This window comes from Musa acuminata, chromosome BXJ1-3 (assembly GCF_036884655.1).
Source record: "Musa acuminata AAA Group cultivar baxijiao chromosome BXJ1-3, Cavendish_Baxijiao_AAA, whole genome shotgun sequence".
Lineage (NCBI taxonomy): Eukaryota > Viridiplantae > Streptophyta > Magnoliopsida > Zingiberales > Musaceae > Musa > Musa acuminata.
In genome coordinates this window covers 11,474,968-11,545,068 of record NC_088329.1, presented here as the reverse complement: position 1 = coordinate 11,545,068, position 70,101 = coordinate 11,474,968, and the positions used below count along the sequence as shown (strand labels likewise).

General features: G+C 40.3%; 7 protein-coding genes across 7 annotated transcripts in view; 1 reads left to right on the top strand and 6 right to left on the bottom strand.

Annotated features, from left to right (window-relative positions):
• Positions 1–15,859: 15,859 nt before the first annotated feature.
• LOC103973400 (protein TOPLESS-RELATED PROTEIN 2-like) lies at positions 15,860–22,173 on the bottom strand. Its single transcript, XM_065149450.1, has 23 exons — positions 22,094–22,173; positions 21,829–22,008; positions 21,607–21,720; positions 21,352–21,507; positions 20,846–21,023; positions 20,622–20,757; positions 20,418–20,533; positions 20,175–20,313; positions 19,974–20,083; positions 19,788–19,857; positions 19,650–19,723; positions 19,461–19,556; positions 19,270–19,365; positions 19,045–19,172; positions 18,544–18,775; positions 18,328–18,446; positions 17,856–18,144; positions 17,536–17,715; positions 17,295–17,423; positions 17,121–17,216; positions 16,689–16,883; positions 16,381–16,556; positions 15,860–16,108 (listed from the first exon to the last, which is right to left on the bottom strand). Exons 1-23 carry the CDS (start codon positions 22,171–22,173, stop codon positions 15,943–15,945), a joined length of 3,255 nt encoding a protein of 1,084 aa, XP_065005522.1. The 3' UTR covers positions 15,860–15,942.
• Positions 22,174–23,805: 1,632 nt separating this feature from the next.
• Positions 23,806–29,161, bottom strand: LOC135623080 (ADP-ribosylation factor-like). Its single transcript, XM_065125604.1, has 6 exons — positions 28,839–29,161; positions 27,697–27,787; positions 25,869–25,984; positions 25,119–25,178; positions 24,961–25,026; positions 23,806–24,245 (listed from the first exon to the last, which is right to left on the bottom strand). Exons 1-6 carry the CDS (start codon positions 28,893–28,895, stop codon positions 24,075–24,077), a joined length of 561 nt encoding a protein of 186 aa, XP_064981676.1. The 5' UTR covers positions 28,896–29,161; the 3' UTR covers positions 23,806–24,074.
• A 716-nt stretch (positions 29,162–29,877) lies between these two features.
• LOC135585359 (ERAD-associated E3 ubiquitin-protein ligase HRD1-like) lies at positions 29,878–38,853 on the bottom strand. The gene is made up of 8 exons (XM_065125596.1): positions 38,698–38,853; positions 37,726–38,269; positions 35,982–36,158; positions 34,765–34,914; positions 34,465–34,673; positions 32,516–32,669; positions 30,646–30,892; positions 29,878–30,279 (listed from the first exon to the last, which is right to left on the bottom strand). The coding sequence occupies exons 2-8, from the start codon at positions 38,256–38,258 to the stop codon at positions 30,106–30,108; spliced, it is 1,644 nt and encodes a 547-aa protein (XP_064981668.1). The 5' UTR covers positions 38,259–38,269; positions 38,698–38,853; the 3' UTR covers positions 29,878–30,105.
• Positions 38,854–39,968: 1,115 nt separating this feature from the next.
• LOC103973403 (uncharacterized) lies at positions 39,969–42,158 on the top strand. The gene is made up of 3 exons (XM_009387960.3): positions 39,969–40,512; positions 40,953–41,263; positions 41,502–42,158. The coding sequence occupies exons 1-3, from the start codon at positions 40,348–40,350 to the stop codon at positions 41,929–41,931; spliced, it is 906 nt and encodes a 301-aa protein (XP_009386235.2). The 5' UTR covers positions 39,969–40,347; the 3' UTR covers positions 41,932–42,158.
• A 275-nt stretch (positions 42,159–42,433) lies between these two features.
• On the bottom strand, positions 42,434–50,356 carry LOC135623065 (pentatricopeptide repeat-containing protein At5g27270-like). The gene is made up of 8 exons (XM_065125575.1): positions 49,724–50,356; positions 47,343–48,747; positions 46,829–47,140; positions 46,119–46,223; positions 45,959–46,046; positions 45,723–45,844; positions 45,470–45,534; positions 42,434–43,647 (listed from the first exon to the last, which is right to left on the bottom strand). The coding sequence occupies exons 1-8, from the start codon at positions 50,279–50,281 to the stop codon at positions 43,093–43,095; spliced, it is 3,210 nt and encodes a 1,069-aa protein (XP_064981647.1). The 5' UTR covers positions 50,282–50,356; the 3' UTR covers positions 42,434–43,092.
• Positions 50,357–50,848: 492 nt separating this feature from the next.
• Positions 50,849–63,043, bottom strand: LOC103973406 (extra-large guanine nucleotide-binding protein 3). The gene is made up of 9 exons (XM_009387962.3): positions 61,569–63,043; positions 61,347–61,484; positions 59,270–59,374; positions 58,966–59,145; positions 57,254–57,431; positions 54,655–54,914; positions 52,751–52,923; positions 51,733–51,930; positions 50,849–51,440 (listed from the first exon to the last, which is right to left on the bottom strand). Exons 1-9 carry the CDS (start codon positions 62,514–62,516, stop codon positions 51,056–51,058), a joined length of 2,565 nt encoding a protein of 854 aa, XP_009386237.2. The 5' UTR covers positions 62,517–63,043; the 3' UTR covers positions 50,849–51,055.
• Positions 63,044–66,136: 3,093 nt separating this feature from the next.
• LOC135623054 (cellulose synthase-like protein D2) overlaps positions 66,137–70,101 on the bottom strand; it is a 14,395-nt gene continuing 10,430 nt past the window's right edge. Inside the window, exon 4 of the mRNA XM_065125556.1 lies at positions 66,137–68,253. Within this exon, the coding sequence (XP_064981628.1) occupies positions 66,496–68,253 (1,758 nt within the window). The 3' untranslated portion in view covers positions 66,137–66,495. The remainder of the gene's footprint in view (positions 68,254–70,101) is intronic.

Sequence of the window (70,101 nt, the reverse complement as noted above, 5' to 3'; positions counted from 1 at the left end):
CAGCACACAGGTCGGGGTCGGGAGGGGATATCCCGATTTGACCTCTCCTCTCCCGGTGCTTGTTAGGCGATAGGTTTTTATACCCTTCACATGGGGACCAATGGTACCTGTCACATTTATGGCCACCGACATTTTAAGCGGCGAACTCGCTTCTCGTGTGGATATCGATCGTCCTCTATGCCTCGGCGCCGAACAATGGTGTCGCACTCAATCAACGTCGTTTTGGTCTAGTGGGGTGGTGTTGTACTCGGTCGGCACCATCCTGATTCTTACGGGGTGGCGTTGTACTCGGTCGGCGCCTTTCTGATTCTTGTGGGGTGACGTTGTACTCAATCGATGCTGTCCCGGTTCTTGCGGGTCGACGTTGTACTCGATCGACGTCGTCCTGGTTTTTATGGGGTGGCGTTGTACTCGGTCGGCGTCGTCTCGGTTTTTGTGTGGCAACGTTGTACTATGTCTGCGTCGTCGTACCCGAGGGGTATGGTGCCGATGTGGTCCGTCGTGCTGACTTTGATGCTCCTGGTTGGCGCTGATGTGGCTGTGAGCGATTGGTTATAGGACATGTTACCAGATTATACCCTATCATTCTCTCTCTCCCCCCCCAAAAGTAGCATGCAACGAGTCGCTCTTCGAGGGGCCTGGTGCATGGCACGGTGCGTCTTGCAAGTCGGGTCAATCATCATGTAGGGATTGGTGGTATGGTTGTTGGCCAGGGATTTCTAGGAATGAGTGTCGGTCACAGATGGGGTTTTTGAAAACAAATGTTGGAGTTCTGATTGGACGGGTGGTGTTGCTTGATACCGGGTGCAGTAGTTTGGATGTTGAAGATTGGTGGTGCCAAGTACCATGGCTTGGGTACTGAAGATTGATGGTGCCAAGTGCCGTGACTTGGGCACTGGGGTACTGATGCGGCCGAGCTCCATGGCTCGGGTACTGACGACTGATGGTGCCGAGTGCCGTGACTCGGGCACTGGAGTACTGATGCGGTCGAGCTCCATGGATCGGGCACTGACGATTGATGGTGCCGAGTATCGTGACTCATGCATTGAGGACTGATGTGACCGAGTACTTGCTAGTCATATGTGCCCTGCAAGCCAATCACGTGAGTGATGACACGTGTGACTTGACACACAATCTTTTTGGTTATTATATTTTGACATTTATCACTTTATATTACTTGTTATATATATATATATATATATATATATATATATATATATATATATATATATATATATATATATATATATATATATATATATAGTGATGTCATTGGATCTATACAATGAGAATCAGATCGTTATGAGATCACGATAATAAAATCGATTCGTCTTTAAACATCGATCCTAAATAATCCCGGTCATAGGTTACTCGAGAGGGATATCGAGATAACCGGACAGATTGGTGTGTTGTATACCCGTACATATGATGGATGCAGTTGGTCTCATAGTTGCTCGTGTGAGGATACTAGGGATATAATACAAGTGCTCATTAGGGAATGAATTCACTAATTGATCCGCTTACGGAATGTTGAATGATTGATGATGCCTTATTATCATTCCGCAGTCCTAGTGGTATATCTGGTCCTTAGACTTGAGATACCAAGGATGTCCTGTATGAGTGCTTCACTCTTTGATACCGGACTTATAGGTTTGAATGTCTCAGATCTAGTACAGTCGGTTATCAGGAGTGATAGTCAACCTTATGAAGGCTATTGAGTGTCGATAGAGGATCATCTACTCTCAGTGTCATGAGAAGAATGTCCAATGTGTTCTTGCTCGGATAAATCCTTGGCTAGGGTCATTCGGATTGAGAGAGAAAGAGTTCTCCAGGGGAATCAGATTAGAGTGAGACTCGAGTAGAAACCGTATGGATCTAACACCACCATACCCGGTATACGATCTCTAGGATATTAAATGGATGAGGGACTACAGGTACACGATAATTGAGGACAAACAGATCTAATGGATTGGATTCCCTTGTATTGTTTTGGGACTGCGGCGTAGTGGCATAGTACGTCCGTAGTCGATGAGTCGAGTGAATTATTATAAAGATAATAGTTTACTGAGCCAAAAGGAGTTCTGACAGGTATGACTCACGGTCAGCTCGATATTGAGCCTAAAGGGTCACACACAAATGGTAGACATTGCGATAAGTAGAGGTTCGGATATGAGATTTCCGCCGGAGCCCCTATCTTATTAGATATCCAATAAGCCCATGAATTATTGGATCCTATGAATGAGATCCAATAAGAGCTCATGAGAGATTATTGGATAGAGATCCACTAATCTAAGAGGCTTGGATAGTTGGATAGAGATCCAATACCCAATAAGGCAAGATCCATTAGGGTTAAGTTGATAGGGAACCTCTATAAATAGGAGAGAATTGGTGGTTTATAGGCAAGAGCATTTTTGGTTGCCTTCTCCTATTCTCCTCTCTCTCTCCACCTTAGAGCAGGCCTGAAATTTTGAGGAGCGTCATCGCAATCCTATTGTGTGGATCACCGCTAGAGAGGAGGGCACTTGACCTTCTTCACCCTCTCCTAGAGATCTGTAGGGATTCAGGTGATGGGGATATAAACAGGAATAACCTTTGTATATGAACAAATACTAGAAGACCATAATATGCAGTGGAATTAAATGGAACCACAATCAAATAGAACACCAAGATATACGTGGAAAATCCCTTCAATGTGAAGGGTAAAAACTACGGGGCAAACTAGAGATAATCTACTATGAAAATAATGAATATACAAATCTCAATATCTTGCCCTAAACCCTAGCAACAATCACAAGAGAATAACTGGGATACAAGGATCATGTCACTACCTACAATATCGAAAACCTCCCTAAGTAATCACAGCAAGAGTCTACTGTAGATTTGATCTAACCTGAGATGAGAACACTGTTAGATGATTGAGAACAGCCTCTCTACGTTGTCCTTGTCTTCTTCCCTTTCTTTCTCTTCATTTTCTGTCTTATTTTCCTCCTTTTCTTTGGAATCCCGTGGCTGTTTCTTCTCCCACGTTGCTGCCTTATTTATGCCTTTTTCTGCCTCCAAAACGCAGCTACCACACCCGCCTATTGTTAATTAGGGTTAGGTTAAGAGGGGGTGAGCTGTGGGCTGCCCAAGCCCACTATGGGCTGAATTTGTGGGCTACCAGCCCAACAACCTCCCCCTTCAGCCCATAAGGGAGGCTGTCCCATAACTCCTCAATGTGAAGCCATGCTGACCAGCTGTCGGTATATCTCCTATCTTTCTTTTGGTAAAGTTTTTATCAACATGTCTGCTCCGTTGTCATCTGTGTGAATTTTCTGAAGCTGCAACTGCTTCTCTTCAAATACATTTCGAATCCAGTGGTATCTAACATCTATATGCTTTGACTTGGAATGAAACATTGAGTTCTTACACAAATGGATGACACTCTGGCTGTCACAATGCACCATATAATTTTCCTGTTTCAGCCCCAATTCTTGTAAGAATTCTTTCATCCATAACATTTCTTTGCATACCTCTGTAGCAGCAATATATTCTGCTTCTATGGTGGAAAGAGCAATACACCTTTGCAACCTGGATTGCCATGACACAGCTCCCCCTGCAAAAGTAAGTACATAACCTGAAGTAGACTTTCTCGTATCTATATCTCTTGCCATATCTGCATCTGTGTAACCTGTCAACACATGTGGTCCACATCCAAAGCTTAAACAAACCTTAGAGCTCCATATGAGATATCTAAAAATCCACTTCACTGTTGCCCAGTGCTCTTTGCCTGGATTTGTAAGAAATCTGCTAGTAACACCAACTGCATATGCGATGTCTGGCCTCGTACATACCATTGCATACATTAAACTTCCAACTGCTGAAGCATAAGGAACCTTTTGCATTTTCTCCTTCTCCTCATCACTTGACGGACTCTGTTCTGAGCACAACTTGAAGTGACCTGCAAGAGGAGAACCAACTGGTTTTGCATTGCTCATACTGAATCTTTCCAATATCTTCTCGATGTATTTCTCCTGTGACAATCAAATCTTCTTATTTTTCCTGTCACGGGAAATCTGCATACCTAGTATTTGCTTTGCTGTCCCCATGTCCTTCATTGCAAAAGACTCACTCAGTTCCTTCTTCATTCTGTCAATTTTAGACATATCTTTTCCAAGAATATGCATGTCATCAACATAAAGTAAGAGAATAATAAAATCCTCACCAAACCATTTGATGAACACATAATGATCTGAAGTCGTTCTTTTGTATCCATTTTCTATCATAAATGAATCAAACTTTCTGTACCATTATCTTGGAGCTTGCTTTAGCCCATACAAGCTCTTCTTCAATTTGCAGACAAAGTTCTCTTTACCTTTAACTTTGAAGCCTTTTGGTTGCTCCATATAAATTTCCTCCTCCAAATCCCCACGAAGGAAAGCTGTCTTCACATCTAACTGCTCAACCTCCAAGTCCTGACTAGCAGCAATACCAAGAGCAACACGAATAGAAGACATTTTAACAACAGGAGAAAAAATCACTTCAAAGTCAATACCTTTCTTTTGACCAAAGCCTTTCACAATCAATCTAGCTTTGTACTTTGGTTGAGAACAATATTCTTGAGTCTTCAACCTGAAAACCCACTTGTTCTTCAAGGCCTTCATTCCATTTGGTAGTAGCACCAAATCATAAGTGTGGTTCTTCTGAAGAGCATCCATCTCTTCTTGCATAGCAACTAACCACTTCTCTTTCTGCTCACTTTCAATTGCTTCTTGATAACTCTCTGATTCACCTGCATTAGTAAGCATCACATACTCATATGTAGAGTATCTTCTGCAAGGTTGACGTTGTCTAGAAGATCTTCTCAACTGAGGTTTTGCTGGAACTTGCTCTCCTACTTCTTCTTGCTCAACATGTCCTGCAGGTAGATCAACATCAGGCTCTACACTATCTTCCTGCACATCTCCCCCATCACCCTGATATACTGGAGGAGTAATTGGGTCACAATCTGCTAATCCTTCTGTAGAAGTATTGGCTGGTGCCTTCTTCTTCAAATCTTCAAAAGTTTGATCCTCAAAGAAGACTACATCTCTGCTTCTAAACACCTTCTGCTTTTCTGGATCCCAAAGCCTGTAACCACAATGATCATGTGAGTAACCAAGAAAAATATATTCTTTAGTCTTACCATCCAGCTTGGACCTCTCATTATCTGGAACATGTGCAAATGCACGATAATCAAACACTCTCAAATGTTTGTAGGAAACATCTTTCCCTGACCATACATGCTCTGCAATATCACCATCTAGGGCTGTACATGGTGATAAGTTGATCACATCAACTGCAGTCCTCAAAGCCTCATCCCAAAACCTTTTGGGTAGCTTGGCCTGTGAATGCATACATCTGATCTTTTCCATGATGGTCCGATTCATCCTCTCTGCAATTGCATTATGCTGAGGTGTACCAGGAACTGTCATCTCATGTTGGATCTCATATGACCTGCAATAGTCATTAAACAATCATATATACTCACCACCATTATCTGATCTTATGCATTTCAATTGCCTTTCTATCTCCCTTTCAACCCTGGCATGAAACTCTTTGAAGACATTAATCACCTGATCTTTAGTCTTCAAAGCATAGGCCCAAACTTTCCTAGAAAAATCATCTATAAAAGTGATAAAATAAAGTGCACCACTTATATCAAGAACATCAACAGATCCACCATGAGTTTTTGTCCTCAAAGGACCACATACATCTGTATAAACACGGTCTAAGGCATGCAATTTTCTAGACAAAGTAGGACTAGCAAATGAAACTCTATGTTATTTACCTACCAAACAATCAATACAAGGGTTCAGATGTATATCTCTGAGGTCTGGTAATACCTCTCTCTTGGAAAGAGCTTGCAGCCCTTCTCGCTCATGTGTCCCAATCGCCTATGCCATAACTCCATGCTGAAGTCTTTTTCTGTAGCATTTAACTGCTCACCATAAGCTTTAGCCTGCAACCTGTACAAAGTATGACATTTCTTTCCATTAGCTATAATAAGAGAACCCTTACTGAGCTTCCATTGCCCTTTGTGAAATCTGCTATCATAGTCTTCATCATCTAGCCTTCCGATTGAAATTAAATTCGGCCTCAAGTCAACCACATGCCTCACATCCTTAAGCACCAACTTGTAGCCTAGGTTGGTCTTTAAATGGATATCACCCATACCTATGATGTCTGCTGTGCCATAGTTGCCCATCTTGACAACACCAAAATGTTCAGACCTGTATGTAGCAAAAAACTCCCTCCGTGGTGTAGCATGATAAGAAGCACCTGTGTCAATCACCCACTCAAGATCCTAACACATACAAGAAAAAATATCATCAGAAGGAGACAAAATCAAATAACCACCACCCTGCATTGTAGCTGTGATATTATCTTTTGACTCTATAGACTCCACTTCTTTTCCCTTTTTCTTGCTCTTCTTAGGTTGTTTACATTGGTTATTGTAATGTCCTTTCTCACCACAATTATAGCAAACAATATCTTTTCTTGATCTTGACTTGCTTCTACCAATGCGTGAACTGCTTCTAGACTTTGACGTTCCTCTGTTCTCTGAGATAAGTGTCTGTGAATCATTCTGAGATATTGCCGAACTCTTTCTTCTCAACTCCTCATTCAACAAATTGTTTGTTACTTGACTCATAGTGACAACACCATCTAGCGCAGAATTACTAAGGGAAACCACCAGTGTCTCCCAATTTTCTGGTAATGAACTGAGAAGTAACAATCCCTACAACTCATCATCAAGAGATATTTTCATAGAGGATAACTGGTTAGTAATACTTTGCATTTCATTCAAATGTTCAGCAATAGAAGCATCCTCTCTATATTTTAGGTTCACAAGTTTTCTGATCAAAAAAGCTTTGTTGCCAGCTGTTTTTCTTTCATAGAGACTTTCCAACTTTTTCCAAAGAGAATATGTAGAAATTTCAGTAGAAACATGGTGAAAGACACTATCATCAAGCCACTGTCGAATAAATCTAATTATTTTTCGATCTAACCTCTTCCACTCATCATATGTCATAGTTGTGGGTTTTGCACTATCCCCTACAAAGGTCCATACAAATCTTTGCAATACAAGAGATCTTCCATTCTTGGTTTCCATATCATCCAATTGTTTCCATTTAAACTAATCATGCGAGAAACATTACTGGCCTCCATGTTCAAATACAAAATTTAAATCACCAAAACCCTTTGCTCTGATACCAATTGATGGGGATATAAACAAGAATAACCTTTGTATATGAACAAATACTAGAAGACCATAATACGCAGTGGAATTAAATGAAACCACAATTAAATAGAACACCAAGATATACGTGGAAAACCCCTTCAATGTGAAGGGTAAAAACCACGGGGCAAACTAGAGATAATCCACTATGAAAAAAATGAATATATAAATCTCAATCTCTTGCCCTAAACCCTAGCAACAATCACAAGAGAATAATTGGGATACAAGGATCACGTCACTGCCTACAATATCGAAAACCTCCCCAAGTAATCACAACAAGAGTCTATTGTAGATTTGATCTAACCTGAGATGAGAACATTGCTAGATGATTGAGAGTAGCCTCTCTGCGTTGTCCTTGTCTTCTTCCCTTTCTTTCTCTTCCTTTTCTGCCTTGTTTTCCTCCTTTTCTTTGGAATCCCGTGGCTGTTTCTTCTCCCACGTTGCTGCCCTATTTATGCCTTTTTCTGCCTCCAAAATGCAGCCACCACACCCCCTAATGTTAATTAGGGTTAGGTTAAGAGGGGGTGAACTATGGGCTGCCCAAGCCCACTATGGGCTGAATTTGTGGGCTGTCAGCCCAACATTAGGGATATACGATCTCCCTAGGTAACACAATCTATCTCACACGTGGTTTTCTATTCTATGGATTTTTGCGCACTAATTTTCGCATAATGATGAACATATATTTAGGAATTGAGGATTTTGTTTTCTGTTCTTCCGCTGCACATGTGATGTCGCCCCCAAGATTTCTCAACAGTACTATGGCCCGGGAAAAGAGTGATAGTCATAGGTGCCCAACAAGCCAATCACATGAGTGATGACACGCGTGACTTGATACAGAATCTTTTTGCTTATTATATTTTGGCGTATATCATTTTATAACTATTGCATATGTGCATATATATATTGTGATGTCCTTGGATTTGTGCAATGGGAATCGGATCGTGATGAGATCACGATAATGAGATCGATTCACCTTTAAACACATATCATAAATAATCCCGGTCATAGGTTACTTGAGAGGGACATCGTGATAACCGGACAGACTGGTGTGCTGTATACCCGTCCATATGATGGATGCAACTGGTCTCATAGCTGCTCGTGTAGGGACACTAGGGATACAGTACAGGTGCTCATTGGAGAATGAGTTCACTGATTGATCCGTTTACGGAATGCTGGATGGTTGATGATGCCTTACTGTCAGACAGCGATTCCGTAGTTCTAGTGGTGTATCTGGTCCTTAGACTTGAGACACCAAGGATGTCCTGTATGAGTGTTCCACTCTTTGATACCAGACTTATAGGTTTGGCTATCCCAGATCTAGTACAGCTGGTCATTGGGAGTGGTAGTCAACCTTACGAGGGCTATTGAGTGTCGATAGAGGATCATCCACTCTCGGCGTCATGAGAGGAATATCCCATGTGTTCTTGCTCAGACAAATCCCTGGCCAGGGTCATTCGGGTTGAGAGAGAAAGAGTTCTTCGGGAGAATCCGATTAGAGCGAGACTCGAGTAGAAACCGTATGGGTCTGACAGCACCATGCTCGATATACGGTCTCTGGGATATTAGAGGGATGAGGGGCTATAGGTACACGGTAACTGAGGATAGACAAGTCCAATGGATTGGATTCCCCTGTATCGTTTGGGGACTACGACGTAGTGGCCTAGTACGTCCGTAGTCGATGAGTCAAGTGAATTATTACAGAGATAATAATTCACTGAGTTAGAAGGAGTTCTGACAGGTATGACTCACGACCAGCTCGATATTGGGCCTAGAGGGTCACACACATATGGTAGGCATTGCGATGAGTAGAGGTTCGGATATGAGATATCCGATGGAGCCCTTGTCTTATTGGATGCAGATCAAATATCCACTAAGGGAGGACCCATTAGGGTTTGACAGGGGACCTCTATAAATAAGAGGGATTCAGAGCCTCATAGGCCAGAGTCTTTGCTTGCCTTTCCTATTCTCCTCTCCCTCTCCACCTCAGAGCAGGCATGGAGTTTTGAGGAGCGTCGTCACAACCCTGCTGTGTGGATCACCGCTAGAGAGGAGGACGCTTGACCTCCTTCACCCTCTCATAAGGATCTGCAAGGAAACAGGGATATACGATCTCCCTAGGTAACACAATCTACTCTATATGCAGTTTTGAGTTTCGCGGGTTTTGCGCACTAATCTTCGCACGACGACGAACATCTTTTTGGGAATTGGGGATTTTGTTTTCTTGTTCTTCCGCTGCGCATGTGATGTCGCCCCCAAGATATCCCAACAAAGAGTATTGATGTCATTGGACAACTTTGCTTTGCCCGCGACCAAAGTTAACCAGGGTGGAAGCCATCTCACCTTATAGTTTTGGCGGGAAATTTTCGCCCTGGCGGGAACACCTTGCTTTGGAACTCGTGCATTTTTTATGAGTCATTATGGCAAGGTGGGCAATCACTCGCCTTCTGGGGGAGGTGAAGGGTCACCTCGGTTGGCAGAATCTTGCCTTATAAAAGTCCCTTCTCCCTTCTACCGGTCCTTGCTAAATCTATTCCTGCGCTCCGACTCTCCTTTCCCATTGTCCTCTTTGGTCGATAAACGTCTCAGGTCAGTCAAGATGTCTTCTTCCTCTTCCTCCTCTTCTTCTTCGTCTGGTAGGTTGGGATTTGGGGTTGCAGCGTCGACCTCGAGTAGTGGTCTATTGTCGGGTGGGGCGTCTCCTGTGAACGAGAAGGCCGCTCGAGCCCTCGAAGTCATGAAATCCTTGCACGACTTTGACTCCGTTGTGATCGCAACGTTGCTCGCCCGTGTCAGGGATTGTTACAGCATCCCGACCGAATATGAGCTATATGCCCCTCGATCTGGACAATGGGCCCATGATCCGTTCCTGGATGGGTTTGGACTAATTCTTGATGCCCTCGAGGCCGAGCTCGTGTTTCCTCTACACCTGGTGATCGAGGCTTGTCTCTCTTGGTGGCGTATCTCGCCATCTTTGATAGCCCCGAACTTGTGGAGATATATGGTGGCCTTCCTCGGAGAATGCCGAGGGGCAGGCATCACCCCGACCCGATCCCTTTTTTTGTCCTGCTTCCATCTTTCCAAGGGGCCGGACAGCTATTTTCTATCGTCTTGTGGTGGTTTTAGGTTGATCGGAGCGCCTTCCAATAATAAAGGGTGGAAAAGTCGCTACTTTTTTGTTAGCTGTAGTCGGGGGTGGGGGTTTAGCTTCTGATGGTCAGCTCGGGTGATCAATAATAGTTGTCCTGGGTTGTCTAATGATGAGTACGAGCAGCTCGGGCGAGTAAAGGAGATTCTTTCTACTTCCCGAGCTGTTAGGGACATGACAGAGGAGTGGTTGGTCGAGGCAGGTCTTAGTTTGACTCCTCGGGGTATGGCTCAGGCCAATCCCTCCTTTCATTCTACAGTTGTAGCACGATCACTTTACGTTGCTAACCATTCCTTAGTTTCTTAAGCAAATATGGTGAACCTTAAGGATTTGAGGGGCATGCCCTGCGCCTCTTCAGCTCCTTGGCCTCGTCAACCTGCCGCACCAACCTCGGAGGACTTGGATCGGCCGGGGAATTCAGAGCCTGACCGCCCGCGCAAGAAGCCGAAGATCGGGACATCCAAAATGTCTGAGTCTACTGTGGCCCGAGAGGCCGCTACCCAAGCTGGCGGTGTCCCGGGGGGGGCGTCCTCACGGAATCGCCCAGCCCGACGAGGATACAGGGAATGCACACAGCAAGGAGTGTACTGGGAAGGCGGGCTCCACTAAAACGGGCAGGCCTGTCTTAGTGCGTGAGCTCTGCCGCACCCGAGCCCATACTAAGAACGAGCCCTTCCAAGCTCTTTCTATGGGGGAGCTTCCTAACGGGGAAACAACTGATCCCCTTGAAGCACGCTGGTCGGGGTTGACCCTGGGGAGGCGGGTCTGGACGAACGACACGGCTTCTATGGCCTACGTGCGGGGCACACTCATCCCCGATATTGCCAGACAGGTGTATAGTTCACCGTCTAAGGTGTTGATCAAGAAAGCAGCCAAGTCTTTAGTTTGGGTAGGGATGGCTCGTATTTTCCTCGCTTTTGTTTTAGGCTTCCTTTTCTGTCTCTGACTGTCTTGCTGCAGAGAACCAGCACTACCATATGACACTCATAGACCGAGTACAGGACAGTGGTCGGATAATCAATGGTTTGGGTGACAAAATTACCGAGCTTCGCGGCCAAATCGAAGAGCTGAAAGCGGGGCCAGAGGCCATTGCGGCGACCGAGTAGTGAGTGGTCGACTTGGAGGGGGAGGTTGCACGACTGAAGTTGGGGCTCGAGAATGCCGAGCAACAACAGGCAGGCCTACGGGATAGTTGAAGGAGTCCCGCAGGCAGGTTCGCTCGATGGAAGATGAACTGCTGGACCTGTCTCGGAACGTAGAGGCGGCTCAAGCGTCGACGAAGAAGGCTGAGGAGGCTCTCGCGGAGGAGACCCGAGCGGCCCCTGAAAAGAACAAAAAACTCATCGAAGAATACAAGGAGTCTCGTGGGTTTTAGCTCGGGTTGCAGAGGTCGGGGCAGGTTATATATGAATACAGATATTGAGTCGCCGTGTCGCAGTTTTGGGCTCGGTATCCCGACCTTCAGTTTTAATAAGATCCCTTCTCCTATCTTCATGAAGATGACAGCGTGCAGATGCCCGACGAAGGTCCTATTAATGATAGCACGGATCCTCCCGAGGCTTAGGCTATGTCCTCTCTTTTTTGTGGCCAGTTAAGCGCTATTTTGTCTTGTATGCCACGACCGGTCGAGTAGTGTAACCTTTCTTTATCAATGGAACTCTTTTCCGCAATCTTGCATGTTCTCTCTTTTTTTTTTCCTGGCGACGAGAGCTTTTATCCGGCCCGACAGACTTTTCAGACATAAAACTTCTTCAAATTTGATATGTGTCATATCCTCGATAATTGTCGTCCTTCCTGTGTCGTTAAGCGGTAAGTACCATCCCGTACTACCGTCGTTGCCCGGTAAAGGCCTTCCCAGCTCAGGGCCAGCTTACCTCGGGAGCGAGTCAGGTTGCTGACCTCGATCTTCCGTAGGATTAAATCAACGAGCTCGATTGGCCGAGGGCGCACCCGGCGGTTGTAGAGTCTTGTGACGACTCTTCTATAAGAGAGGGCTCGGAGGTGCGCGTCGGCTCTTCATTCTTCGATGAGATCTAAGCCGACTTGGAGTCCGTTTTTTGACATGACATCATTGATGTTGTCAACTCAGGGTGTCGGAAAGACTACCTCGGGCGGAAGCACCGCCTCGGTACCGAACGCCAAGCTAAAGGGTGATTCCCCCATGGCGGTCTTCGGTGTTGTTCGGGAAGCTCACAGTATGCTCGGGAGTTTATCGACCCAGGTGTCGTGAGCTCCTGTGACTCTTCTCTTCAGGCCTTCCAATATTGCCCGGTTGGTTACCACGGCCAGGCCGTTAGTTTGGGGGTGGGCCATCGAGCTAAACCTCAACTATATCCCATAGCTCGAGCAAAATCTTTTGAACTTTTCGTTGTTAGACTAGGCGCCATTGTCGGTGATGATGGCTTTGGGGATGTCGAAACGAGTAATGGTGTTCTTCTATACAAATCCTTCTACTTGCTTCTCGGTGTTGGATGCTTATGGCTCGGCCTCCACCCATTTGGTGAAGTAATCCACTCCGACGATGAGGAATCTTCGTTGCCCCGAGGCCGGTGGGAATGGGCCGAGGAGGTCCATTCCTCATTGCGTGAAGGGCCATGCGCTATCAAGGGGGGTCAATAGAACTGTGGGTTGATGATATGCTCGGGAATGCTTTTGACACTACTGGCATCGTTGTGCGTATGCCATAGCATCTTGATGCATGGTTGACCAATAATACCCTTATCGGAGGACTTTGGAGACTAAGGTCCGATCGTAGATGTGCTCCCCGCAGATCCCCTCGTGAACCTCAGCTAAAACTGTCTGGGCCTCCGTGGGATCCAAGCAACGTAGGAGCGGTTGGGTGAACGACCTCCGATAGAGTCGTCCGTTCATGTCGCGATACCATGCCTGTGTGCATCGGAGCCGTCAGGAGGCCGCTTTGTTTGCCGGCAACGTCTCATCTCTTTTGTAACGGAGGATCTCTTCCACCCAAGCCGGGGCTGTGTCGGTCGTGGCCACCTCTTTGGTTGCGATGGTCCGGCAGGGAAGCTGCTTGACTTCCTAGGGCAATTTAGTGCATGCACCCTAAGCGAGTTTTGCCAAGGCATCTGCTTGAGCATTCTACGGTCATGGTACCCTTGTTATAGTGAAGTGTTGGAAGTAGCTAACGAGCTTCTTTTGATATGACCGACTACTAGTTGAGAATCGGTGAAAACCTCAATGTTCTTGACTTGGAGTTCGAGGGCCAACTTAAGTCCGGACAAGAGTGCTTCGTACTTGGCCTCATTGTTGGTGGCTTTGAATCCGAAGCGGAGCGCATGTCTAAACGATTGGCCATCGGGACCTTCGAGAACAAGATCAGCCCTGCCCCTTTTGGTGTTTGCCGAACCATCCACATGCAGGCCCAACCGTTGCTCGATATGTCCACAGGTATCGCCTTTAAGAGGAGTTAATTCTAAGATGAAGTCGGCGACAACCTGAGCTTTGATGGCGGTCCTTGGGACGTACTGTATGTCAAATTCTCCCAACTCAACCGACCATTTGAGCATTCATCCGGATATGTCAAACTTCGACAAGATTTGTCGTAACGGTTGGTCGGTCACCACTCTGATAGGATGGGCCTGGAAAAAGAGACGTAGCTTCCGGGCCATCTGGACGAGCGCCAAAGCTAGCTTTTCCACCGGCTAGTATCTCATCTCGGGGTCGCTGAGGACGTGGCTCACGTAGTAGACCGGTTGTTGCACTCCAGAATCTTCCCGAGTCAACACAGAACTGACTGCGTGCTCCGAAGCCGCTAGGTGGAGACTGAGCGGCTCACCTGAGGAGACTACAGCGAGTCGGGGTAGCTGGGCCAAGTGCTCCTTGAGCTGCTCAAAGGCCTCTTCACATTCCGAGGTCCATCTAAAGTCCTTTGGATTCTCCGGAAAAAGGGAAGGCATTTGTCCCCCGATCGGGAGAGGAACCAGGCCAGGGCAGTGAGCCTCCCGGTTAAGCGCTACGTCTCTTTTATCGAGCGAGGAGGTTGCATGTCGATGATGGCTTTCAGCTTCTCGGGGTTCGCATCTATCCCTCTCATGTGGATGATAAAGTCGAAGAATTTTTCCGAGCTGACTCCGAAGGTGCACTTTGTAGGGTTGAGGCGCATGCCGAACTTCCGCAATGTCCTAAATGTTTTGGCGAGATTCGCTAGGTGTGTTCGGGCGATTTTGCTTTTTATGATCATGTCATCGACGTACACCTCCATATTTCTCTCGATCTGGTGGGTGAACATCTTGTTCATCATTCTTTGGTAGGTTGCCCGGGCATTCTTCAGCTTGAACGACATGACCTTATAGAAGTAGACACCTCAGTTAGTGATGAAAGCAATGTGTTCCTTATCCTCTGTTGCCATCTTGATTTGGTTGTACCCTGAGAATGTGTCCAGGAACGTGAGGAGCTCGTGCCCCGAAGTTGCGTCGACTAGCTGGTCGATCGTTGGGAGTGGATAGCAATCCTTCGGGCATGCTCGATTAAGATCGATGTAGTCAACACACATTCTCCAACTTCGAGTAAGCTTTTTAACGAGAACTACATTCGACAGCCATCGAGGATATCTTGCTTCAGCGATGAATCCTGCCACCAAAAGTCGCTCTACCTCGTCATCCACCGCCCTTTGTCGGTCGTGCGCCAAAAATATATTAGTCTTGTTTTAAACAATAAAGATTTAAACAACAGCAGATTGCATCAAAATTTAGCCCATGAAAGTATATTTTTTACTTGCATGCTCTCTTTCGTAGTCACTAGAATCCATGAAAGTATATTTTTTATTTGCATGCTCTCTTTCGTAGTCACTAGAATCCATGAAAGTATATTTTTTATTTGCATGCTCTCTTTCGTAGTCACTATAATCCATTTATATTAATATTCATAGACCATTCATCCATTTATATTAATATTCATAGACCATTCTTGTCATGTTGATCTACTTTAATCTGTTCTTATTAGATTAATCTTTTGTTTTGGTGGCTCAAACATTCTTTTATATTCATATTCTCGAACTTTTGGCTTTTGTTTTAATTTTTCATTACCCCTTTTCTACAAAATATTGCTTCTTTATTATTATTATTATTGTTGTTGTTGTTGTTCTTAATTTTTACAAAATGAAGGGGGATTGATTGGGCTTCAGAAAACATTGAATTTTAGCTAACTCCATAATGCAGTATATTAAATGTCGTACATCATTATTCCTTTGTGAGGTAACTTTTCCTACAGGGAATGAATGCTATGTTCTGCTACCGGTGTTATGTTATATAATTTTGAAAATGGGGAAGAACTACTAGAGATCACACACAACAAACAGCATGTATATCTGTTACACACTATGCAAAATCCTACCCACCCCCCACATATAGAACAATCAGAAACCGTAAAAGGAGGAAGAATAATAAAAGAAAGAAAGAAAGAAAGAAAGAAGAATCAGTTCGTTCGTTCGTTCCCCTTTTTGCACAGTTGTTGTATAGGAACAAGGAAGAAGATAGGGGTGGTCCTGATGTCTGGTGATCACTTGGGAGCAGGATTAGGATTGGAGACGGATGGATGGGAGAGCGGCTTTTTCCTTGGGAGGCACAGCATCGGAGGGCTCCAGCACATGAACGGCGCCATCGCTCATTCCCAGTGCTATCTGGTTTGGTGCGGATGGGTGGGCAGCAATCACCACAGGATATACAACAGCAGCTTCACGGCTGCATCGACGATATTAATTTATTAATTTAATAATTTAGGCTTTATAATTTATATAGCTGACAGACAGAGCTTTTTCTTTTTTAAATTTAAGATTAAATGTTTGTTAGGGGGTGTTCTAAAATTATTAATTTAATCAATTCAATTGAAAAATAAATTATAAGTCGATTTAAACTAACTGGGATTGAATTAATTTGTTTTTTGAATCGATGATCTGAATAATTTTAATGATTTATTAAAATATTTATGTAAATTAATCAAACGGAGTTGTTACCTCTTCTGAATGGATGGTGATAAATATGCAGAGGGTGCAATTCGACAACGAAGCTTCAACCCGTCCGCTTCGAAAATTCCGACAGCCCCGTCCCTGAATCCAGCATGTACCAACAAACCATCGCAAGAATATGTTGCACTCGAAATCGATGCAGCAAGCGCATCTCTAGGAGACCACTGCAACCGAGAAAGAAAACAAACGTGTACCCCCCCCCCCCGTCAGCCGGAGAGACCACTGCAACCCCGAGGAACCTACGTATCGTTCTCTTCTTATCAAATCTATCTAACTCTATCAGAAAAAGGACTAACCGAATGCATGCACTCCAGCTTGCTGTCGTAGATGGATAGTTGGCTCGCGTGGACGACCAAGAGATGTGGATGATTCTTGTGGAACTGAACTTTGGTGTCCCCATCTAAAGGGGCTGCTGCTGCTGCGTGGGAAGCTGGTGCCTGGATAAATCGTGACATCTTCTTCTCCCATCCATCGATACTCCACATGCATAGCTGCAATTAAATCAACCTCATCAGTAAGTAGGAATACCGACACCAATCAGTTTGGACGACAGCTACAAACAAAGACCAAATGAAACTGTGTCAAAACATGGTGAGTTTTAATCACGCTAATCACTTTCGAGATAAGTCGGACGGACGACGTCAAAATCGAGCATATATTTTGATTCAAAAAAAAAAAAAAAAAAAGCCAAAAAAGCCGGCCGGCATGCTTAGGCCAAATGTACACACCTGAGCATCGGCTCCGGAAGAGAGCAGCACATCTAGTGACCGGGAAAATGCAAGGCCAGTGATTTTTTTCCGGTGACCCTTGAGATCGGCCGTGACCTGCAAAGTTTCCAGCAGATGCCAAGATTAAATTTGGCTTCTCATAAAACACAATCGAGTAGGAGGAGAGGTGCTAACCGTCGCGGTTTGCGCATTGTATATTAGAATACTAGAATCCTCGGTTCCGATGGCTATCATATTGTTATTTTGAGGATGAAATGCTAGAAAGGTCGGCACAGGTGGAGGCGACAATAAGGTCGTCATCAGCTGCGAGATAAAAACAAGAAACGTAATAATATCTTTCGAGACTCCCGAGTACAACCATAGCGGAAGCATGTCAGGCAAACAATGGATTTAAGGAAGAAAGAAAACTCGGAACCTTGGACGCCACCAAACTGAACAAAGAGACATTGCCGCCGGACGCAGATATAACGTAGGAGTCATTGTTTGACAAAGCCATACAGGAAGTTCCTTCTTCTGGATTAGCTCCGGTCGTGTCATTGATCATGACGGCACCATTCGATGGTTGCCACAGCCGAGGAGCGACAGATGCATTCGACTGAAACCCGAAGAAGAATAAGAAGAAGAAGAAGAAAGAAGAAGAAGAAGAAAGAAGAAGAAGAAAAACCACCATCACGAAAGATATATATATATATATGCAAGCAATAGATAAAATTCAGTCATGATAAACTCGGTTACCTTGCCGGATGGATTGTGGTCGACACGTGCCCACGTCCACAGCTTATGGACGCCATTGGAGCCGAGACCCAACACGGCTATCCCGGAGTTGGTGTATAACAACTGCACCACCTCGCTTGCCGTCGTGGAATCCGGCAACCGCAAGGCTCTGAGACGAGCGGAGTCAACAATGTCGGATGACTTCCATCCGGTATCTCCTGGAATTCTTAGCTTGACATCAGCGGCCGTCGTACCGTCCACCGTGGCCTGCACAATTCGTTTTACCGTGTCGTTATAATCCCTGCTCCGAATATATTCGAAATTTGAAGGGAAGGAAAAAAGAAAAAAAAAAAAAAAACTTATATTTACTTTATTCAGACAGACAGACCACCGCAACCGGTTGCACAAAATTCGTTCGTATAATCATTTTATCCAAACATTAGTAAGTTATAAAAAAAAAAAAAGAAAACCTTATACCTCCTCAGATGGCCTCTTCTCCCTCGTCGTTAACGACCTTTTCCCGTCTGTGTTTGCTAGGATCTTAATTCCATCGTCGCTTGTTGCCACCGCAAGCAGTGAACCTTCTCCGTTGAGTCTCAACCGAGGGCTTGCCTGCGTGTAAGGAAGAAGAAGAAATAGGATAAACTAAATGTTTCAGTACGTCACAGTGGGAACAAAAAATTAATAATAAAAAATAAAAACTACTAACAGGCAATCCACCATCTGCATCAGTAGATGTTAGCATATAAGCACGGTCCATATCCCAAAACTTTATCAGATTTTCATCTCCGGCTGCCAAGAGGTTCCTAGACGTATCGAACTGGACAACTCCGAATGGCCGGTTTCTGAACCCCGAATACGTCGTCTTGATTCTGCCGTTGGTTTCATTCCACTCGACCAGATGAGTTTCACCGTCTTTGCTGGTCCCACAAGAGAAAAGCCTGCGGCGGCGGCGGCGGATTGAAGATATGTAGTAGTAATTTCAATGATGATTCGTGAGACCGAAAATATATCAAAAGCAAAAAGAGAGAGAGAGAGAGAGAGAGAGAGAGAGAGAGAGAGAGAGAGAGAGAGAAAATATGACTATGAGTCACACCGACTAATTGTAATAACTAAAAAGGAAGGCATCGACAGGTTGCACCAAGGCTGCTGACATATAAAGAGCAATGGGATGGTGACAAATTGCGATGCGGAAAGACGGAGTTCTCACCTTGTCCCATTTGCACCGTAAGCCATCGTCGTGCACCCGTGACCGGGAGCGTCATACTCAACTTTGGGACCCGAACCATCGTAGAACCATGCTTTGATTTTCCCATCACTACCCGTCGAGAATATAAACTGCATCAATCAAGCCAAAGTGAGATCACTAACCGAGCAAGCTTTTTCGGATGGTTACACCGGCTAACGAGTACGACAACACCAACACCGAACGAACCTCGATGGACTCAATATGGCGAGCGCACACAGAATAAACAGGTGCGTCGTGGCCCTCAAAGGTGTACCGCTTCTGCCCTGTGGCAGCATCCCATACCTGTCGTCGGTCGGTGCAACAGAAAAATCATAAGCTCATGCAATTTCTTCTTATAAAATAGATAGGCCAAAGCACATCTATCTTGTGCTGCTCACTTTAATCGTCTTATCTTCACCGCATGTGACTATGGATAAGCTCTTGTCGGGATGGGAGAAGGCAATATCATTAACACTACCCACATGAGCATCGATCTACATAACACATATATATAAAACAAACCGGTCAGGCACATACTTGTACGAGGATGAATATAAAATATAAGAATAATAAAACATTTAGCTTACCTCCAACAGTTGTCCCAACTCAGCATTTAAGCTGAAAGCATATGTCTGAACAAGATGCTTTGAAAACGCAACACCTACATCAGAACATACATTAATATCTAAAATTAAAAACTATCGACTTAAGTTGAATCGTAGTACCGAGAATAGAACCATCTGGGCTCCATAGGCATCTGTTTACAGATATGGTAGCATCTTTAACGAGCGACGACTGCTGGATGAATGAATAAATGAGGTAACACACACCCGTGAATCATATTATTTTACACGACAGACAGACGGAAAACCGGACCAAATATCAACTTTTAAGCCCAAGGGAGAGAGCACCTGCAGAGGCATAGAACAAGATCCCATATCCCAAACCTTGAAGGTCTTGTGCGCTATCCTCTCTTTAGACCCGACTTCCCATATGTCAACGTCACCAACATTTGTTCCAACTACAAAATAAATCAATATGACACAATTTTTATAGAAAAAAAAAAAAAAAAAACACATCCATATGCTACTCGATAATTCAAGCGCGCCAACCTAGAAGAATTGTTTGGTGGATCGGGTGGAAATCCAAACTCATGACATTCGAACCCTGGTTAAGAGTCCGCACCACAGTTTTCGGAATATCATCTTGAGGGCGAATATTGGGCGGATGACTTGCACCGGAGAACGACGCCTGAAGCACAAGTTTCGGCCATGAGCAGTTTCTTTATACTGAACCAAGCTACAGACAAGGAGATTGTTACCGCAAGTCTTTGGCAGGTGTTAGCTGTTTAATACCTCATCTGTTTGGGCCGTGCGTAATCTCTTCCACACGCGTTCAGACTCCACAGTTTGGTTATCCCCCCCACCAGGAGGAGCATTTGTCGGAGTCCTTGGATGTTTAAAGAAAGCAGCTACGGCAGTGAAATTTATTAAGTATAGTCCCTGCAATCTTCTCAGTCACCAGAAAATTTAAAAAAAAAAGGGGCATTCGAGGAGCACCTGCACTTTGAGGCTGAAGCAGACCTGAAGGGACTTGCGCAGCAGCAGCAGCAGCATCATGCGGTAATGGTGGGTTAGCAATTGCCATCCATCTCTGAGTGGCACTTGCAGACGGAGAGACAACCAATGGGAGTGGCTGAATCAAATATAAAAAAAAAAAAAAATGGTAATTCAACATTAGTCGATCGATAACAAGGAGCAAAGAGAAGGAGAAGTCCTCTTACAGTATGAGAATCCATCGGAGGCAATGTTTCAGCTCTAGGATTAGGCGGCCCCATGAACTGGACATTTCTTGGGGCGGGTCCACGGGCTCCATCAGTAGGACATGTGTGATCAGTATAAAGCGTGTGGAAAGTTGGGCTGGGGCGTGGATTCGGGCACTGTTGGTGCTGCCAACGCAGACTATAAAAGAAAATGTGTGAATCTCAAACGTCGGAATAGAAACACACGCTCCTGACCGATGATGATTCATATGATGATGATTCATATGCTCAAGTAACTGTGAGTCTTGTTACTACTCTGTGCTACCTACTAAACAATTAACTGCTATTTCATTTTTATAGAAAGAGACTCATCAACTAAGTTTGGAATGGAATGATTGCCAATAGTAGTAGTAAAAAAAAATACTATTCAAGTTAATGGATAATTAAAGAATACCCGAACGTACGTACAATAAATAAATAAAAAAAGAAAGAAAACAGAGGAAATACCATACCATACCATACCATACCTTTGCTTGATTAAAGACTCGAGCCGAGATTCGCAAGGTGGAAACTTTAGCTTCTCACGAAACACAGGATTAGCTTCGAAGAGCTTCTTCAGCTCCACCCACATGTTATTTCTCGCAGATTTTACGTCACCGTACTTGGAAAGCTGCTGGTTTTGCCTTCATATTCGGTGGTGGATAAAAAAAAGGATGTCTCGTCGTCATGAGAATAATTTGTGCATCACTCTCTCTTAATTACAAAAAGCCAAACCGGATTACCTGAAATTCTCCAAAGCAAGCAGCTGAACCATCTCCTTGTAAAGCTCCTCATTGAAGGAAGCAAAAACCTTGAGATCCTTCCTAAGTATATCGATGGCTTTCCCTCTATCTGACCTATTATATAAGAAGAAGACCAAACAAAAACAGAGCATTTTAGACATGAACAATAAATCTGCCAAAACCAAAAAAAAAAAGGAATTATAAGCTTCCAAAACATCTCACATGTCAAGTGCTTCCAGGTACTTCTGCTTCCTAATCTCAAAGTAAATTTTCACAGAATGCCGATTATCTTCGAGCTTGGTGAAACTACCAAGGTACTTTTCAGCTTCATCCCAGTTCCCTTCCTGAACCAGATCCCCGAAATATTTCATGTTGAAGTAGCAGCCTGACTCTTGTTCCAACCTATCATCCAACCATTTTGCTCCGGTCATAACTTTTACAGACAGATTATAGAATTAAAATTGCTGAAGAAATTAAGACAACTTACTTGTGAACTGCTTCCTTGTACTTCTTTTCATTCAAGTACTGCAGTATCAGAAAAATCAGTTCCTCTTTCAAGGCTGTCATAACTTGCCGGCCCCTAATTCTCGAATGCTCCACGACGAACGATCCGGTTTCTAGAAGAAAGAAAGACACAAATCACATTCGTCACAAAGATCCAAGACGCCATGGCCAGGCTCAAAGATGCAATGTCACATCAATCCCTTCCCAAACGTAATAGAAAGAACACGAACGATGACCTCCCGTCCACTAGCTCGCAATCCAAAGACGTGACCTGAGGACCCCGAAAGCCTACCTAACTGATACTTGGGAAACACTAGTACGAGAACGAAACCCCAAATAGTTCCCTGTCCCAACCCTGCCTAACCCCAAATAGTTCCACCTTCAAGATTCAAAAGAAACGAAAGAAAACCCTACCGGGCCGTCACCAGGGCGGAGAGAAAGGCACAAAATGGCGATGCAGTGGCAATCTGAACCGCCACCGTGCTCCCTTGCGATGATCCCGCAACAGAGTCTTTGATCTGGAGTCGGATCCTTCAAGAAACCGCCAAATGCAAAAATATCTTTGTGTAAGCAAGCCCGATTCGAATCGCCTCCAAAGTTTCTAGGGCTTCGAACGGCTCTTCTCCTTCCTTACGGCTTCTTGCACTCGCTTCCCCTCCCTTCACCTGTTCCTTCTCCCCACTCCTCCCCATCTTTGTCGCCTTTTATAGCCCCCCCACCCCGTCCGGTTCCTATCATTCCCCCTGAGGCTTTTATAGGTAAGGAAAACCTGTTGCCTAAAAGACCCCCAATATTTAGGAAACCACCAGATTACCGCTCCCATGGTGGTGGGGGCGGTGGGTAAAAAGCGCGTCGCTGCTGGTCACGTCGGGAAGGGCATTCTTGGAAACAAAGCCCGATGTCTATTTCGAGAAGACAATTAATTTCAATAAAGGGTAATTTAGTCATTTTGTCGTTTTGCTGCCGACTCGGCCTCGTCAACCTTTCTCGTACTCAGTCCAATTTAAGTCCTCTGTTTCCGAGACGATAACATCCTACCCTTTTTTGCTGGGCGCGCGCGCTTTGTTTTGCCTTTCTGCCCTTGGGCCGTGGGCGCCAAAGGGGGTTGATATGTCGAAAGAGGGCGTGGGATTAGTAAGCGTCTTTAATGGGATCCTTTCACGTCACCGCGAGGCGGTATCTGCCGAGGCATCGCAGATAAGTCGGGTACCATCTCACCGAATGATAAGCAGATCTGCGTCTCTCGGGGAGAAGGGAGCCAGTCCAAACGGGGCAACCGCCGTTCCCACAGGACCCAGGGAACGGATACGTGTCCACCTATGGCTCTATCACGTGCGAAACGATTCCAATGCGGACGAGGTTAACATGACATTAATTATAATTGGTAGGAAGTAAAATGTCTATAGACGGCCATTATTATTATTATTATTATTATTATTATTATTATTATTATTATAAATTTGGTATAGCATATATTACCATCTAATTATTTGGATTCTCTGTACATGTTCTGTTGTATCACTAACCATCCAAAAATAAAACAAAAAAAAAAACTCGGATTATTTTATGCAAATATATAAAAACATATATAGTATATCGATGCCAGATTAAAATTTCCATACCTTTGCTCTAAGTGACCAAAACAATGTCGCCATAAAACTTTTGTAATGTTCTAAGTGAGTAGTAAAGAGTCGATCACAACAGAGTTCTGATGAATCATGACAAGTTCTGATATCATGCGGCAGCATTTGTGTTAGATACAATCAAAAGACAACTTTCAACATCATACACAAGCCATTGTGAACTGACACTGAGAACAGCTTACTCACATCTCAGAATAAATCAGTCAAGATGCCATCCCCAACAAATCCAAAGGCATTGAGGAGAAGAAGAAAGGAAATATACACAAACTCTTCAGCTTCAGGTAATCTGAACGTTTGTAAACAGGAGGAGGAGATGCCAGCTCAATGTCTTCCTGAGTCTTGCAACTCCTTCAGGGCTGTCACTAGCCAGTCAAGTCCCTCGTAGAGGCCATCGCCGGTGAGGGCACAGGTTCCCTGAACATGCCAAGTACGGTTCCTCAGATCGTAGAGACCCAGCCCTTCAGATATCTCCATTGGAGTCATCACCCCTCTCTGAACAAGCAAGAAATAGTTGTTCTTCAGATTGTGTAACTGATTGGAAACAAATAGAGTAATAGTAAACATGCATACATCAAGGTCTAATTATAATCTTGTACATTTTTCCAAGTGAGGAGGATGTATACAGCTCCCTGGTTTGTGTTTCATTTATGAGGATGAGTAGTCCTAAGGGGAAAAAGGGATGGGACAGTCACAAATCAAGCTCCGCTTTAATCAACAGAAATAACCGAAACCTATTAGTTTATGGCTTTGGCTATTTCATAAGAAATTTTTATATAGTTGAAATAAATATTGACTATGTTTCACCAAAGTCTCTTTTATTATATATATATATATATATATATATATATATATATATATATATATATATATATATATATATATATATATATATATATTTTTTTTTTTTTTTTTTTTGCAAAGGGTAAGTGGTGATGATGGGATTCAAATCTAAGAACTTGTGATATACTATTAAAGTCCTTACCAACCAAGCTATCTGATACCTTATTTATATATGATAATATGTAAACAGGTGGAGCTACCACCTTTTTTCCCCCCCCCAAAAAAAAAGAAAATAAATCCAAGCTCATATGTACAATAAAGCAAGTAATCATAAGCCCATATTTATAATAAAGAAAGTAATTTCAATTAAGGACGACACCACGTACTTGTAATAGCATTATGAGATAAATATAGGCTACTAACATACCAAATCCTGTTTATTAGCAAATACCAATATGGTACTGTTGAGCATGAAAGGATCCCTGATGATAGCCTGAAAGAAGCATTATACAATTGAAATTACTGATAAGAATTTTCAGAAGAAGAAAAAGAGCTAAATTAAAATGACATCATTTAATTCTAAACCTGAAACTCTTCTTTGGCATTCCCAATTCTTTCTCTGTCTAAGGAATCAACAACATATATCTGAAAACAAGAGATCAATAAACAATATTAGAAATTGAAAGCTACAAAGGAATAATTGTGCAAGCTTTAGGACTAGAAAATACAGCCAGTGGACAGGCTTCCCACCAATATGGGATTTAAAAAGAGTCAATTTAGATCAAGTCTAATGATGCAGATCTGTACAGGAATGGAACTATGAATTAAAATGGTGGTGATGATTGCGAATTGCAAACCTTTCTTTTTTTCTGTGAGAACATTGAGGGTTCTTAATTCATGAACTTACCATATGATGACAGGAAAACTTGTGAAAATAGACATTTTAAACTCTTCACTCTACCTCACTAGGAATTCATATTACTTATCAATTAGTCAGCAGGAAGAAAAATCTGTAAGCTTATAAAGCAACATAGAGACACATGGATTCAACTGCTTATCAAAATTTGTTGACTTGATGATCAGAAGTATATTTCAGCACTTTGTTGATCCCTGAAGGAAGGGATTCAGAGGCTAGAGAACAAGCAACTTGAGAACTGATTATAAAGGATGCGTGTTAAGACTTCAGCCAGCTGGAATTCACCAGAAGAAAAGAATCATCCAAATTTTGACTCAAAATTAAAGGTTACTTGAAACTGAAAAAACCATGTCATTGAAGAGTAAAAGGTCACCAACATACCAAATATAAAGATCAAACATGTAGAAACAACAAGTTACCAGAGCATCAGTATTGCAAAAGTAATGCCTCCATAAGGGTCTCAATTTTTCTTGTCCACCGACGTCCCAGACTGTAAATACCACATTTTTATATTGGACTTTCTCTACATTGAAACCTAGAACAAAATATAAGATAGAAGGGTTGTGATCAACATTGAGGTCAGAGGATCAAATAATCACAGTTGTCAAAATACGGGTTATATATAAGCAATTCGCGAACACAGAAATATGTATAACAGATCAACAATGAGGCAGAAAATACAATAAAGATCATAGTTTGTCAAAATATAGCTTCTAAATAAACTATTCATGAACCAAGGAAAACCATATAAAGTACAAGCCATTTTCTGCATCAAAGGACCAACATATTAAAAAAACGTACAAATAATTTAATAGAAACAGCAGAATCATGAATGCTATCTTCTCCCAGATCCATATCCACTTGGCATGTTAAACTTATCTACTCCTTGCAACCTTAACTTTTAAAAACATACCAAAATACAATCTCAGATTGCTACCAAAATTCGGTTAGAGATGTTTCGTAAAGTCTCTAAAATGTTCAAGCCAAAGTATGAAGCGAGGAATGGACCAAGTTACATGCTAAAGATCAATAATGTGAAGCAGAAATTACAGAGAGAATTGTTCTAAGGTTTTAGAGTAGGGGAGGAATTTTCTTTTCCTCTCCTTTATTTGTTTCAAAAACATTCAATGATTTGCATCGAGCAAATGATTGATCACAATCCGTAGGCATCTCCTTCAAATTATTGTCAGGAACAATGGACCGAACATTACATTGACATTACAAACACTGAAAATGCAGGGCCCACTGACTGAGAAAAAAATTATGCTTAGAGAAGAAATTACTGATCCTACTGAAGGAGACTTCTTCCTCAAAAGCAAAAGAAAACGAGAAAATTTCAATGATGACGATTTGCAAACTCTGAAACCGATTGATAAAAAGCCAATGGTTCCACTATATGTTCAATGTCTCTCAGGAATGAAAGAAAGATTGTGATAATATCCAAATGCGGATGTGTTTGGACAGAGTTGGGTACAGATATTCCATTTGAATACTAGCCAAATGACCCAGATTTAGTTTCAGCTTTGATATGAATGCATTTTTGCTGTATAAGAGTATGCATCAGATATTTATTAAATTTTGGATCTGGATTTGTATATCCATGTGAAAATAGGTTATGTGTCCAATTTATATTCACATATTATATCAGTGAACTTACACAAAGAGAATGTTCCCGGTGAAGCAATATACACATACTTGTTGAAGCTTCACATGATTTTTCTCTTTGTGATAAACCACTATTACTTGCATACATTTATATACACATGCAGGTAATGGAACTTCTTTCAGCCATAACCACTTTCTTGACCTCCTATGCATGCTGGCTATATCTAATTGTCATCAACATCTACCTTAACCTATATCCACACTAGATCAGGATCTTATTTGTATCCTTCCAAAAGCAGATAGTATTCATATTCTTCCAACATATACTCAATATCAGTTATCTAGATGTTCCCAGTGAACATCTGATCCATAACCATTATAAGAAATATTAATGTTTTCAAAATTTAGCATCCACCATCTGCATCTGTATTGGTATCCACTGACTATGTGGATACTAATGCCCTACCCAGCATTGAATTCTTCTTCACTCCTAGTGTTTCTACATCCTCATCTGAACAAGTAAATGCAATAGAATTCTTTTTCAACCCCTTCTCAATCAAATTTTAACAAACTAAGATAGTTCCAGAGAGTTAGTTCTACAGAATACCTTTTCTATTTGGAAGTGAATTACAGGAGGCTTACCAATAGTTGGAACCGTTGACAAAACTTCCCCAATGTGCAACTTGTACAAGATAGTTGTCTTACCAGCTGCATCCAATCCAAGCATTGCAACCTACAATAGGTTAAGTACAAAAGATGTCATCGATGGATTGTTGCACTTATTCATCAAAATAAACAGAAGTTCTTATGAACATATTACCTACATAAGAAGAGAAAAAACTTCATCTAGTTAAGGAGTCCGGTGAAGGTTGTGATGTTTCAAATACACAGGCATCATTGAACACAAAAACAAACTGTTGCTTTGAACTACTCTTGGAGGGCTATATTAAACCATTGCTTTTATACATGATTAGTACCACCCATGAATTCTAACAAATATAATAATAAATTCTTATCCCTTTTGATAACACCAAACATCCATGTCAATGTACAACAAACTTTTGAGTCTATGAACTGTCTAATATTTAGGTGCCAAAAAAATGGAAGACCTTCCATAAAACTTTCCTTCCAATCAAAGAGGGTGGAGATTGTAAAAAAATCTTCTGGTTTTTTTTTTATAACAAACTCTTCTTCGATATACCCTAATTATAGAACCAACGTATCAAAAGATAGCTTCTGAGTATTTATTTAAACAAAACATTAGCTACTTGCTCCTTATTACAAAACTTCCACTACATTTTTCAGTCTTAGCACTGGATTCCAAAGTTTTTCTCGGTAATTTTAATTCAGAATTTTCCCACTCTAATCTCATAAGTCAAGATACTTTTATCACCAATAAATGTATATCCATACAATAATGAAAAGTCAAGACTTGAGTTGGCCCTTGATTGACCTCGCATCGATCGAGTGCTCGCTTGATTCACGTCCCCATTGCCCTCATACGAGGAATCGTTCCTTCATACATATACGTAATCATCCTAATGTATTCGAAGAAAATCCCTTTTCTAAGTATCATGATATATGTGTTTAGAAACTTCAACTTTTTGGTTTTTCGGATAAATCGAAATTTATATAGGAATATTTATTATGATTTCGAAGGGACCAACCAAAGGAGAAAAACATTGAAGAATATGCTAGGAAAGGTACAGGCACGTGATATGTTCATCTGTTCAGGAGCAAATCGAGTTGGAAAAGATGAAAGGAAAAGAGGGAAAGGGGAATACCCTCATTTCGACGGGGCCGAAGAATCTGTCGAAGAGCTTGCGGAAGGCTTGTCCCATGGCGCACGACCTGCCCTTTTCCTCTACTTCCTTCCTATTTACCCCTCTCTCTATCTCTCTCTCCGATGTTCCTGTATCTCAGAAAGGCTCGATCATCTGCCGAATGGTGAGAGAGCGAGAGGGGAAGAGAAGTTGGTGGTGTTGTTGGGGAAGTAGGCCGGCTTCGGTTTGACTGTGACGGAAGCAAAGACTAACGGAGGGAGGAGGTCTTGAAACAAAAGAATCGAAATAAGTCACGGTGTTGGCAGTTGACCGGAGCCTGTCGCGGGAGGGCACATCGTCGCTGTCCTCACTGATCGGGATTTAGATGAGGGGGCTACATGCGATCGCATGTGCCACTGCCTGCGAATCCAACGGCTCATTTGGTGGGAGGACGACGGACACACGTCCGATGCGTTCGCATGTGCTTCCGACCTCAATTCCTAGTTTGGGTGGGAGGAAACTTAAAAATTTTAAATTCGAAAAATATGAACTAAAAAAAAAGAATTTTAATTTGTGACGTCATCAGAAGTGTAAGCATACGTCTAAAGGTAACTAACCATCTAAACAAACTCATCGTCACTTATCCCTTTGTAAATTAAAATATATATATATATATATATATATATATATATATATATATATATATATATACAAAGTAATCTAAGAAAAAAATTGTCGTAAAATTCTGTGATGTATATATCACCTAACATTTACCAAAATTATTATGAGGTCTGTCGCCGCAAATGGAAAGCAGAGTTAATCAACTGCGGTCTGCATCCTAATGGATTTGAGTCCTATAACACTGCTTAACATCGGCTCACATACATTTACTCTGGGTAATGAAACCACTGAAGCGATACTCGAACATCGCCTGTGGCTTGCTACAGCAGTTACTACCGACCACACGAACAGCCACGAGTCTAGAAGGAATATTTGCTCCCAAAAACTATAGAAAGAATAGAGATACAGTCATCAAATTTACGTTAACAAACACTTCATATGCAGTGATTAAATGGGCTTAACCGAGAGGAGCAACTATTAGCATTGGACATTATCAACAAATTTTGCTACAGAAAGCACCAAAACCAGCGAAGCTAGTCATGCACAACACAGTTCAGATGTACTTATCTATCATCTGGTAAATGCTGAGTATCGTACAATTAGTGAATGAACATTGTGAAATTTTTCACCCTCACCCCTTTCTTGACCTACAGAGTCTTGATAGGTCTTAAACTTTTTCAGACTCCTCTTGATGAGCACCATCAGGTTTAGATGTGGCAGCATCAGATGTGATGACCGATTTTCCCTTGAGATCAGCGACGGCAGGAACTACATCTCCGGATGACGTCTCAGACTGGTATGCCGCCTGCTGCTCTAAAGCCTGCAACTGTGTCTGTAGAAACTGGCAAAATGTCCAACGAAGAGAAGGTTTTAAAACCATTATGAGCAATCATATAATTATCTAAGCGACAAAAAAAAAACTACTGCAGATTTTTGCATATTGTATTTCTACAATAAAACCAACTAGTTAAGTTCATGGCATGATATAGTTCTGCACAATAATAGAAAATTCTTCCAGCGGTGACACAAACCTAATGGTGTGGTTGCCACATCTTTTGATATAGGATTGTGTTGCATCAGCAAAAAAATGTTGAAGAGCAATACAGGATACATGCTATGACCTTTTTTTTCCATGTTGGGAGTAAGCTCAAGTTGTAGAACATCAAAGTTGTTGGACTATGTAGCGAATCCCAGAATGTAAATATACCTGAATCTGGCTACGGATAACATCTTCATGTGCCTTCAATAGCGAAAGCTGCACATCTTGATTGCTGGAGGATGTCTGGCTGGAGGCAATGCTGGAATCAGAAGCCGGAAAAGGAATAGATCTAGGATGTGTGTTGAATTGCAGCGATGGCCCAGAAGCCACTGCTTCTCCGGTAGGCTGTTTCATCACACCACTAAATGCCTCCAAATGAGGATTTTCCATGTGATTTGATGCATAACCTGAAGGCCTGAAAGCATATAATAAGTATAATCTCCTGAGCTATTCAACTACCATGAAATGCTGAAATAAAAGACTTTCTGAATAGAATCCTTCAAAAGTTCACATATACGCCACTTTAAATGGTATAGGATCCTCCCCGTTCTGCCATTTTCGTTTCAGTTCATTCCACCTATTCACTGGAGTGGTGCCACCCATATGGACAGATGGAACCTGCAATGGACCCATATTGAGGGAAAGAGGATCTTGACCCACTCAATATCGTGCATCCGAAACAAGGCAAGCTTTGTCCAGGAGCAAACAACCAAGAAGACTATGCCTATGTAAGCCAGCACATTTTATTGTATGAACTTAAAATTGCATGGGAAGGAAGCCATGTTTTTGGTAGAACAAATACATGGGCCATCAAGTGTCAAATTGTTGAATTGATTATCCTCATAGTGCTAAAACCAACAGAGGTCTTAAATTCTTAGCTTCCATATTCTTAACCTATTATTTGCATTTTCTCCATTGTCATGTTTATTTTTTCTACATGCACACAGACCTTTCTTGACCAAAATTTTCTCACAAGTTGCTTAACAAATTACAAGGTGTGCTAATTTTCAACTGTGCATTCATGTATATTCAATTAATGAAAGAAACACTACAATTGTTGCATTACTAATAAACTTTTCCACAGAATATGTATCTCAAAGGATACAACAAGAATACAATATCTTAAACTAATGTAATAATGGATGGACGTAGTCAATTTAAAGCATAAAATCAAAGAATATTGAACCAACAGGCCCAGAGCTCATGTAAAACAAACCAAACTAACTGGCAAAACATATACATGCACCCATACCACAACCAAGAACATTCTTCTCTCCAGAAAAATATAATTTGATTAAACTGAATTTACATTAATGGCATGTTAATCAAGACAACTCATGCATTCTAATTAGTTATGGTTCTAGAATAATGGTGCTAAATTTGGATCTAGCTTGATGAAATTAATATTTGGTAGGACCAAATTTCAGGCAATACCATCCATTTTAGGGGTCTCGCTTGACCACGGTTGTTTTCTCAAAATACTATGATTATGTTTATTAATTCTGATATTACTAGTTCCAAGCAACGTAGCAAAGTATTACTTTGTTAATATACTCAAATCAGTTTCACAATTATCACATAAAACATGTCACTAGTTTGTATAATCACGTAGAACAAAAACAGATGCATTACCCTAATTTCCTACAAACTAGTAAAATAACTTCTTGTGAGAACATTTCAAAGTTAGCACTTATTGTAATTTAAACGCAAGCATCTAGGATTGCTTAATAGAGGTACTACTACAGAAGATTCTGTCTAATATTGCATATATTCTGATTGAAGGCAAACACATGATTCCACTGGCTTTAAGCTGGTTCGTAGATGCATACCAGAAGGAACTTGCTAATTTCCTACAAACTAGTAAAATAACTTCTTGTGAGAACATTTCAATGTTAGCACTTATTGTAATTTAAACGCAAGCATCTAGGATTGCTTAATAGAGGTACTACTACAGAAGATTCTGTCTAATATTGCATATATTCTGATTGAAGGCAAACACATGATTCCACTGGCTTTAAGCTGGTTCGTAGATGCATACCAGAAGGAACTTGCTGGAAGATAACTAAATGATTTCTCATATAAGGAAGCAGCCATGGCAGCAGCTTGAAGCCTTGCTTGATGCCGGCTTAGATTAGCACCTCCTGCACCATCACTGGGACCTTGTGATGATGTGCCTTCCGTTGCTGATCCAACTACAATGAGAATAAGATAACCACAGGTCAACTAAGCACTACCAAAGCAATAGCGGCAAAAATCAGACCTGGTGAACTTAAAAATAAGTACTAGCAATGTAACTTTTTCCATGAGAATAATACAATCTAGGAGATGGTTCATGCCTGTTAACAACAATAAAGAAGGAAGTTAGTAAAAGCACCATACTTGTCATGCAACTAATGGTCGTGATTAGATAAAAAATACATGTCAACTCCAACTGTATCAGCTGCAAACTAAGAATTGAAATTGTCCTTTTAATCTAGTTTTATTTTTTGTAAGGGTGGATCTAGTTCTGTTTGAACTGTACTAATCCAGCAGTTTGGAGTCAATCGTGCACTGATTGGATGCTTAAATAGTCAAATAATTATCAGATAATGGACATTAATACCTACTATTTATCATTCATGGTGACTAAAATTCAACAGAACATACCATATATACCAGTCCTAACTGGACTGGTACTTCAGAAAAGATCCTTTTTCATATTCCATCATCAGAGTCCTAGCATGGTCCAAGTTCCATCTTATTAAGTATTATATTTAGTGAGGACTTTCCTGGAATTAGCAAATCAGTAGATATAAAAAATGTATATCTCCATTTTTTTTCTCTCCGTTTTCTGCTTTAGTGTTCTCACTCTTCATATCTCACACTAAAGCATATTAATTCTTAAAAATTTAATTTATGCTTCCATATCCTCTGGAGTCATCAGTTGTACATCCATTGGTATTAAAGCTTCAGTCCCAAAGCTTCTTTCACTGTTTCAACTTTGATTTGGGGTACCACAAGCAGATTTAAAGTAAAGTGAAATATAATGTCAACCTACACAAAGGAACCAGCTGAAGGGCATATTAAGTTTTTGAACCTAGATGGAAGCAAAAATGCCAGGAAGAATTGGGAAAACCATATCATAGACAATTGGATGCCCTTTTCAATTATCATTGCAGATGGGTGAGCAAGTTGCTAAAAATGGTTGGTCAAATAAAAAAAAGGTGAAAATGCTTACCTAAGACTTGGAAACAACAAAAAAAAGTTCACTTAATTGTTGCTGCCCACATTATGACTAATATCTCAACAATTATTGGTAGGAATCCAGTTTAAATTAGGTAACTCAGATGCATGCTCCCCTGAAAATAAAGAAATAGCCTAGCAGAACGATGAGGGGGAGGTGGAAAGGTGTGTGGGACTATTTTCACCGTCAAAAGTGACAAATATTTACAAAATTCACAAAGTCATCATTTTAACAGATTGGCTGATAATTCTTCAGAAAAGGTCCAGTGAACAGAGTAGTTGATTGTCTATAGAATATACAAAAGATACCAAGACCAATGGACTTTTAGATAGGAAACCAGATGTGAATATGGCTTGAACTTTGAACGGACAAACATAAAGTGATAACTACATACAGCATATTTAAAGCAGCCCTGCATCTGTAATATGGCTTATTCCTTTGCTAAGAGACATGACATAATCAAAGAAGCAATCCATCTGCAATTTGACTTACTCCTACAATGAGAGGCCAAATCTCTATAAAGTATGCAATTAGTCCACATGTGGTTTATGTCTACAATTATGCTTTGTCCACTTTTTCGGTCAAATCACAAGCAAAAGAAAAGAAAACATTGGTCCTTGAAGTTCTGAAAAAAAAAAGTATACAATGACTTTATTCCTTCTCAGAAGAATGTCTCCATTTTTATGGTTGCATGCAGCTCAATTTGTACATGGAAGTAAAAGAGTAACATGGATATCTGAGGCAAGCAAGCTCAGAAACATTACCAGGTTGATTAGATTCTGATGGAGTTCCATGATGCCTAGCTGATCCAACTTGCCCATTTTCAGGAGGGACAACCAAAGCTCGGCAAGTAGGGCAAGTATGTTGTCGCTCTAGCCATGACCTTAGACAGTGCACATGGAAAAGATGTCCACATAGCAATTTCTTGGCTGTAACCATCTCCTCACGACATATAATGCATGTTGCATCAGTTCTGTATTAAGGTAATGGAAGGCACTAAATAAGAAAAAATAGTCAAAAAAGTTTTGTAAACAATTTAAGAATATGTGGAGTAAATTGCTTACGCATTAAGTTCTTCTTGTGTTGCATCAGGGAAACGCTCATTCATATTTGATGTAATTTTGCGATAACGAACATAATCAGCAACACGCATTCTGAAACTGCGAAATGTCTCATACAGCTCACGGATCAAGTGCAATGGAATACCATAACTCCTATTACCAACAAAAAAGTACAATTCAACCAACAAAAAACAACTGTATGACAGCATTTATGAAAAGCAAGTTAGAAGTACTTTCTAAAAAGCAACATAGATTTAGTAAAACTTGGTTACAATTGATATTAGTTATGGCACTCTAGGGAAAAGCAGAAGAGTAGTCATATGCACAAAAGTCCTTTTAGTAACCAGGTTGTGTTTTGCATTGCTCCTAGAATGAGCAAGGATTTCATAACACATAAATGAAAGCAAGTTGAATATAGTAAACAAGCACAAATTTGTTGTAGCTGAAAGTATAGAATTGATTGCCTTCCAAAAGCAAACACAAATGAAAAGAAAAATGAAGAGATAGATAAAATTAATTAGTTCCTTAAGTTGTGTACAGTAAGTCAATTTACTGAACTTGTAAGATTGATCTCCTTCAGCCGCATCCAGAGTTCAAGCACTTGTTCTATGATAAACTTTGGCAATCATAATGTTTAACTTCCACATTCACAAATAGAAAAAGTTAGGATGCAACCATAATATTAGCATGCAGTTCATGGGTGCATGCCAATGAACCACAACTGAAATCATATACAGTTGATCGCATGCTCATACCATGCAAACCAGTGCCATCAAGCTACTTGCACAGTTCGTAGGTGCTTGCTAAAGTATTATTCCTATGATACAAAACCAAAAGATCAGCATGTTACAACACGCAATGACAAAGGCATATACAATGTACAATGGGGTTTGATGATGATCAGCATGTATATTGACAATGCTGATGAGGTTTTAAAGTATTTCATGTTAGTGTTCATAATGTAAACCTGGACCAATGTTTCTATGGGCAAGCAAGACAAATAAACAGTGTGAGGAAAAATGTTCAACACTGTTAACTACAAAAGCAAACAATAATATCACAAAAAAGTGAAAACAGATCAGATAAGTAATGGAGTCATTTATGTGCAGTGAGAAAGAAGAGACAAATTATTTAATGCTTTAGTCAACTTAGAGTTGGGAACTCAAAAATATGTTCTCCAGCACAGCCATACATGAAATTAAGTTTAAGAAAGTACTTACAGAAAGATGACTAGGAAGAAAAATATGTATAAAGACAGGTGAAGAAGGTCCCGTACAAGCTCGAGATAAAATGTATAAACAGCCTTTCTCTCCCATTGGCCTTCCATAAGCATGTCACTTACATAGAAAATATACTTCACAAATGTAGATACGGTTGTTGTCGCTAGGATTGTGTATCTGGAATACCATCACAATAATCATAGGTACATACGCCACAAACAAAATGCAAGATTTCAATTGAATTTAACATTCAAACAACTGGCAGTTTGTTGGTCACCAACAGATAGAACTCTCTGTGGCAGCTACTAAAAGATGTTGCTAGAATATGGATGGATAAATGAGTCGGATACAAAGCCAATATCAGTCAAAGATTATACATCTCTAATAGGATAGAAACCCTATTTTATCAAAAGATGCATGAAATTAAGAGAAAAACATGCAGTTTACTAAAGCCTATTTGTCGAACAGTTTGAAATGTAGTTCACCGAGACTCAAATAATAGCAGGATTCTAACAAAATGTGAACTGTTTACTTAACAGTCGTCAAGCTTCGCCCTACTTTTTCAGTGGAAAACAACAAATTCATGCCAGATCCTTGAATTCAGGTAATAATTCAGTTGCATCATAGTAAAAATTGAAACCATGAAAAACTATCACCATTCCAGAAGGTATTATTACTGTATGCTCTCGAACTGCTGGTGTTATTTCCATTATATGATAAAGCATTACAAGAAATTAAACCTCAGTTTGTCCTACTTCTCAACCCCTAAATTTCAAGGAAAACCTCTCCTTTCACCGTATAGATCAAAATCATTATTAAATGTGATTAGCAAATCATTTGTTTTCTTTATTGATGAAAAATAAATAGTATGAGCAACCTGCTTTAGTGTAGTTAATTCCATCATTGAGAATCTCATCTGTTTCATAATGAACGTGATGAGGTTCCAAAGACTACAAACAAAAACAACAACCCTTCTAAGTTCAATCTCTATATATGTTCTACTTCGTTGATATTTCCCAACACTTCATCTTACTAGAAGGTGCCCCCAACAACATTCCTCAGATCATCACAAGCTTTCTTGTCGGTGACAATGGGTCTTCTTTGGTATTCCTTTCTATCGTGTCACTTCTTGCACAAAATATGTGACATTGTCATCCCAAAGATGAAAGAAACGATATCGTAAGATATCACCCATCCCAAAGATGAAAGAAACCATATCATAAGATATCATTCTTCTCACCATATTCTTCCAGGTCATAATCTCCATCCACATTTAACAGAGTACAAAAAGACCATTTAAAATAATACTTTTATCAGGGATTTTCCATACTCAAGCTTCAAATCAACATAGATACTTAGGCTTGTTACCATACAAGATTTGTAAGTGCATAAGATATTATCATGGCTTAACAGTCAATAATTTGTACATATGCCAACAGGTAATAAGAAAAGAATCCTCTTGTAAATTTTAGATCAAATGTGAAACAAAATTCAATTATTCGGCTTTAACGTAACATGCCACAACTCGGTCTAGGTTGTCATCGTGTTGGTTTATAATAAGCACTAAATATACAGAATAATTAAATTAAAGAAACCGGCAAAGAAATGCAAACAAAGTATGTAAATCTTTTGCTGCAGACAATGTCTGATTCGATTAACTTACTCTAATGAAAAGAAGAGTGCGAAATGTAAACAAAGTATGTAAAGCTTTTGCTGCAGACAATATCTGATTCGAGTAACTTACTCAAATGAAAAGAAGAGTGCGACCGATGCTTGCCGAGTTTGAATCAGAGACCTCAAAGAATTGTACAAGAAAAGACAGTCGAGGATTAAGAGGAAAATCATGAACGAAACTATCCGCATATGGGACAGCGGAGAAACAGAGGGCGTTGTCTCAATATATTCGACTCTCTTCTGGGCCAACCAATGCAAGGCTTTGATCAAGAGAAGAGCTGTAACCATCGCTAGGAAGGTAACAGAAAAGTCTTGCCGGAATATGGTGATTGCAAATAGTATATCCATGACCTCCCTCCATGATTGTTCATTGAGCCTTTCGACTTCTGCTTCTCTGAGAGAACCAAGAAACAAACGCTTGACCAACTGCCACATTATGCACATGATGACCAGGCACATGTTCAAAAGAAGCACAAAGCATATCTTGGAGGTGGAGAGGTAGACCAGGGCAGGATAGAACTGCCCTCTGCTGCTAAATGCATAGTAGATCGCGCTAATGGTAGCCAAGAAACTAAATCCAGCATAAGTTTCGAGCCTCATCATTTTCCAAGAAGCTGCCACGACAATTACATGATAAGATAGTGTCTCTACGGAAGGACAAAAAGAAGATCATAACCAAATCCGAACACAAAAAAGTCTAAATAACGAACCGCAGAACCAGCAGGAGAAACATGGTCTTCGAGAAACAAAAGTTGCAATTTCTCCAAGAAAGAAAAAATTCTCATGCATATAAACTACGAGATGCGCAACTTATATCATCTGGACCTTCGTTTGGACCAAATGAACGATGCCAAACCACATCAGATCCCTAATACCAACCCAAAATCAAATTCCTAAACAGAGTAATTATAAAAACCTCAATTTCAGTGACAAATCATCCGTCACTTGCGAATCAACCAAAAATCCCCAACTTGCGTTTTTCCCATCATCAGCATCCAGAAATACACAAATCGATCAAAAAATACAAGTAATAACAACTTACAGAGAGATTAAATATGCGGATCCGAACAACTGAATAGAACCAAGGGTATAAATTCAACGAAGAACACTAGACCATCGCTCGCAAAGAAGGCGAAGGATGGATAGGGCTGACGACCGATGGGAAACGAGAGCGGTCGCAGGGATCCGAGCGACGCATAAAAACTTGGGAGTGTCCGCCCGAATTCTATTACGCGTGTCGCGACGAGTCATCTGTCGACGCGTGTCCAAGACGTGACCGGAGCACAGAACGGGACGGCATATTTGAGTTATATTCTCACCGGTATTTACCCTTATAATTTATCATATTTACAAATACGCCCCTCTGGATCGAGACTCTCCTTCTCCCTATTTCTATAAACCTTCGTAAAAACGAATATTTATAGTTATGTTATTACGAGTATTTACCTAATTGTGTGTTGGCTTTAACTCTATAGCTTAATTTGATTGGGGAATCAAACAGGAGGGAACCGATAAAGTGGTATATCTTATGAACAACAAGATTAGGTTGGGTCAACATTCGTTATTCTAAATATGACAGCTTTGACCCCTCGTTTGACGACCCATATATAAGCACAATTTCTCTTTGTCTCGCAAGAACATCTCCGATTTTGCAGGTTTAGATTTTAAATCGTTCAGTTTCGAGATTTTGATTCGAGCCAATTTGGTCGATTAGGTTGTATAACCGGAGTTCATATCCTTAATATGATTTGACTTGCATCTTTCTTAAACACGTTGGATTTGGATATAAATCCTTTTTTTTATGTTATTATTGAGTGGATAGAATTTGGGATGATATATTATTATTATTATTCTATGACGTATGCACATCTCAAAGCCGACACGTTGTCATGGGACCAACAGCCGATTTATTTATAGCGTCAACTTCGCCAGGGTAAGGATTGGGTGCCTTTTCCTCGAGTCCCTTTTATCCGATGGTATTCAAAATCCCCTTCTTATTCGTGGCTCGCATAACCATCGTTTCTTTTTTCTAAATAGGTCCTCCGACTTCTTTATATTTGATTTTAAATGAGGGGAACGAGATCGCAACGAACACCGCAGATGAAATGGTCTGCGAATAGCCCTCGCCTACCGTTGGATACATATGTGCACGATAGTCAAAGCGTGAACCGTCGTTGCTTTAATATTCGTGAAACAATGATCGGGCGGTGGATGAAAAATTATGACCGCATATTGTTTATATGCGGCGGTAATCCTTCAAATAATAGTTTTATAGTTTTCGTTCCGTATAATTCAAATCTCGCGACGGGTTTTTCCGTTCCTCCGCCGAGTGCCGGAGGCCTCGCCTTCTGCCGCATCTCTCTCTCTCTCTCTCTCCCCCATACCCTTACTTTCCTGTGAATCATGGCTTGAATTTGATTCGTTTCTTTTCTCAATTCATAGTTGATTCGTTTCCTTTCGGGTAATTCTTCATCCGAGTTTTGAAGGGATTATTGAAGTTGACGCCTCTTTCGTTTTTTCTCCAAGAATTAGTTGGTGTCGATCCGGTTGGTGGTGGGTGAAAGGTCGAATCTTTGCAAGATGGGAGCCATGGTATTATAGGTGGTGGTGGTGGTGGTGGTCGAATTTGGTTTTTGCTCGAGTCGATGAGAATTATGGGCTGTTCATAGGCTTGTTCGGTGTTTGGATCGACATGGGGTTCGATTACTACGACATACTGAAGGTGAATCGAAGTGCCACCGATGAGGATCTCAAGAAGTCTTACCGGAGGCTGGCGATTCGATGGCACCCGGACAAGAACCCAAGTAACGAAGAGGAGGCCGAGGCCAAGTTCAAGCAAATCTCTGAAGCCTACGAGGCAAGTTGCATCGATATATCCCTTTCTCTGATTGCTCTTACTGAGTTTTCTTATGATTAGCCGCGGACTAGTGCGGAGATTCCTTTCGGGATCAACATTTCGTTGTTTCGGTAGGCATGATTCCTTAGTTTGATCACAGGAAACGATTAGGTCTGTGGAAGCGACACTCATTTAGTTTAAGATATAAATTCGATAAAGATGTCTTCTGCATTAGTGTAATCCTCTCAGAGGCATTTGAGCTTCCTCCCAGCTTCGACATGCTCCCGTAGAGCATTTTTCTGTCCAAAGTCCGAAATTTTGGGAAAGCTGACCTTTTTCCCTGTCTGAGAGAGAGGAGTAACTCTGTATATTGTTTACGATGCCTCATGAAGATGATTCCATCAACAAGAAATAGAGATCAAGCTGGGAATGTTCTTACCTTTCAAGACTGTTTGGTTCAGGTACTAAGTGATCCTCAAAGACGGGCAATATACGATCAACACGGAGAAGAGGAGGAGCCGAAGGGCGTGCCTCGAGATGCCGAGGACATATTTACCGAAATCTTTGGAAGCAGTAATCCTTTTGGTTTCGAGTCCATGAACCGTACAAAGTCTACGAGGTTTCAAGCAGATGGTAGTGGCTCTGCTGCTCCTGCTGCCCGGCCATGGAAAGCACCTGCCGTGGAGAGAAAGCTGGCGTGCAGCCTCGAGGAGCTCTACCATGGCACAGAGAAGAAGATGAACATCTCTAGAAATGTCATGCAACCTAACGGGTATAAGCTTCTTCCAAATGGAATAAACTACCTAGCTAGCTAGCATTGTAATCGAACCTTATTCTTCGCTGCCAATTCCAGTCTTCATATATGTCGTCGTCTGCTATGATATGAATAGTAGGATCTATTGTCTCTCTGTTTGAGTTGTTCGTTTGGCTGCAGATCTAGAAATAACTTGTGCAAGTTCATAACATTACATGCAAGTTTACTGACTCTTCTTCCTGTCGGTACAACGCAGACGTACGGTCCCAGAGAACGAGGTGTTGACGGTCGAAGTGAAACCAGGGTGGAAGAGGGGAACCAAGATAACGTTTCCAAACAAGGGGAACGACAGACTCGCTGCAGATGTAGTCATTGTGATCGACGAGAAGCCTCATGATGTTTACAAGAGGGATGGCAATGACCTCGTCGTCCACCACAAGATCTCGTTGGTGGATGCACTAACAGGGACCAGGATCAACCTCAAGACCCTCGACGGGCGCGACTTGGTGATCGAGATGACTGACGTGGTGAAGCCTAGCTATGAGCTGGTGATCCAAAGCGAAGGGATGCCGGTCGCAAGAGAGCCCCGGAAGAAGGGGAATCTGGTGATCAAGTTTGATGTCAAGTTCCCTTCGAGATTGGCACCGGAGCAGCGTGCAGCCATCAGACGCATTCTCGGAGGATGATTGCCGTGCGAAAGTAGGTTTGTGTTTGTGTTCTTCTGTGGCGACACTAATATTTCTCTCGTTTCTAGTGCTCATAGTATCCCTCCCTATCATTCATTATGTTTTGTTGAAAAGATGTTGTCTCTGGAATGTTTTCTGATGTAACAAACAGTGGTTATAAACTCAAATGCTGTAATTCTTACATGAAGTGAGATGGAATCCCAAGGGGTTGATCTCAAACTTGAGCAGATTAATGGCTTCGCTTCATTTATCACATCATATTATAGAAGCTCAAGTATTCACAAACAAGAAACAACATTATAGAAGCTTAAGCATTCACAAACAAGAAACAACATTATAGAAGCTTAAGCATTCACAAACAAGAAACAACGAACTTGCCTGGACCAGGGTAACGAGCCACTGAGGAAAGGTGATCACTCCCACAACCATGCATGGTTGATGCGATCGTCATGACTCGGCATTCTGCAAACATGCAGATCCTAGTAAATCCTCGAAAAGAAAATTAGAAGAAAAACATCCTCCATCTGCACAAGAATTCTCTCTTTTGGAGTCTGTTTACAAGTGCCCTGACCGAGCGTCGCATTACAAATCTATGCCAGTTAATGGTACATCCAAAAAAGTTAAAAGATCAACATGATACTGAACATCATGGTATTTCTTCGAACCTACCTGCGTTCAACTTGATTTTCCCAGCATACAAGGCAAAAAATTCTTTCAAAACATTTCCATTTGTTGTTCTTGTTAATATATTTCTTTCACCAATCATCTGTTCTCACCAAATGTGGTTGGAGTTGATCTGCATCAGCGGGAGGAATTCTGAAGTTAGCATAGTGCTTGCGGTTAGACATCCTCAACAAAACAGACGAGCACTGCTCTGGAAACACTTCTTTATGGGGTGACCTGGCCAGAAGGATCTCTTGTATCCTGTCAATAGCAATCCACAAATGTGGAATCCAGTAAATGATGTCACTGTGTACAATCTTAGATATCATATTAACCCATCACTCCATCTTGATGTGATCTTTTTCACCACAAATTCACCATGACAACATTTCATGGACACTGCTGTCACCGCTGACTGTATTATTTCTCTTTGGCAGCTTCGAGAGAGGTTTAATCCCCACCTCTTGATCAGCCTCCATAGCATCATCAGGTAATGCATTAAGCTCGAACCTTTGACCCCACTCTCAGGTTTCTCAGAAACAAGAGTCCATTCAGATTTATCGCATCTAGAATGTCCCCAGCCTCAGATTCTTTGCCAGCAAACTCATAAAGATGGGCAGCAGCACTTAATATAAACCCATCAGGCTTTAGGAACTTATTAATGGTTTCAAAGAACGAAAGACCTTTCTCGACAAGCCCATAGTCCATGTATGCTCGCATCATAGTTCTACAGCATGCTAAATCAGGATCCAAGCCTGTTTCTCTCATTTCTCTAATGACTCTTTCTGCCTCAAAAATGAATCCTTCCTTGGTGAAGGCAAAGATTAAATGGTTGAAATGAGCAGATGAGGGAGCGATTCCGTCACCTATCATTCTGCGAATAGTTTTCTCTGCCTCTGAATATTTCTTGCTTTCTGTAAAAGCTCTAACGAGTGCAAGATATGTATGGGAATCTGGAAAATGTCCGATTCTTTGCATGTCTTGGAAAAGATCCTCTGCTTCACGATGAAGTCCGGACGTGGCATAAACATTAATCATCGTGTTGTAACTGATCTGCAAGTACATAAATGACAACAACAAACACTGTATCAAACAAAACAGAAAAATGTTTAAGCATTGGTTATAAATGTGGAGACGCATTCTTGCTTCTTAGTAAGAAAGATAATTTTCTGTGCCAAAAAGGAAAATATCAATTTCTCGACAATACATGATCAATAAACCAAAGTCAACCCTAACAATCAAATTGTGGAATTTTCAAGAGATGCCATAAACCCAGAAAAGTGACACATTCATATACATGTCATGCAGCTTTTATCACACTAATATGAGTGCACAAAAACATACATCGATATCTAAAGCCAATAATCAATATTATCAGAGTACGTCAAGTTAATTGGATATGCGTGCACTCCTTCCTTTAAGCACAAACCTGGGAAAAAAGAAAGCTAGCCTGCTTGACATGTGTTACCATGTCAACTTCTAGCAACAAGGTATGCTGTCACGGTCCAATCCAATGGGATAACTAACCTATAAACTTGATAGACTTGAACCAATAGCTAAAAATACTTATTCTCATCTTAATGTTAGCAAACAAGCTCAATTTTCCTCCCATATCTGATGTGGGCCTACAATAAACTGTCACAGTCTCCCCCAACCTTAAGGATTAACATCCTCATCAAAGCCCATTTCATGCTCATAACTTAGAATCAAAACCTCATACATGCCCAATACTAGATATGCTCTAATACCATATATCACAATCTGACCCAATGAAAGAACTGACTAATTAATGAGCCAAACAATTAAAGCTAAGCCAATGAAAGTAGACATATCTTAGGTCTATAAACCAATTCTTAATTCCCATCCCACATCTAATGTAATACTAACCTACGGGTGTTAGCAGGTGCAACTTTGTTCTATACTAGTGAGTACAGCAAACGAAAGGTAGAAGTTTATAAAATATGCAAATATGTCCCTATATGAAAAAATCTACAACATCACAACAATGAAATGGCCAACAAATGTACAAGTGACAAACCAATTGACTTAGACACTGGTTATTATGAATATCATTAAACTATTGGACTGGTATGCCATGTCAGTATTGATTTAATAAAGCATGTAAAGCCAGGACTAGTAAATACTTAAAACAGTTGGTACAATTTGGTATCTGATTCCATGGGACAAGCATCTTTTTACAAGTTGCAGACTGCTTTTGTCTTGAATCATCTTCACTGAGTATTGATTCAGTGTAGTATGTAAACCATACACCAGCACTTAATTAGACTAGTGAATATTGCTTAAAACAGTTGGTACAATTTAGTATCTGACTCCTAGGCACAAGCATCATTTTACAAATTGCACACTTCTTTTGTCTCGATTCATCTCCAGTGAGTCGCCAAAATAAGCTAATAGCACCACGAACACTTTTGAGAGAACTTAATTTAGGCAGTTCAGAACGACAATGTCAGGAAAACCAGCCCCGATATTCTGTCCTAGTTTTGTAACTGAACCAAAAGCTTTTCTATTATATTAATATAAATAATCTTAATGCATCTGTACCAAGTGAACCTCATAAACCAGCAATGTCAAGAAGTAGCAACTAACAAGCATAGAAAATACTAAACATTCATTAGCAGAAAATGTGTCCATCACATCAACAGACAAGCAATATTAATTTGTATTAAGCTGCAAATCAATTTTCCATAAAATATCTTAAGAATTTAAGGATAATTTTATGCATTTGCTCATTGGTCAAATAACCCATAACAATAATATCTGAAAACCATGCATGCCAAATTCAAAATCAAGATCTCAAGAAAGATAAGATTAGCTGTCAAAACATACTACAGTATTTGTTAGCTTAAATGCATACCCTTCCAGGTAGTATTCCAACTTCCATCATTTTACTAAAGAGTAGAGACGCCTTTTCAGTCCTACCTGCAGGGCCAATAGCATGTACCAGTTAGCTGATTTCTAGGCAAAACTACATCTCAGGCTCGATTTTTCATGCTGTGGTTGGACAACCTAAACAGTAAGATGAACCTATGATGCATTAAGTGGTCGAAAATATCAAATGAAAATGATATGCAGTAACAATTGTTATGACTAAAGGATGAATGTCATACCAGCTTTTCCATAGTAACTAATCATGTTGGTATATGCCTTTTCATCTATTGACAAACCCAAACCTTGTGCAGTATTGAACATCTCAATAGCTTTCTCCAACTTCCCCCGTTGACCATGTACACTGCATTATTTGATATGAAAAAAGCATCATTTACATAAAAAATAAGCAGATATTGACATATAGTGAGACAATTATCCCAAGCAAAATTCCACCTCTTTTGAACATGGACTCTACCTTATCATAGTGTTGTATGTCTGAAGGGATGGAGGTACACCAGATGAAATCATATGATCATATATGCTGACAGCAGAGTGTAATTTACCTGCATTTATCTTGTTAGTTTTTCAGTTAGTTCCACTCAAATAATGGGCATTTTTGGAGGATAATTCCTAACCTGCTTCTAGCATTGACTTGATATAAGTGTTGTAGGCTACAGTATCGAGCTCCATATTAGAATTAAAACTGTCATAAATTATTCTTTCTGCTTCCATATATTTTCCTGACAAAAATAGAGAAGGTAAATGACGATTTATTTGTGGCTAAAAATATAACAAGTTATTTGTGGAAGCCTAAAATGTATAAACAAAGGAACTACCCATTAGGAGGAAAGTACTGTAAAAATTGAACAATTGAACTAATTCTTCACAATTATGCATGATAAAACCAAATCCATACTTGTCCAACCACTTACTGCTATGAAAAGTAAACAATGATCCAATTAAACTTCTGATTCTCTGTGTTCCTCAGGCACTTACAACAACCACCAGCCTCCCAAGGAGAAAATTGTTCTTATATTCTCAACAAGAATAATTTCATGAAGATAAGACCCCAGTTAGTGGTAAATTTTGATTTTTGATTTTTGATTTTGGTATATTAATGTACTTATCCAGATTTACCTACTAAGCATGTAAATGTCATATGAATACTAAATTTATTAACTTTAATTTGTTTAAATCCAATAAAGTACTAAAGAGATATTAGCTGTATCCATATTCTTCCTAATGGTTTAAGATATGCAGTGTATCCTAGTGACTTTGTTACTTGTGCTAGTAGTATTGGCTTAAAATAGGATATGTATATGCAGAGAGAACATCAAATACACACCATTCTTAGTTAAAGTATTGACAAGTATGCTGATGGTAACAGCATCCTGAGTGTATGCTCGATTAATCATTTCTTTATACAGCCGAATTGCTTCATCAACATCTCCACATTTGCAACAAACACCTATCATTGAGTTGTAAGCAGCCTCTGCAGGTTTTGAAGAGTGTGATACAGAGGCAAATACTTCTTGGGCTTGCTTTAATTGGTGGCAACGACCGTAGAGAGTAATCATAGAAGCAACAACTGAATCTTCAGGTATAAATCCTAGATCCAAAATCTGCCTATACAAGGTTTCAACTTCAACTATACTCCCTGCAGCACAGAGAACAACCATTAATATCTGCTAAATAATGAGGGCATTTTTTAAACTGACATTGTTGATAAATAAGCAAAAAAGAATTATCTTTGCTTAAAATTTCCAGGATGTGTATTGAGTAGGGACTAAAGAGTCATATGAAATCTGTTAAGTGCAGATAAGGAGAATAATATAATATCAGCTATACAAGTGGCTTGCCTTCCCTAGCATATTTGCTAATCAGCTGGCTTGCTGTAGATAAACCACCATTTGTCTGACACAAGGATTTCAGAATTTCTTTGGCCTTTTCAGTGTCACCATTTTCCAGATACAAGCAAAGCATTACACTGAAGGCTGTAGCATCTGGTTGCTCCAAGTTCTTCAACAGATTCTCTGCTTTCTGAAGCCCTCCAGCTGCACCATACATCGCCATCAATGATGTCTTTGTGAATTTATCTATGGCCAAGCCAACATTTTCCATCTCCTCCATCAAAATTTCAGCATCATCTATCATCCCCTTTTTGCAATACACTTCCAAAACAGTCTTATATAGGCCTTCATCAAGCTTAATTTCACCGTGCCTTACCTGTGAAATTAATACTTTGGCCTTTTCGAAGAGTCCCAATTTTGCATAAAGTCTAAGCAAGTCATTACAGCAGCCTGCATCAGGAAGCCCCGTTTTGGATAGCATCTGGAATGTTAGTTCAGCAGAAGCCACATCTTCCTTGGCAACATAACAGCGAAGCAAAACATTATGTGCAAAATTTGACAGCTCCACATTTCTTGATCTCATAAGTTCAATAATTCCTACAGCTTCCTCATAATTTCCTACATTAAGATGGACATTAGCCATAGCCACATATGTCTTTTCATCATTAAGAAGACCTATTTTTTCAATTTCTTCAAACATTTTCAGTGCATCCTCATATAGTCCAAGTTTTCCATATATCCTTATGAGAATTCCATATATAACCTCATCAGGGACAATTTTGTTTCTTTCCATCTCTGTAAAGAGTGCCAAAGCTTTGGAGTAATTGGCATTCTTGCAGTGCAACGTCAAAAGTGAAGCTAAAGTGTAGTTACTTGGAATGATCGCCAAAGCTTTCATCTCTTCATAAAGTTGCAATGCATCATCTCCCTTACCATGTTTAACACTTAAAGTAATAAGCAAGCTGTATGTAGCCTCCTCAGGAGTGAAGCCAGATTTTTTCATTTTTCTAAATGCATCAAAAGCATCATCAACCAGGTCTTCCTTGGCATATGAACTAATAATGATTGTATAAGTAAATCGATTAGGCTCTACTGCATCATCCAACATCTGTTTCCAGAGCTCAATAACCTTTTCATGCAGCTTCTGCTTTTGCAAGGATGAAATCATGAAATTAAAAACTGCAACAGAGGGTAAAATATCCCTTCTACGCACAGCAGAATAAAACAACATCATGTCTTTATGCCGTCCCCACCTAGCATATGCACAAAGCATAGTTCCACAAGCAACTTCATCTGGTTCACAACCTGCTTCAAGCATCTCCAAGAAAATTTGTTCAGCAAGTTTGATCTTTCCAACTTGGCCATATATTCTTAGAACAATAGTGTAGACAATAACACTAGGTCTGTAGCACAGCTGCAATGTGCAACAACAGTAATAATGATCATTGTTCAAAAACACGTGTGAGCACAATGCATCCCAGTTGATGTAACAAACTTTTTACTAAAAGTGCACCTTTTATATAATGGGACCGTACAAAAGCATCTTAGTGAACTATTGCAGCACATGCGAGGTTCGTGTTATTAACCAAACCATGAAGTAAAACTCTACACCTAAAACCGAAAAAAAAAACAAGTTTGTGTGATATAGGCAAGATCTTAAAACCACATGTTGGTTTTCTTTGTCAGAATTCTGTAATTGTCAATAAGATAACAGATTCATGGATCAATTTAGTAGTCTGAACACAAAGAACTGGTGAAGTTGTCCAACTTAGAACTTAAGAAATCAAGATACCAGGATTAAGGCCTTTCTGACAAGCAGTATATCTCTTCAATAATAGACTGACTTGTTCTATGGTCTCCCAATTTGTGAAAAAAGAGATTCAAAAATATACAAAATAATCACCATGAGTTAATTACACACCTAGAGAGAGCCATCAAGTACAATAAAACCAAGGGAAACAAACTAATTACATCTATCTGCCTAATAAAATGGCAATAGGGTGGGCAAAAAATTGGAACAAATCACTAGTAATTTAACACCTCTGTGAATTAACCTGCAACAGTCTAATTGACAAAACACTTATGTATATGTTTGACTCGTTTGCTATTTCTCAGAGTTCAAACGGAATCAACCAACCTATCCATTTCCGCCAACCCCCATGACCATCTTACTGAAGGGTTCCCCAGAAACAAGCCTTTTCTTTTCTTTAAGATGCAATGATTCAAACTAGATGACTCAAAATCGGTGTAGAACGAAGCATGCAACGCAGACAGAAATTGATTACTGGAAAAAAAGAACATACATGATTCCAACATGCAATACGACGACACATACGACCAAACATGGAGAAGGCAGACAACAGGATGAAAAGGAAGTCATTTCGACCCACCTGCAGCTTCATCCAGGCAAAGAAGTCTCTGACCTGCCGCCACCCGCGCTGCTCCTTTAGCACAACACACATCTCCCGGAAGCTCAGTTTCGTCACGAACGACGCCATAACCTCCCTCATGTCATACGACCCCTCCGGCCTCCCACCCAGCGCCCGGACCTTCCGAATCGCCGCTACCACGTGTTTCCCGTACAGGTGCCCATCCCTGTCGTCCTCGATCAACTGCGCCATCTGCTCCGGTGTGCGGCGGATCCACCGGGGGGTCTGGGCGCCGCTCCCCTGGTTTCGGCGGAGGCGGCTGAGGTACTGGGCCTTGGCGTGGATGATGCGGCGGGCGTCGTCGTCGGAAAGGGGCTTTCGTGGGTTCCGGCGGTAGGGTCGGGGCCGGGGCCTGCCAGAGTTTCCGTCGCTGAGGCTCCACGGGTCAGAGGCATTGGAGGAGCGGACGGGAGGATTGGAATTGAGAAGCTTGGAGCGGGGCCTGGGCGGCGGCAGACCGAACGGGTTTTGTGGAGGAGAAGTGAAAGGGGATAGGAAAGGGCTCCTGAGGCAATCCATCGCCTATGGTTAGGCTTTCCGCCCGCGCGCGCGCGAGAGAGAGAGAGAGAGAGAGGCCGTCGGGAAGAGGACGAGGACGTCGGTAAAATATCGCGGCGAAGGGGATCGGGGGTTTTGTTCACGTGCTGATCACGTGGTAGTAGTGGGCTCGCAATGGGCCTACTTTTGGGCCATCTATTCAATACCAATAGCTTCTTTGAGTCTAACAAAATAAACATAAAAGAAAATTCTTAAAACCTTCCATATTCATAATATAATAAAACTTTCAAAGGATATTAATGTCAATTTGACTGTTAATTAAAACTCTAATTAGTGCTAAACTAAGTTTTACAGGATATAACTTCAGAGGGACATATGTATACAATTTTGCTCTTTTAAGACCAAATTTTGCTCTTTAAAATGTTAAAGACAAAAAGAAAATTATTCAGAGCATAACAATGCTTTAGAATACTTATTGTAAGAAGAGAGACAAGACACATGGGTTTCATCCATCCTGCCCTCAATATCACAAATTTAAGCTTGGAGAAGACAAGGCTCTCTTCCTTGTAGACCTCAAGTTTCAAGTGCTTCACCAAATGATCTACAAATTTTTATTACAGTTCATGATTCATCACCCAAAGATCCATTAGTATTACAAAGAAGAACAAAGCAGAATAAGATTAATCATCAAGAATAGACTTCAGAAATACATACGGGTCTGAAACACACAAGGACTAAATGGCTGCAAGACTGATAATATACACAGTAGTTCAAGCTGGGAGGCTCTGAGTTTGATCATTCCTGCCTGATAAATGGTGAGGAACTCATCTCTGTGGTGCTGTAAAATGAGTCCTCGATACAATTCTCGTCTCTCTCATTAGCCCACTTAAGCACCTCTCTCATGTACTTGAAGGCTTCGTCCACTGTTGGACGATCTCGTGCCCGAGCTTGCCAAACGAACAACTTCCGATTAGTGATGGATAAGTAGAGATCCTTAAACTTCATGGCAATGTAATAGTAAGCCTGGTGGGCTAGACTCTGGCTGTTCTGGTTAGTCTTCACTGGGGAGAATTCATTGAGCCACTCGCAGGCCGATAAAGGCACACGGTTTATCTTCTCTTCAAATAAGTCATACTTGTTGAGCACGAGCACAAATGGGGTATCTTGGAAGCATGGTTGCCTGGTTAAAATAACCTGAGAGTCAAACATGACTGCAAGTAATGATTATTACTATGAACTCTGTATGATAACAATTATGGGGTGCCATCACTATTCTCCTACCTTTTACTCTCGAAACTAATTTGGAGAAAATAATTCCATTGATCAAACCCTTAACTTTATATGCATTTATAATCACTAAGAAATGATAGCATCTCAATTCGTTTACCAATAGGGACTTAGCTTTTAACTGCAGATTCCAGATAACATCTCAAGAAACAGATATAAGAATTATTTAGAAAGTGAAGTAGCACCTGACTGTCGCCTCGAATAACTCCTTGCTCTGCATCATCTTATTCCGGAGAGGTTTACTACTGTCATTAACATCAGCTGCCAACTGGTCATAGTCACCAAGTGAAACACAGAAGATCACCAGACGGACATCTTCAAACATTTCCACCCATTTGCAGCCCTCATTCATCCCCTTGACGCTTACTCTAATCAGTTGGTATCTGATAAAGAAAAGATGAACAACATGAGCCGAAGATAAGAAAACTGCAATATAGAAACACAAACAAACAAAAGAAGAAGAAAGCAAAAGATCAGACTCGAATAACAATAACACAGAGACCAACAATATGCAAGATTTTTAGCACTACACAAGTGATAGGACCTTTAAACAGAAAGTGTTGAGGACAGAGATCTATTTTGAATATGGGATCTGATTGCTAATATATGAGGACATATGAATTGAACATCAAGATAATCCATTTGTTGATTGTATAAAGCATATGTTTTGCCAGGCGCAGTTCTGTGATTTTCTAGTGTGGCAACCAAGCTTCTCATCTTTTTATCATTTATTGTCCATTCCATGGTTTGCAGTACCAGTCCGTACCGCCCGGTACGACAGGCTTCCGGTACGCGGACCGTCTGTTACCGGTCCGGTACTGTAGCAGTACTGCTACAGTGCTCGGCACGCCTGAATATACCGCTCGGTACACCTGGGTGTACCGAGCAGTATACCGTACCGGTACCGAGCCCAGGTCGAAACTCCGGTACGGTACGGTATTGCGAACCTTGATCCATTCCAACAGCATGTTGCTAATTAATGACATCACTAATTGTCAGAAAGATTAATAATCAGAGGCAAAGCATGCCTTTTGCTTAATTCTCTTTATTAACTTGTTTATGTTTGTGTTATGCCCAATTTATGTAAATACCTTATTTTTAGTAATATTTACTGGTTATAACCATGGTTCAGTCAAAAAAAGTATGGTTCCTCCTAAGTTGGCAGATAAATATAGAAGCAAGAATAAATGATAGAGAAATTACTTGGTAAGTGGTTGGGAGTAAGCATCATGATTGTCATTATAGGGTTCAGACATTGGACTGTGGTCATCAAGTGAGAACTCTATACAAGCCAACCCATTTCCTTGAGTTACTCCTTCTGCGTAGAGTATATCTTTCTCTGAAGGTTCATACTCATTGCTTGACACCTCAATTGCCTGCAACAAAATATTGACATTAATATACACTATAATCCTAGCAAAGTTCTCAAAATAAGTTGACTCAAAATAAATTTATTGATGTTATGTGGAAACAATGTTTTCAGTTCTATTAAAACCAGTTTACTAAAAATAAATACCAGAGAATTTGGAAATTTGTATTTTGAGTTCAATTCTACCTTACCTTTTCTTTGCTATCTTTTGACTCATGTCAGAACATTTTTAATCTAGAAAACATTGATTACAAGAACAGAAAACTCTGTCTCACCTCATCTTTCTACTGCATGCTATCTCCAAAGCATATTTTTGTTTTACAGGTTAGGTTCTGTAGAAACAATGCAGAACACTTGGATCATGTATTTTTAAACAAAAGTATAACTTTAAGGAAACATTTCTTTTTCCTCAAGTTGTAAGCACAACAACCACGAAAGGTAATTACTGACAACGGCTCAAGGGGATGGGCAAATCAAAGTGATACACTAAATCACATCTTAAACAATCATGACCAAGAGTCTTCATGCACAATGTCACAAATTCAAGTCTCAAAGAAGTCCCAGCTTGTACAAGCATTTAAAGTACTTCAAAAATTTTGTTTAGATCAGATTTTAGTTATCTACTTGTCTTATTGACTCAACTGTGAACATGACATGGTTTTACTAGTCTACTGTTTACAAATGGTTGCAGAATATTTATAGGTTTCCTTTTAAATGAAGCCAGAGCAGAAGTTCTGAACAGTTTCAGGGTAAGTTTCAGCTACTTCCATTATGGACATATAGAAAACTAAAAAGTAGTTATAATAAAAATATATCAGAGATGAAAAGAAATGGTGAAAAGTTCTTTTATCATAGACCAGAGAAAATATGATTAAGGTTTTTTGGATACAACCCCCCATGTTGAAAATTAACAATAACCCCTCTCTTTCCCCCCACATTAGCAAATGGCATAAGCTGGCGTTTATGAAGGAAGTGTTATAATAAATCTACAAGGCAAGGAATTACATAAAAAGCCTACTTTTGAATTCAATTCAATGACATCATTTATGTATGGTATGAATGTTAAAGAAAAAATGAACTAAGAAAGGCCTATAGGCATTCAAAAATAAAGATCATTCAGATTCTTTACTTGATCTCATGAATACCAGAAGAAAAAAGTCATTCCACTTAGGAAGACCAATTATTCCATGAAATTTGATAAATCACTACCAGTATCTTAGCTAATATGAAATCCACAAAAATTGTTGAGACAAAACCATGGATCGTTAAAAAAAATGGTTTGGAAGAAGCATGGAAGTATTACTAAAGATGAAGGTTATCATAGACAAGGATTGAAGTAACTCAGAAAACAGCAAAAAGTTCAGGATGAAATATCACAGCTAAGAGTTGGCTCCAAGTGAATATTCAACGATATTTTATTTCTGTAATCTCATATGCACGAGGGGAATTTTTTTTAAACACTAATGCTCTGAAGTCTGAAGAAACTAGAAATATCAGAGAATAAAAGAAAATTTTAACCCCAAGAATGCAAAACTGATAATCTGTCATTCTATCATGGATAAAGGACATTATTTCCTAGGAGTACTAGAACAACAATCAATTAAAATTAACAATTTGATATTGTAAATAATAAAACAGGAATCACAGGACAGATGCATTACTTTGTACCTAAACTGATACTAAATTCTATGTATTTTAGGATTAAAGAAAGCAACTTAACAATTTTGTAGATCAATACCTTGCTCAAAAAGTATCCAGCGATATCTGGAAGATAATGGAGCTCGTTTCTTCTCTTATATGTTTCCTGTATGGCTGGCTCCCTCCACATCTCATCAACCAATGGAGCATACTCACGTGTTGCAGCAGGGAAAAAAGCATCCAAGTCCCCCATGGCCACAATGTCTAAAAGCCAGTCAGAAAACTGCTTTAACCTTCCATTAATCGAGTAAATACAGAGATTTGGCTGACTAGCTTCACTTTTATGTTGGCCTGAAACCCCTGCAAAATGAATTGTTCCAATCATTTTATGAGACTCAAATAGCTTCTCTAACACAAGCATCCAGAGAAAGGAATAATGTGCAAAGGACTGACAAGGACAAATCAAATTTCAGAATCCACTAATGATATACAACATCATAGTCAGTGTGAACAAAAACCAAGTAAAGCACCTCATGCATTAACGAAACAGACAAAGAAACAAGTGCAAAGAGGAAACAAATTTGAGTGGCCGCCTATGTCGAGCCTTCCAAATGATTTTAGGCATGCAAGACAATGTGTCACAAATTGCACAAAGATTTTCTTAATAAAATCACTTGATGGATGGTGGACATGTGAAGACACATGACAAAAGTAGGCCAAAGTCAATGTTGGGAAATACAAAGCATGACAAATTGTGCAAAGTAACTATTTTGGCATGAAATTTTAAGGATATGGACGATTAGCCTTGGCATCATGGTAAGGATACTTCTTGTGAGCAGAGTAACTAGAATTTGTATCATGAAAATAGTCTCTACTTGCAGGGGTAAGACTGCTTATATTAACCCTACCCAAATTCTGCAATTTAATGGGAGCCCTTAAATCAAATCTTAAGGCTGTGTTTAGGGACGAGAGATACAAGAATTTTGGAGACACAATCCAATGATTTAGTAGGATGAATAATAATTAATCATTGTTCTTACTTCATAGTGATTCAACTACCTTCTACAGCGTTAAAATGTTAAAAATTTGAATAAAACAAATGATTTCTAATGGGTAGAGTCAGGACCAGAACTTAAGAAACAGGTTAATTGCAATAGGTTTTATCCTTTAGATAAGCGAAAGACAATGACCTTAGCATTGTCTACTTGATTCAGGATCTATATGTGCTCTTTAAAGAGTGCATTGATTCTTTCTAGATCCCGCATTGGTGGGAGCCACTGGACCACCCTTTAGATGGTCCCCTTAAAGAACCTGGTCTTAACTACTAGTGTACTTGAAGGCCCGAGCACCTCGCTTCACTTCCAAGCGGGGCGCTTCAAAGAGGCACCGCCTGGGCGCTCGCCCGAGTGCCTGGGTTAAACCAGGCAACCGAACCAGGATTTTAGGTCTGGTTCAGTCTTGGTGCTTTAGTTGGTTCAATCGAACCAACTAAAACCGATATCAGCTGTCGCTGCCCAACCCTAACCCTGCTCGTTGCCGCTGCCGCTCCCGCTCCCGCTGCTCGCTACCGTTGCCGCTGTCGCCGCTCCCGCTGCTCGCCACTCCTGCTCCCACTCCCGCTGCTTGCCGCTGTCGCTGCTCGCCGCTGCCTCCTTACACTCCTGCTGCCGCTTCCTCTTTTCTCAGTTAGCACCCCCTTACACTCCTCTTCCTTCTTCTCCTTCTGTATACTGTTAACGGTTAGGGGGTCTCAAGTCGGGGTATCAAGGTGTTGGCGACTCGAGAAGTGATTGTATTGCTTGTGTCTAAGTAAGAAAGTGGAGTTAAGTAGGTTGAGTCAAGTTGCTTCAACGCACTAAAATGATCAATTTCCTGCAATAAGATCCTATCCTATGCTTCTGTGTTCGCTAGTTCCATTTTGAGAGCTCATCTACAACTTACACCTTCCAATCTTTAATCAAAACTATAATCTCGGGCAACGCCTGGTTGCTCTGATTTGAGTAGCTGTTAACAGTATACTAATAATAGTATACGTATTTATTTGATTAATAATATATTATTTTGATTTTGTATCTCAGATTTTCTTAATTTAATAGCATATTTTTATTTAAAATTTTAAATAATTATATTTATTAATTATATTATATATTTCTATATTTTAGCGCCTCGTTTCGCTCGTGCGAGCGCCTGGGCGAGCGCCTAACGCCTCGAGCGTTTTTAGACCTTGGCACCTACCGCTTTTTAAATCACTGTATAAGACCAGTATATACATAAATGACATTATACCGGTTATAATAATTGAACATATTCCAGAGAGCCATTTCACAATGTCATGCAACTGATTCACACTAACTACTAACACAGAAACAAGAAATTACACATACTACATGTATTATGAGGATATCATATTCGATATAATTAAACTTGTATTAACTGATGCAAGACAAGATGTCACCTCTTTTTGTTAGTTTACTGAAAACGATTTCTACAAGCATGTCATGTCAAGCTGTCAATTAACAAATGACCTCTAGCGTATCACAAAGGCAGCCAAAATAGAAAACATGTTAGTGCTTTATATGTGTATGTATATAGGTGTTGCACATGTCATTAAAAATGAAAAAAAACAAACAACTAATACACAAGCAACAATTAGACAGTGGTCTGTGACAAATGAAAAGTGAAACCTATATGCATGTTACCTTCACTGGGATGTTGATCGTGTGAACCTGTCCCTTCCAACCTAGCTAAAGCCTCCTCCTCAAAGCGTTCTCGTCCCTCAAGTAAAATACTTAGATATTTGTACATATTGCTTTGTATCATTAGTTTGATATTCTCCAATTCTTCTTGAGAGAACTTATTTCCATACAAAAACTTTGCCTGTTCAAAACATTAAGCCATCAAATAGAAGTCCAGTCTAAATGGTGTATTCATGATGTAAAAAAGAACCACAAAAGAATATGGATCGCAATGAATCAAAGAGAACTTGTTTTTATACAAAAATTTTGCCTAACAGAAACACTGAGCCATCAAATGGAAGTCCAGACTAAGCAGCATAAATCGAAAAGTGATATAAACATCTTACATCAGGCTATCAACTTCATGGTGAGCTCGAGAGATGTGTTCAGATGACTGAACTTCATGATAATTCTCTTTTTAAGCAATATATGGACTCTGGAACTTTCGGGTTTAGTATATTCATAAATAATCGATTATATTTTTGGAGTATTTTTGGCTTTGAAAATAGATGCCCTAGAGTTCCTGACATATTTACATCACTTGAAATCAATGCAAGAACAGCACAATGCCATGAATTGACTTACAATACATCTAAAATTAATGAAAAGGAGAAGCTATTGTGTAGAAGAGGATGAATAAAGGACCAATAAGGGAAAGTAGGACAGTGAGAGGGAGATGAAATATCAGAAAGCTAAAGGGTGCTTCTAAATTTTCTATGGCATCACAGGTAAACTGCTCCGTATGAATCTCAAAATTAAATAGAAAAGAAAATTAAACTTCTTCTCAAACTAAAATCGTGCTAGACAAGGGACAAATGACCACTGTTTGCAGAAAGAGAACTCCGTCACAAAAGCAAAAATACAAACAAGAATGATAAATATTCAACTAGAAAGATATAGTAACAGATTTGGCAGGTATAATTAAGCCATTTTTAGGAACCAATGTAGCAACAAATTTCCATAAACTTGAAGAGTAACAATGTATCATAAATGACAAAATCAAACATACAATGGCTACACCACTTAACTAATAGCAACATCTGCACAAAAATCAGGCATACAAATTGTACGTTATGAAGAAAGTTTGAACACATTTGATATATGAAAAACGTAACAGTCCTTAGCAGGGTTCCCAATTTCAATGTGCACCGCCCGTAAGAGGATACCGGTACGCGAACCGTCCTCTACCGGGCAGTGCCAGTGTTTTGACCGGTACTGAGGTGTATCGACCGGTACCGCCCTGGATTTCGACCGTTACCGAGACATACCGATCGATACGCCCCGACATAGTAGGTGAAAGTGTTTTTAAGGTTTTAGGGTGTACCATCGGTACGCCCTAGCGTACCGACAATATATACCGGTACGTACTGTATCGAGCAGAGCTCGGTACGCCGATACGGACCGGTATTCAAAACCCTGGTCCTTAGTATCTGATATAGTTAAGCTTTTAAAAACCTAAAACATAGACAGCCAAATTGCTACACCATTTAAGCTAACAGCATGATCTGCATGAATGTATGGATAGAAGCATTCCAGTATAGCACATAATTGATGCTAATTATCTTTACAGATCTTATTTGGATCAAGATTATGCAAAAGATCAAAAGATATCCAGACAATCAGTAATCACAATCCTCTTAAATGTTCAACTAGAACAGTTTGCTGATATATCATACCTGTTTAAAGATAGTGCTTGTGCCAGACCCCTGTGGTCCAAGTAGCAAAAGCTTTTGAATTCTCTGCTCAAGGTAATCAGGTACAGGTCTGGCTACATAGGGAGCCACATTTTTATGATCATTTGGAACTGGATGTGGTACAGGTAAAGAAAACAAAGAACACGCCAATCTTGTCAATGTCTGTCAGGCAACAACACAAGCACAACATTAAGGTGACTATTATCCCAAATATCAGTTGTAACATAAGAGAATACAAATTCAGTCAAATTTGTACAAAAAGTGAATCTTAAATTATTATACACACCGATTCCCAGATATTTCCCCTTATATTATTTTGACCTTCCTCCTCATAACGGCCATCATCGTATACCCAGAAATGTGTATCACGTGGACATTGCACATTAGCAAGCTGCAAAATTGGCATGCATTCAAAAAGTGAATTATTGGAGAACCACGATGGGAATGACAAAAGCTTTGCAAATAATGATAGCAAATGAGACATGGAAACAAATGAAAAAAGAAAGTTTTCAATTCAATTAAAAGGACTGATATGTCAATGTCTGATTCCTGTTTTCTAAATTTCTCACCCTCAAAGCTACAATAAGTGACTTGGTAAATATGCAAGAAAATAGTTCATTCAGACCAATGATGTAGAGAAAAAAATAGAATACGAAGCCAAAATACCCTAATTAGTGAAAGGACAAATAGTTTCAGCCAGGTGAAAAGAAAATGATTGAATACCATGTGATTCCATCAGGCAATGACTGGAACTAACTGGGAATTGCCTGTATAACTGCAGTATTTGGTGTTATTTTCAGAGGACAAACCATAAAGTTATTAAGACCAAGGTATGCAATTTCGAATGGTACCGCCCGATACAGGCGGTATGTACTGGTCTGACGACATACCGATACGTGGACCGCCCGTTACCGGACGGAACGTGCGACAGTACTACAGTAAAAGTAAAAAAAATATTTAAAACCGCTCGGTAACAGTGATACAGTGCTCCAACGATCAAATTGACTGTTGGAGCCCTTTCTCATAGTATTTAAACCATTCTTCTCTCCTATTTCACTCCATTACATTCTCATATTCTCTTAAACTATCTCAAACTCTTTTTTTCTCATATTTGTGCTCTCCTAAACTCTACAAAACAACGATTTATGAATTGAATCGAGGCTAATTTGGGAAGATTAAGAAGAAGAACTTTCTAATCAAGAGGTATGTTTACATAAGGACAATCCGTAATGGACTGAAATACGAACCTTGCACAAGATATTCTTCAAGGCCTGAAAAAGATATGTGATACTATTCTTACCTAATTTATATTGATTTTGCTAAACTTATGCTATTACTATATTTATTTCTAACTTAAAAACCCTATCCTAACTTTTTTTTTATTTTCAGATATTTTCAGAGGGTTTTACACCTAAATTAGGTGTGTCGCTTGGTACACGGTATGGTACCATACCATACCGAGCCAACCTCGAAACACCGGTACGGTACGGTATTGCATACCTTGATTGAGACAACTACCAAATATTCAGAAGGGCAAAATAAAAGTGAAAAAATTCAGTGAAACTTGGTGTAGCTTTAAAATATATGTTTATGTTTTAGTGTCTATCCTCTCAAGAAATACTATTACATATCTTCAATTCTTCATTACAAAGCTCAATGCACAACTCTGAATGCAACAAAAACGACAACAAGAAGTAACTAGGATGTACCAAAATACAGCTCGGCATGAACTTTAACAAATCAACGATTTTGGAACATCACATAAAGATATGAAAATGTAAGGGTCCATGCACACCACAGAAGTTGAACTTGAACCATGGTGCACAGGACCTACATATCCTATGGCAAGTTCATTGTGTGTTAGAATACAAAGTCAAACTAAAAGTGATGTCCACAATGCTGAGCAAGAAACAGTGCGTGGGCACATTGGGGAAAAAAATCTCTTCTGGCCGTATAAGCAAGCAAACATTTGAATGTTAGAAACTTGGATGAAGGAGCATGCATCACTTTTAACTATCACGGACATGAAGATTAACTAACTTCTGAGTCCTCTTTTCCTACTTTTTACTTTTCTTTGTGTAGCTCTTAGCATGAATTAAGCGAGGAACTTTGAATCAGTTCTCAATTCTTCTAGCACCTCAGGCATATTTTCATTAGATGAATCACAACAATTTTCCTGTAGAACTGCACATTGAACTGCTATTGCTGATCAAAATATCTAAAGTGACAAGTCTGGATGCACTGATGACCCTAAAGCGCTAAAGAAACAACTTAAACTGAAAACTAACTCAAAGGGAAAAAGAAGTATTAGAAGGTAGCTGCTTGACAACAAAAAGGTGGCTTTTGAGTGCAACAGTTTCTACCTTAAGCACCTTTAATTCAATTTTTGTAATTTCTCTGCCATTAATATAAACTTCAGTATTCCCATTGCTTGCATCAGCATGAAGCTTCCCAGTAAAATTCAAGTTGGAACTAATGATCCTATTGGGTTTCTCCCCCTCCTGCAAAATGAAGAAGCATAGGCAAAAGATTAGCATGTCTTAACAAGCAAGATGGCAGGGTTCGGAAAAAGCTGATGCACTTGCCTTTCCCCAGAGGCCTGATTCTTTGTCGTACCAATATTTTCCAGGCTTCAACTTTTGCGGTGGTATTGGGCAACTGAGCAACTCTGCCATCTCTTCTGGCCTAAGTGGGAATCCATTCACAATGAGCTGTTTCGGGCGGAGTTGGTTTGCAGGACATTCCTTCTCAGCTTTCAAGATTTGTCTGACCTCCAGTGGACTGAGAAGCCGTGACAATGTCCTCGAACTCTTTCCTAGTCTCAAGCGCTTTGACTCATCAATTGGCTGGCCAATGCAACTAACACACTTCCGCCCCTCTGGCATTGATCCCATGGCTCTGAGCACACAGTAGCTGCAATACCTGGCATCGCAGACCAGACAAACTTCTTTGCTCTCCCACTTCCTCTTGCCACATCTATAACACACTCTTTTCCTCTTTTCCCTCCAGGTGACACCAACATCTCGAGTGGAACCAGACAAATCACTGTAAAGCTCCTTGCTTTCTGATTTCTCCTCAAAAGTGACCACCGACGTCCTCCTTTCCTCGTTCACTGGTTGGCTAGGCTGCCCATTCGGCACGCTATGGGTGGACACTGGAGAATCCGAGCGGGAGGCATCCGAGAATTCTTCGTTCTGCAAGACTGAATCTACAGACTCAGAGCTTCCTGAGGTCTGGGAACTTCGGGGTGGGGGGTCAGCACAGCGAGCAATCCGAGAAACAGGCAAAGGAATTGGATCGACTACGGGGGGAGTGGTGCCATTCACCGAGCTATGTGAACCAGGGGCAGTCTCAGCCGTCGGGATCAAATCGACCGGGTCAACCCTCGGAAGCTCGTACGACACCGGCGGGCCATCGTACTCGATGGCGATGGAGTAGTCGAGGTTGGCCGGTGCCTCCGGTATGGGGGTGCCTGGAGGCAATATCCTCCGTAGCATCTCCTGCCAGCTACTGGCATCCATCGTGTCCGTCATTTCTCCAAGCTCAGCAATCACAGCAATCAAGCCGAACGCTTTCCGCTGGTCACTCTTACCACGGCCCGGATGAAGAACCACAACCAAGTCCCCCCCCCCCCCCACAAGATCCAATCTTGAAAGCTCCAAGGAGCAAACTTCGCAGCGATAGCCTCGAGTAGGCGGAAAACACACAACCTTACGCCGTGCCAAAGAATCTGGAGGCTTTTCTTGGACAAAGCGGCCTGTGGACCAGACCAAAAGGTCTCGGAAGCGGAAGAAAACGGGGAGAACAGTATCAAAAGCACACCTTTTCGCCGCCCAAAGGGATCCACGGCTGTAAACCCGAAAAAGCCCTGGTTGGAGAGGGTAACCCTGGATCGTTGCACCAGACCCAGAACAAAGCTCCACCTTTCTGACGAATTGGATCGAAAACTTGAACTTGTCCGCTGATAGAGAAGGGAAACTGCGGGTCAAAGCCCTAGAAATCGAGCCTGGGAAGAAAATCTAGTTCATAAACAGCTCCTCGGGGAGGATGAAACGAAATCAAAGGCGGTGGGACGGGGAACCGAGCTGGAAAATGAGCTGTTTGGTGTTCCGTGTCGGAGCAGCGGATCCGTGCACAAATACAGTCGGGTCCGCAATGATGAGGGGGTGCTGTGTTGGGTAGTCAATGGGGTAGTTAATATCCTATATATACTATTACTCGGATCATCCATCATTTACTACTGTGGTCAGGGTGTGAATGTGATGCGTCTCAGAGAGGGTCCCACACCATCCTTGGATTTCCAACTCACCCAAAAGTACTACCACCGCCATCAACTGCCCCCATTCACCTTATTTGACTGGATTATTATATTAACCTTGAGATGTCCATAAATGCCTTTGACTCACTCATAATAAATTTATCATAGTGTCTTGGACCTCATTTTATCAAATGTTGATGATTTGAAATCTCTTTTACACAAATATATACTTAAAAAAAAAAATAAAACAAACTCTCAAGGAAAATTAATTTTTTTAAGAAAGTTTTTTTTTTTTATTTTAGAATTTCCTAATAACATTCTCTCTTTTTTTTTTCTTTTTTCCTAATACTTGGAATACCTCTTATCTTTCTCTCTTCATAATACTTGGAATCTCTTTATACAAATATATACTTAAAAAAATAATACAAACTCTCAAGAAAATTTAATTTTTTTAAGAATTTTTTTTAAGAATTTCTTGACAGCATCCTTTTTTTTTTCCCTAATACCTTTTTATCTTTCTAGGGTGAATCAATCTATATATTATAATATTTTTAATAATACTAAAAAAATATTATAAAAGGAATATAAAAACACTGTAATGTAGTGTAAAAAAAATTATAAATATCATGTTTTTATAAAATACTATATATTTTTCTAGTGTTGCTTAAAACTTTGTAACGTAATATTATTGACTATCAAATCAAAAATATTATAGGTATTAGATAAGCAAGTGATGCCTGTTAGAGAATTCTGAAAATGAAGAGTTCTTCTCAAAATAAAAAATAAAAAAATTCTGAGAATTCATCCTAAAAAAATATATTGACTGGTACGTAGGTATTAATCTCGTCGTGTGTTAATCTCATTAGGTAAGATCGATATATCTAAAATATAGTAAGGTGACTTATGGTCTTCACCACTTATCCATTATAAATAAGAGTTATTTTCATGATTATTGAACGAAAGGATAAAAAATGATACTAACAAAAAACTAAAAGATACATTAATATTTTTTACATATAAACATATTAATATAATATAATATAATATAATAATCAAAAACTTTTATACGAAAAAACCAACCTTGGTGATCGATTGTGACACCAGAGGAGCTACGAGGATTAGAACCTCGGCGAGAACTGTGTTGCTTGAAGTTCACGTCCGGGAAGTCAAACATGGCAGATCACATCAATCAATCAGTGGGGACGATGCGATCGATAGCCTCTCTAATTGAGTTGGTGGATCATTAGCTCATGGTTGTAAAATGAGCCACTCTCGACAGGATTTTATTGGAGATCCGTTGCGTCTTCACACTACAAAGAGAGCTTCAAAAAATCTTTCTTGTTATGTTCAAATCGAATCCGAAGATCGGATCGAACCGATTTGATTTGAATCAATCCAATTTAATTTTGAATATTATAAACTATTCTGATTTAAAAAATGTTTTTTAATTTAATTAATTGGTTTAAACCAAATCAAATCGATTATGATTTAAAGGATTGAGTTCGATATCCTAAACCGATTAATTAAACCAATCCAAAAACTCAATTTTACAAATGATATAAGATCAATTTCATAAATCTTATTGTATCATCCAATTGGATTCGATTCGATTCAATTGAATTGAATTATATTTATATATATATATATATATATATATATATATATATATATATATATATACGCTTAAAATTATAATCAGATTAACTCAAATTAAATAGCTCCGAATCAATTTCGATTCAAACTATCTTACTTAACCCAATCCGAACCAAAATTTTGATTTGATTCAATTGGAACTGATTTGAACTATCTCTAATGTCTCTATTCATAATAAAGAAAAAGACGAACCAAAATTTTGATTTGATTCAATTGGAACTGATTTGAACTATCTCTAATGTCTCTATTCATAATAAAGAAAAAGAAGAATGACCTAATTGTATGTTGTATCAACTCGGACCATATCGATATATCAAGTGTCGATATACCGATATGATATACCGGTAGGTATGTATTGAGTTTCAAAAAGATCCTTTAAAATTGATTATGAACACAAAAACCACCATATTTACATATTGATAGACTGTTGGACCAATAATACCACTGATATCATATCACACCTGGCGGTATTACAAATCTGGTTATTATCAAGCTATATTCATCAGGGCTGTTTGATCATGCCAAGTTAGTTTATATGAACAACATACAAGATGGATCATGACTACACCTAAACCACAGGTCACTTCGAAAAATGAAATGCAATCTGCCATGGTGAAATCATGTTAAGAAGACTAGATTCAGCTTAAAAAATGGTAAGGTCCATTCAACCAGATCATCCTATGCTGAAATAATGAATCAGCAAACCAGGGTGTAGAATTTTCAAAGATGTTATCATCAATGGTTCTCTTTTTTTCAACTACTAACCAGATGAAAAGAAAACTACAAAGCAGGTAAGAAAGAAAACAGACTAAAGTAGTAGATGAGTAGAAAGTTATGCATAAGAGGCAGCAAAGTAAACTGATAAGACAAGAAAGAAGGAAATCTGTGATGTGGGTGCATAGGCTGCTGATTCATAACTATAAACCCTAAGTGAAATCAAAATGCCAGTTCTGCTGGTTCAAATGAAGTTATCTATCAGAGAGTTCTCTATCATTGAACAGGATACTTGCTACATCTTCTAAACAATTTCTAACCAAATTACATGAGCCATGCACTTCTATATCTGCCAAATCATTAATAGGTAGAACTCAAGCATGAGAATAGGTATCATGCTACTACTAGCCCGTCGCATTGTGATCATCATCAATTAACTTGCCAATATCGACCAAACATGTGCTCGAGTGCCAAGTCCAGAGTTCCAAAGAACATACATGAACAGATTGCTTTAAAATGATGCCTACATAGTAAAAACTGCTTAAAAGTCCACATTTGATAATTACGAAAGATAACAAGCAGATGGCTGCAAAATCACATCTTCCAAGTACAAACAGATATGCCCAACACATTACCTCCCATCATATGCAGACTCTCCCCTTCTCACCTGTGAACCATAGATGTCCAAATTAATAAAAAATTATAAAAGTGAATAAAAACTCCCCCAAAATTAGAGTAGAACTGACTAGCATTCTGCTGCTCTTTCTGAGGTTGCTCTTCTGGGATTCCTATAAAGAGCTCAGAGCAGAACCAGCAACACGCCAAAACTGTTTTACCATCACAACAACCATCTTGCCAATACCTCACGACTGCAACATTATAATGAATCAAGGGAACGTGAAGGAGCCACCAATCTGTGAGTTACTACCAGATGGGGGATTGATTGCAACCCAAAGCAGTGAAATAGTTATAGCAATGAGCCCAGACCACACGAAAACAATGGTTGGCGTCCTTCCTCTCCGTCCCATTAGACCTTTTGCGAATGGGTACAGATGTGCCAACACCCAGAAGCTGAAGAACACCCCACCCAACAGCTTGCTCCACTGTGGTATCGTACTATATATAGTGCGGCTAAATCCAACAGCTATTGCTATCAAATTCACCATCATGATGGTGATGGGTGGTATCATCAGTGAGGTCCACTTCACTATGTAGAGATCAGCAAATTCATCATTCTCATCATCACCTGCTGATTTTGAAGTAAGGGTGAATGAGATCTCAATCCCAGCAATCACCTTCAGCAATCCCTGGAGCACAGCAGCAAGATGAGCACTGGTTCCTCCAATTAACCAGAACTGTTCATTTCGCCACCATTCTTCAAGTTCGATACCAGACCACTTGATCTCAAGAACAGCGAGCATGCATAATGTTAATGTGATGATGAGAAGGTATGTGAGGAAGGTCACATTGAGGGTCTGCACAATGAACTGCCCAGTGAAGAGAGAAAGTGCAGGTAGGAAGCAGTAGACAATAAGGAAGATGGAGGTAAATGGGTAGATCCCGACATTGAGATACGCAATCCTCTGAAGAATCTTCATTCTTGGACTTGCAAGCAATGCATTGTTACGGGAGAAGAAGATCTCGACAGAGCCTGTAGCCCACCTGAGAACTTGGTGGAGCCGATCGGTTAGGTTAATTGGAGCAGTCCCACGGAAGGCATCAGGTTTAGTTACACAGTAGACTGACTTCCACCCTCTATTGTGCATCCTGTAGCCAGTAACAACATCTTCAGTGACAGACCCATAGATCCATCCAACGCGCTGTCCCCACTCAGTCTTATCCTCATACCAGCATGAGATGGCACTGATTGCTTCAGCTACGGTGGATGCATCAAGAAGGTCACGAGGAGCAGTAAGGAGACCAGGTGCGCGGCCATTTTTAACAGCAGGATGATCAGCAAGAGGGCGGCCTTGGAGCTCAGCAATAGGAATGGAGTCGATCAGAAAGGTTGAGTTTCCAAATTTCTTAGGAAAGGTAGAGATGGCCATCTCATCATCGTCAGAATCTCCCATGCGAAGAGCTCGAGTCTCCTCGGATGCCACGGCTGCATGTGTCTTGCGCTTTTGGGGAAAACAGCAGCTGCAGCAACTTCCATGGCGTTCTTTGGATCGAGGAGGATCAAAGCCATAGAGAGCAATCCGTCGAAATAGGCAGCCAGTACCAACATAAACTGGCCCTTGAAGACCATCGAGGGCTCGCATGTTGACATCAAAAAAGACAGTGTTGTTGTTCGCATAACGGTCAGAGGGATCAATGCCCTCAAACCGCTGCGGAAACTGGACATAGCAAATGCGGTCACCCCCACGATCCATCATAAAGCACATGCCCTCTCGGAGGGCCTGCGAGTTATAGACGTAGTGGTCACAATCAAGGTTGAGAATAAAAGGACCATTTGACATAATTGCAGAGGCACGAACAAGAGCATTCATAGCCCCAGCTTTCTTGTTGTGGTCATAGCCTGGGCGCTTCTCACGAGATACATAGACCAGCATGGGCAGACGAATGTCTACAACAGTGAAATCAAGCGGTCCACCCTCTTCATTATTTCCAAATAATGGTTCATGACTTGGAGGCTTCAACATTACCTGCAGACAAAAACAGATATATGATTCCAGTGATTTCTACCTTCTAGTTTGTCTTCCTGTTCCCTTATGTTCCACAAGAATAAGACATTTAGAAAATAATTGAACTGAAGCTTGAGGCCTCACCACATAAAAGCATTGTACTAAACTCGGGTAACAGTAATCTGACTTGACATTACAGAAGAATAACAGACTGAATCCAATAGTTACCAAAATGTGATGCTGACGAAGAGCTCCAAGGGAAGAGGTTAATACAATGAAAAAAAGGATAAGAACTTGTGACAAACAATTCTTGGGTGCTAGAATTTTCCATTATGATCCAGAGGAAGATGCAAGCATGACAGACTAAAGAAAAAGATTGCAGCTTTGCAGAATAGATCATTAATTTGAAAATTCTGAATGCCAATGCAGCAGTATATGCAATAAAGAAACCTTAATTTTGTGGTGGTAACTGTCAGTTTGGCAAGTCCCATAGTCCCACATCGGGAAAATCAAGCCTGTTATCTCCTAGTGGAACTATAAATAAGGGTCTGGGCTTTGAAGTCAGATACACCACAAGTAGCACCACAAGAAAACCTAAGTATTTGCTTTGGGTTTAAGTCCACACTCAGTTAAATAGTTTGGGCTTATTGATGAGGTTTTTCTTGTTTAGTATTTTCGGGTGTTTTATGGCCTAGGAACATCTTCCTAGGTATTTGTAATTGTCCCTTTTCATAGTAGTGATTTGCTCCTCTTTCGTCCGTAGATGTAGGTCAAAGTTAATTGACCGAACCACGTAAATCTGGTGTTCTTGTCGCTTCTTTTATTCTTCCGCTTTATTGTCTTTGTTGTGTTGCCAAAATTACCTTGTGGTAAATATCCTGAGGCTAGCTCTAACAAACTGGTATCAGAGCCTGGTTTCGGGATTTTTTGGCAACGATGACAATAACAAAGATTGTTGTCGAGAAATTCGACAGAAATGTCAACTTCGGCTTGTGGCAACTCAAGATGGAGGCCATTCTAGTTCAAGACGGAGTTGATTTGGTACTACAGGGAGTCGAGAGCATTCTAGATGATATGTCAAAAGAAGAGTTTGCGGGTATAGATAAGAAAGCCCGATCAAGCATCATTCTAAATCTCTCTGACGAGGTTTTACGGGAGGTAGCTACGGAGACTACGGCTAAGAGCATGTGGGACAAGCTTAAAGCCTTGTACATGAAGAGGACAGTGGAGAATCGTCTCTACTTGAAACAGAGTCTATATATGCTTCGGATGACTGAAGGTACATCTATACTCTCACATCTTGATAAGTTTGATTCTTTGGTTATGGATTTGGAGAATATAGATGCAAAAATTGATGATGAGGATAAGGCTTTGTTACTCTTGTGTTCTCTTCACAATCTTTTAAGCATTTCCGTGATACTTTGATTTATGGAAAAGAAACAGTTTCGTATCAAGAAATTAAATCTGCACTGAAATCTAAGGAGCAGATAGACAGGAATATCACTGGGGAAAGTAGAGAGAATCAGGCTGAGGGTCTGGTTGTTAGGGGGAGAATGGATAAAAGAGAATTTGACAGTAGTAGATCTAAATCTAGATCTAAATCCAGACATAAAAATTTGGAATGCAGATATTGTCATAAAATGGGGCACATTAAGGCTGATTGCTTTAAATTGAAAAATAAATTAAAACAAAAGGGAAAACTTGTTGAGAAAACTACTGAGTTCGCTGAAGCTAGTGTAGCATCTGATGAGAATGTTGAAAATATTTTCTTTGCTACTGATGACAGGACGATGTCTAAAAATGAATAGATTTTAGATTCGGGTTGTTCTTATCACATGTGTCCCAATAGGGATTTGTTTTCCATATATG

What these genes read in the sequence shown, in the direction of transcription:
- LOC103973400 (XM_065149450.1), bottom strand. Translation starts at nt 22,173, where the DNA reads ATGACAGCCTTGAAAGAGGAACTGATTTTTCTGATACTGCAGTACTTG. An exon ending in CCCAGATGGTTCTATTCTCG is followed by an intron (nt 19,724 to 19,787) that starts GTACTACGATTC and finishes GTTCTGATGTAG; the next exon opens with GTGTTGCGTTTTCAAAGCAT. An exon ending in ATGCAGATGGTGGATTGCCT is followed by an intron (nt 18,447 to 18,543) that starts GTTAGTAGTTTT and finishes CCTTACACGCAG; the next exon opens with GCAAGCCCTCGGTTGAGACT.
- LOC135623080 (XM_065125604.1), bottom strand. Translation starts at nt 28,895, where the DNA reads ATGGGACAAGCCTTCCGCAAGCTCTTCGACAGATTCTTCGGCCCCGTC. An exon ending in ATGCCAAAGAAGAGTTTCAG is followed by an intron (nt 25,027 to 25,118) that starts GTTTAGAATTAA and finishes TGCTTCTTTCAG; the next exon opens with GCTATCATCAGGGATCCTTT. An exon ending in TTGCTAATAAACAGGATTTG is followed by an intron (nt 24,246 to 24,960) that starts GTATGTTAGTAG and finishes TTGCTTGTTCAG; the next exon opens with AGAGGGGTGATGACTCCAAT.
- LOC135585359 (XM_065125596.1), bottom strand. Translation starts at nt 38,258, where the DNA reads ATGATGAGGCTCGAAACTTATGCTGGATTTAGTTTCTTGGCTACCATT. An exon ending in ACACAAGAAGAACTTAATGC is followed by an intron (nt 34,674 to 34,764) that starts GTAAGCAATTTA and finishes ACCTTAATACAG; the next exon opens with AACTGATGCAACATGCATTA. An exon ending in CTTCCAGCAAGTTCCTTCTG is followed by an intron (nt 30,893 to 32,515) that starts GTATGCATCTAC and finishes ATATGCTTTCAG; the next exon opens with GCCTTCAGGTTATGCATCAA.
- LOC103973403 (XM_009387960.3), top strand. Translation starts at nt 40,348, where the DNA reads ATGGGGTTCGATTACTACGACATACTGAAGGTGAATCGAAGTGCCACC. An exon ending in AAATCTCTGAAGCCTACGAG is followed by an intron (nt 40,513 to 40,952) that starts GCAAGTTGCATC and finishes TGTTTGGTTCAG; the next exon opens with GTACTAAGTGATCCTCAAAG. An exon ending in AATGTCATGCAACCTAACGG is followed by an intron (nt 41,264 to 41,501) that starts GTATAAGCTTCT and finishes GGTACAACGCAG; the next exon opens with ACGTACGGTCCCAGAGAACG.
- LOC135623065 (XM_065125575.1), bottom strand. Translation starts at nt 50,281, where the DNA reads ATGGATTGCCTCAGGAGCCCTTTCCTATCCCCTTTCACTTCTCCTCCA. An exon ending in TTGCCTGGATGAAGCTGCAG is followed by an intron (nt 48,748 to 49,723) that starts GTGGGTCGAAAT and finishes TGCACATTGCAG; the next exon opens with CTGTGCTACAGACCTAGTGT. An exon ending in CAAGTCAATGCTAGAAGCAG is followed by an intron (nt 46,047 to 46,118) that starts GTTAGGAATTAT and finishes AGATAAATGCAG; the next exon opens with GTAAATTACACTCTGCTGTC.
- LOC103973406 (XM_009387962.3), bottom strand. Translation starts at nt 62,516, where the DNA reads ATGACGGACACGATGGATGCCAGTAGCTGGCAGGAGATGCTACGGAGG. An exon ending in GGGGAAATATCTGGGAATCG is followed by an intron (nt 59,146 to 59,269) that starts GTGTGTATAATA and finishes GTTGCCTGACAG; the next exon opens with ACATTGACAAGATTGGCGTG. An exon ending in CTGGATACTTTTTGAGCAAG is followed by an intron (nt 52,924 to 54,654) that starts GTATTGATCTAC and finishes ATTTTGTTGCAG; the next exon opens with GCAATTGAGGTGTCAAGCAA.